The following is a 72,089-nucleotide window of genomic DNA, read 5'->3' on the forward strand; positions in this document are numbered from 1 at the left end:
CACAGGGTACTCTTTGTTGTCCAGTATTTCTTCGCAGCCTGCAACACATTATTGATGAGGTTAAGCACCTAACTAAGATCTTCCCTGTACCTCCACTTCTCGCTTTTAAACAACCGCCAAACCTTAGTCAAATCATGATTTGTAGCAAACTGGCCAGCCTTCATGACAACAACACCATACAACCCTACCACAGCAGCCGTTGCAAGGTGTGTAAGAGTATCGGCACAGATTACACCATTACATATGGGGACACCTCCCACCTTGTATGTGGTCAGCACTTGTGTGACTCGGCCAACGTGGTCTATCTCATATGCTGCAGGCAAGGATGCCCTGAGGCATGATACATTGATGAGATTGACCAGAAGCTATGTCAACAGATGAATGGACACCACACAACAATTACCAGGCAGGAGTATTCCCTCCCAGTCTGGGAACACTTCAGCGGTCCAAGCCATTTTGCCTCAGACCTTTGGGGGACCATCCTTCAAGGTGAACTTCGGGACAAGCAGAGTGGTTGAGCAGAAACTGATAGCCAAGTTTTTTTTGCCTATGGGGATGACCTTAAACGGGAACTTGGGTTTATGTCACATTCCAGGTGACCCCACTGTACAATACAGTCACACACACACACACACACACACACACACACACACACACACACACACACACACACACACACACACACACACACACACACACACACACATTCATTCAGACCCTCCCTCACACACAAGCTCTCTCTCATATGCACACGCATGCCTCCCTGTACTCACACCAACACATGCACCCTGTCACACATATCCCGTCACAGTCACGCATACGCTTAACCAAGCTTACACACACACATACATATATCCACACACACTCTATCATGATACTCACAACCACACACATTCACCCCTACATGCACATACATATAAGCTTATGGGGTGAATTTATTTTTGCAGAATTATATTTCATTTTGCTCAAAAACTGCATTAATTCATGTAAAACTATACAGAGGGTTTGTCAGTCTGACATAGCATTGGGACGTAGACAGACTTCACAGCTATTGTTTAAAACACTGAGTTATCTTGGGGGAAAGTAATTTAAAAGAAGTTCTGGATTTTGCATATCAAAGAACAGAAACCAGCATAACCACTAGCCACTGCCTGTTATTCAGAAAAAAAGATGAACTTATTTCTACTCTTTTGTTTCTTATGTGCAAAGCAATTTTTTATCCATCCCAATACACTACCCATACTTCCATGCACTTTAATTCAGCACATTAATTCCTTATGTGGGACTTTGTTCAAAGCTTTCTGAAAATCCAAATAAACCACATCCATTGGTTCCAAATGATCAACTCTACTTGTTAACTTCCTCGAAGAATTCCATACGATTTGTCAAGCATAATTTCCCCTTTGTACACCTGTGCTCACTATGTGTTATTCTACAACTGTTTTCTGAGTGCTCTACTATGAAATCCTTGATAATGGGCTTTAGCATCTTCCCACTACCAATGTCAGACACACTGGTCATAGAGTCATAGAGTCTTAGAAAGGTACAGCACAGAAACAGACCCGTCAGTCCAACTCATCCATGCCACCCAGATATCCTAATAAAGTCCCTTTTGCCAGCATTTGGTCCATATATCTCTAATCTCTTTATATTCATATACCCATCCAGTCTATCATTCCCTGTTTTCTCTCTAACATTAGCTACATTGCAATCTGTAGAACTGTTCCAGAGTCTAAAGAATCTTGGAAGATCACCACCGACACATCCACTATTTCCAGGGCCACTTGTTAGTACTTGTTAGAGATGTGGATTATCAGGCCCTGGGGATTTATCAGGCTTCAATCTTTTCAATTTCTCCAACGCTATTTCTCTAATAATACAAATTCTTCTATTGCATTAAACCTTATGTTCCACATTACTTCTGGTTTGTTATTTGTGTATTCCTTTGCAAAAACAGAAGTGAAATATGAAATTAGATTTACAGCCATTTCTTTGTTTTCCATTTTAAAATCCTTCATTTCTGACTGTACATGGACTTTCATACATGCTAACATCCAGATGAGAAGCTATTTGGCCCTTGAGCCTACTATCATTTATTACAATCATGGCCGATCAGCATGTGGCTTTTACTTTCCTGTCTAGCTCTATAATTTTTGAATCTTTTGTCAACCAAGAAATTTTCTACTTGCACTTAAAACAGTCAATGATTCTACCTCTACTGGCTTCTGAGGAAGAGAGGTACAATAGCAACCCTCAAAGGGAAATGAATTCTAAAAGTGGAGAGCACTTTTTTTCAAATTGAGTCCTTTAGATCTATTTTCCTTAGTAAGGGGAAACATCCTTCCCGAATCCATCCTATGATGTCCCTTTCAAGATCATTTCAGGGCCGTATCTGTTTCAATGTGGGTACCTCATTCTTCTAAAGTGAGTTGATACATGCCCAGCCTGTCCAAAATTTCTTCAGAAAATAATTGCCATTTCCAAGGAATCTACTTTGCACGTTTTCTAATGAAATTATATGTTATTTTTAAATTAGAGCGCACAAATCAGCAATGCTCTAGAATTGATCCCAACAAAGTCACGTACAACTGTGATAAGACTACTCTAGTAAACATAGAACATAGAACATAGAACAGTACAGCACAGTACAGGCCCTTTGGCCCTCTATGTTGTGCGGACCTTTTATCCTATTCTAGCATCCATCTAACCTACACACCCTTAATTGTACTATCTTCCATGTGCCTATCCAAGAGTCGGTGAAATGTCCCAATCTTTTCTGATTCTACTACCACTGCTGGCTCTTGCATTCCACGCACCCTCCACTCTCTGTAAAGAACCTACCTCTAACATCCTCCCTAAGCATTCCTGCAATCACCTTAAAGTTATGCCCTGCCATGGTAGTCATTTCTGCCCTGGGAAAAAGTCCCTGGCCATCCACTCTGCTTATGCCTGCCATCATCTTATACACCTCTATCAAATCACCTCTCATTCTTCTTCGCTCCAATGAGGAAAGCCCTAGCTTCCTCAACCTTTCTTCATAACACATGCCCTCCAGTTCAGGCAGCACCTTGGTAAATCTCCTCTGCACCTTCCACATCCTTCCTGTAATGAGGCAACCAGAATTGGACACAATATTGCAAGTGTGATCTAAACAGGACTCTATAGAGCTACAGCATAACCTCACAGCTCTTAAACTCAATCTCCTTGCTAATGAAGGCCAACACACCATGCACCTTCTTAACAACCCTATCAACATGGGTGGCAACTTTGAGGAATCTATGGACATGAACTCCAAGATCCCTCTGATGCTCCATATTGCCAAGAATCCTGTCTTTAACCCTGTAATCTGCATTCAAATTTGACCTTCCAAACTGAATGACTTTACACTTTTCCAGGTTGAATTCCACCTGCCACTTATTGGCCCAGTTCTGCAACCTGTCAATGCCCCTCCACACTATCTACCACTCCACCAACCTTTGTGTCATTGGCAAACTTAATAACCCACTCTTCCATTTCCTCATCCAAGTCATTTGTAAAAATCACAAAGAGCAAAGGTCCCAGAAAAATCCCTGCACAATGCCATGGTCACTAAGTTCCAGGCTGAATATTTCATTTACTACTACCTTCTGTCTTCTGTGGGAAAGTCAATTCTGTATTCAGACACCAGATTTCCATGTATCCTATACCGCATTACTTTCTGAATGAATCTACCATAGGGAATTATTAAATGCCTTGCTAAAATTCATGTACACCACATCCACTGCTCTACCACATCAATATGTTTTCTCACATCCTCAAAGAACTCAATAAGGTTTGTGAGGCATGACCTGCCCCTCACAAAGCCATGCTGACTATCCCTTGTCAAATTATGGTTTTGCAAGTAACCATAAATCCTGTTTCTTAGAATTCACTCTAATACTTTACCCACCACTGATGTAAGACTGACTGGGCTGTAATTCCCATTATTATCCCTATTCCCTCTCTTGAACAAGGGAATAACATTTTCAATCCTCCAATCATCTGGCACTACTCCAGTGGACAGTGAGGATGCAAAAATCATTGCCAAAGGTGCAGCAATCTCTTTCCTTGCTTCCTGTAGTAACCTAGGGTCTATCCCATCTGGCATAGGGGATCTATCGATCCTCATGATTATCATCAGGATTTATCTATCCTCCTTCTTAACATATGGGCGGCACGGTGGCACAGTGGTTAGCACTGCTGCCTCACAGCGCCTGTAGACCCGGGTTCCATTCCCGACTCAGGCGACTGACTGTGTGGAGTTTGCACGTTCTCCCCGTGTCTGCGTGGGTTTCCTCCGGGTGCTCCGGTTTCCTCCCACAGTCACAAAAGATGTGCGGGTCAGGTGAATTGGCCAAGCTAAATTGCCCGTAGTGTTAGGTAAGGGGTAGATGTAGGGGTATGTAGGGGTTGCGCTTCGGCGGGTCGGTGTGGACTTGTTGGGCCGAAGGGCCTGTTTCCACACTGTAAGTCTAATCTAAATCAACCTGTCCAAACAGCCTGTTTCACGCTGTCCTCAGAAACATCAAGTTCTCTCTCAGTAGTCAATACTGTTATAAAGTATTTATTAAGGACCTCCCCTACCTCCTCCGACTCCAGGCGCAAGTTCTTCCACTATCATTGATCAGTCTAACCCTCACTCTGGCCCTCCTCTTGTTCTTCACATAAGTGTAGAATACCTTAAGGTGTTCCTTAATCCTACCTGCTGAAGGTTTTTCATGGTCAGTACTTGTTCTCCTAAATCCATTCTTCAGTTCCTTCCTGGCTACCTTCTAACTCACTAGAGCTCTGTTTGATTCTTACCTCCTCAGCCTTAAGTAAGCTTCCTGCTTCATCTTGACTAGATGATCCACTTCCATGTCACCCAAGGTTTTTTCAACCTACTATCCCTTCCTTGCCTCAGTGGGACAAACATGTTCAGCATTATCAGCAAGTGTTCCTTGAACAACCTCCACATTTCTGTCATGAGTTTAGGCATCCCAGTTCCTGCCTGATAGCATTGTTATTCCCTCTGCTCCAATTATGTACTTTCCCATACCGTCTGTTCCTATCCCTCTCCATGAGTAAAGCAAAAGTTAGGGAATTGTGATCACTCACCAAAATGTTCTCCCACCAAGAGATCTGACACCTGGCATGCTTCATTGCCAAGTACCAATTCCAATATGGCCTCCCTTCTCGCTGGCTTATCTACATATTGAGTCAGGAACCCTTCCAGGACACACCTGACAAAAACTGCTCCATCCAAACAATTTGAACTAAGGAAATTCCAATCAATATTAGGGAAGTTGAAGTCACCCATGGCAACAACCTTGTTACTTCTCCACCTTTCCAAAATCTGCCCCCCAATCTGCTCCGCTGTGTCTCTGTTGCTATTTGTGTGTCTATAGAAAACTCTAAATAAAGTGACTGTTCCTTTTCTGTTTCTGACCTCCACCCATACTAACTCTGTGGACAAAACTTCCTCAAAGACCTTCTTTTCTGCAGCTGTGATACTATCCATGATTAGCAATGCAATTCATCCACCTCTTTTAACTCCCCTCTATTCTTTCGGAAACATCTAAACTCTGGAACATACAACAACCATTCCTGCCCCTGTCATATCCAAATCTCTGCAATGGCCACAGCATCATAGTTCCAAGTATTGTTCCATACTCTAAGTTCGTCGCCCTTATTCCTGATACTTCTTGTATTAAATATAACCCATCACACTGACTGCACCTTTGCCCTACCAAGTGCCTATCCCTCCTCACAGACTCTCTGCATGCTGTATCTGGCTGTTCACTACCTTATTCCATCATCTGATCCATAGATCTGGTTCTTACCCCTCTGCCAATTTAATTTGAACCCTCCCAAAGAGCTCTAGCAAACCTTCTACCTAGGATATTAGTGCCCCTCCAGTTCAGGTACGACCGCCCTTCCTGTACAGGTCCCACATTCCCTAGAAGATGATCCCAATGATCCACATATCTGAAGCCTTCTCTCCTACATCAGCCCTGCAGCCAAATGTTCATCTGCACTCACTCTCAATTCCTGCACTGTCTGTCTATTCCCTTTCTTTCTCCTGACAGTCACCCAGCTACCTTTATCTTGTACCATATGTGTGACTACTTCCTTATAACCGTCTCTAACACCCTATCAGCTTTCTGAATGATTCAAAGTTCCTCCAGCTCCAGCCCCAGTTCACTAACACGGTCTGTGACAAGCTAGAGTTGGGTGCACTTCTCGCAGGTGAAGTCAGCAGGGACACCAGTGGTGACCCTTACCGCCCACATCCTGTAAGAGGAGCATGCAACTGCCCTAGAGTCCATCCCCTTTTCCCATTATTGCCAAGAGAGATTGAATTACATTTTAATCTCCTTGCAAAACGCACCAACATTCAATTTGCTTTCCTAAGCACTTGCTGTACCTACAGGCGAATGTTTTGTGATTCATGTGCCACGAGACCCAGATCTCTCTGTATCACTGAGTCCTGCAATCTCTCTTCATCAAAGTAATAACCTGCTTTTCTAGTTTTCCTACCAAAGTAGCCAATCTCACAACTTCCCACATTACATTCCCATCTGACTTTTTTTGCCTATTCATTTAAGCTATCTTTAGCCCTTGGTTGACAGGGTGTTGGCTTTGGTGGAAAGATTCTTGCTACCGGCCACAAGCACAGAGTGCTGCAAAGACACTTAGCTCATGGATGCATAACTTATTGTTTCCTTTTCCCTGCTGGATCTCCTGAGCATTGGGAAGTTATGGGCTCTGTAGTTTAAATATGTACATCTTGTGCAAATGGAAGTATTCATTCCCAATGTACCGCATTAGAATCTGAACTGGGCAGGTTGCAATCAGCTTTGAGAGTTACATTATTTTCAGAATCCCACCTGTGAGATGCTGTTAAAGACATAAAGTTAAAGCTTTTACAAAGCCTTCACTTAGTGCATGTACTTAGGCACAACCTGCACAAAGAAAAGCTCTCAGGCACTACTGTACAAAAAAGAAATGAAATATTTCTAACTCTTTCAACAGAAGAAGCATGGCATTCTTTTAGACGAGAGACTAATTCAACTCTTTTTAAATCCAAACAATATTCAGCTGCTCAAACAAGGAAAGGAAGAACATATTTCTTCAGACACAAATGGAGAAAAGCATAATTTCACAGTAAGATTAAAGAAATGATGAAAGGATTTTACAGAATGTCAGTTAGTCCACAGTTCAGAATAGTACATACCTCAAACTGGAAGTGATGTGCTTTTATCAACATTTTGTATGGAATTTCTAAGTGCTTATACATTCATAGTTTGCTACAAAGCATGTGGGATGCCTGCATGTTGGCTTTTCATAGTGTGAGTAATGGTACTTCTAAGTCATGGTGTATTTGGTCTGGATTTGGTCTAGAAATTATATTGAAAGGGTATCTACAGTGGCCCATATTTCTTTTCCTGCCGTGATGAAATTGCTATCTGTCATAAGGAATCTTTCTGCCTCATATGCCAACCTTACAGCTGGCAATATGTTACTTAAGATGTTAGTTGTCTTATTAGAAGACAGCATAGCTGCCATAGCATCAGTAAGGCTCTGGAGCTGTCCTAAGAGCACAAGCAACAAGATGCTGATCACTGGAGCTGGGCATGGAGGTGGAGGTGGAGGTGGTGATACCCGGAACGGGAAATGGCAAAGTCTTCAATAAACTTCACTATCATTCAGAAGCTAATGTTCATTTCTGAGTTACTAGATTTGTTTCAGTTTTCCTGGGCTGCACTAATTTGCGACTGATTGAGTTTCACATTTGTGGCTCAGGAGAAAAAGTGCTGAGTCAAGCAAGCTATTGTTGACATTTTCACTTATTAACAAAGCTTAACTTGGAATGAGGCTGATATGATCAAAAATCTTTGCAGCCACTAGAAATTGACATAATTACAATGATTTTCTGCTCAACAGATCAGGTTTGAAATGTATTTGAGGTTTAATGCACATTAATTTGCTCAAAACCTGATTGAAACAACAATGATTAAGAAGCAAATGAGAGTCATTTGAAAGGAGATTTTTGTTCTGTTCCTGGCTTTACTGAACTTGAGCACAGGAGAGAAACTGAAAAAAAGTCATTAAAATTCTGAAAAACATCTTGTAATGACAGCTGGCATTGCAATATTAAAATTGACAGCCCCAGAAGTGGAGACTAAAGATCTCAGTTGCTTAATCTTTGCAACAGTAATACATTTTTAACAATCAGGAGTTTAAACCCAGTCTTGAAGCAATAAATCATTGTACTGCCAGGGCACTTAGATCATTATTTTTCAGTTCAAATAGCATCGGTACAAAAACTAGCTTGAACATAGGAAAATTGTAACAATCCATTGATTTTAATGGAGGGCATGAAGCTAGGAGCATGACACTTCTTATGCTGTTCAGTTCAGGTGGTGGAAATGAAAAAAAACAAAACAGGAAAACATATAGTGTGGATCAACTAACTCAGTCCATAATTATCACATTGCTGCTGTTTCCATGTGGTGTGCCAATAAAATGGCAGAAGGTTTCTTTGAAAATCTTGGCAATTGTAGAGATCCCAGAGGTTGGATACGTGGAGAGAAACAGGATTCTTGGCGAGTTAGCACAACGCCCAAGAAGCTATATATATTTATTGCACACGATCATTATTTTTTTGTCCCAGGAATGATTTTCTAACACCCAGATTCCAATGTAACATTTTCCTAGCTTGAACACTTGTTGCTTTCATTTTACTCCTGCACTTTAAATTAAAATAATATTCTGGATTAACTCTCTCTGCATCTTTAGTCTTTTGGAACCAAGCATAAAAGCCGTCCCTAAACATCTCAATTCCAGACAGAAGGGCCAAAGGGATGCAATTTTAATCCGGCCACGCAGAAACAACAATACATGTGTCTTACAGTGGGCTGAAAATTTAAGCTGCTCAGCCAAGATGGAATAGAGAGATAAAGGATAAAATACGCTATCATTGCTATCACAATTTGTCTTCTGCCTGGAGACTGGTTCTTGACACATAGTCATCTTTCTTCCTGTCATCTGCCTGTAGCCTGTGCCAGTCTTATTTGTCAATAAAATCCTTCAACCTTCAAGCCATGAAGCATTGATGTTCACTTTTATTTTCCCCCTTCCTCTTTTTCTTTGAAATCTTCCATCTACAATATCTCTTGCAAGTCTTGAGGATCTTCAGGTGCCTTCTATGCCCTTTCCCTTCTATGCCAATGTCAAAGATGGAGCAAATGTCATATACCTAAAAGCACCACTCCAGACCAATAGTGAGTATTCAGGTGTACAAAGATCTTTCAAAAATAGTGCCAGCGTTGGGAATGCCAGTTTGTTCTGGAATCTCCAAACAGTAATGTTTCTTCCAGCACTGTCAAATGAAAGAATTGGATAAGCATCAAATAAGAGGAGCACCGCAAGGAAGGAGTAGGAAATTTATGATGCAAGCTTTGCATGATATAGAGAAAAATCATTTTTGAAATCCAATGATCTTGACACTCAGTTAAAATATTGCAAGATTCAGGTCAATGGATTTGAAAGTAAAGGGAGACCATTTAAAAGCTATCTGGAAGTGGACCAGCAGGAGCAGTGGGGATAACCAATGGGGTTTCATAAACACATGTAACTAGAAGAAGGGTTCAATGAGTGTTTTGTTTATCTTCATTCCTCTTCAATGTGTACATAAGAGCATTGATTAAAAAAAGCATTTTGAAATACAGCATCTAGTGTTACAGTTGGGGTCAAGTAATAACTTTAGAGAGATTTTCAGATGATGAAACACTTGTAGCTAGCTCAGAAGAATGGTTTTGAACTCTGAAATGAGAGTGTGCATCAGTTAAATCAAGGAGATGCATATGTTAAGTCACCACGAAGTACTCATATGTAAATGCAAGGAAGGAAACTACAACAGGTACGAGAATTCAAATGTTCATGTCACTTACTGTCTGCAGAATAGTAGCCCTAACAAAAAAAATAAGCACAAGATAAGAATAGGGTAGACCATATTCAGCAAGAAAAAGCTCAAACTTGGACAAACATTCAAGAAAAATTCATGAGGATTTCAAGACTTGTAATGGGTTTGTTTTTCATTGGTGTTCTCTGTGAATGTGAGACTTGAAACTTCCGGACAGAGAAGGCCAACTTGTGAAATATCTCTGAAATGTGGTTTGGAAGGAGAATGGACACAATCAGCTAAAGAGACGAAATAACAAATGCCATGGAGAATTCATGCATAGCCATCAATAAAAAAAAGTCACAAATAAATCCCACATGCAATTCAGAGGAAACCTGTTCACCCAAAAGAGTATTAAGAATGTGGGACTCAGGAGCACAGAGATGGCTGGAAGCAAATAGTTTAGATATAGTTAAAGGAAAACTAGAAAAATAAACACAAGAGAAGAATGAAGAGATGGTTATGATGACAGATTTAGATGAGGAAAGCTGGGAAGAGATTTGAGTGGAGCATGAACCCCCCTGACATGGACTGAATGGCCCATTCATGCACTGCACATCCTATGTAGCCCTATGTTTTCTTCTTTGGTCAGGATCAGGATGAGTTTAAAGCCGGCCTTGCCACCCTTTTCCTTCCCACCTTAAACAATTACCTAACCACTAAAACGATGTCCCTTTGAATCCTGGTCTCCTGCCAACTAAAACCCCACTTTGGCCCACCACTAACCAGATGACAATTCTTGCCTGTTTCAGCTGTGGGTTGCATGAGAGGGATAAGACTGAGTAAGTCACTAAACTCTTATAAATAAACAATACGCATCTTGATTCCTTACTAACTGGCTCAGAATCTGTTAGCTTGTGTTTTCCTTTGTCTGTCATGACACACAAATGGAATCTCATCCACTGTTGATATACTTATTTACATATTTTATCTGATTCATGTTTGAGCTTCAACCTTCAATTACATAAATTGCTCCTCCAAGTCTGGTATTATTGGCAGAGATTTGAACATAAAAATCTGGACTCCTCCACCTGTCCAGTACCCCCAGGAAGTCAGAGGTGCCATCCTTCTGATGAGATGATATATCAAGGCACAGTTTGCTTTCCAGATTGAAATGTGAGCTTTGAGGCACCTTTTGATAAACAGCAGGGCAATTCTCCGAGTTTGCTAATTCTCTCAACAAGCATAATTAAAATATATTCTCCAGACATTATCTCATTTGTTGTGCTTAGGATCTTATTGTGAAGAAAGTGACAGTGTGTTGTGTATTACAAATGCATTTCATTGGCTGAATAGCAATTTGGAACATCCTGATGTTATGAAAAGCCTTGTGTAATTACAAGTCCTTGGTTATCTGTAAATGTTATATAACATATTACATTTCTGACTTTAAGTCATTGATGTGAATTAGAAACGTCACTGAACTCCAAGGAATCCCACTTAATTCTTTCTCTCTGATATTACACTTTGATTAAGTTTTCATGTTCTCCTACTCTTCAATAAAGTTCTTATCAATTCCCAGGGTTTCAACTTAATCTCCAGACTTTGAAGTGGAAATTGACAGCTGTGTCTCCAATTGCCCTCTCAAGCTTCACAAATTTCACCTATTCTTCCAACTCTCTATTTTCCTTTAAAGCACTTCTTAAAAACTCTTCCTTTTACTAATGTTTTGATCATCTGTCCAAATGTCTTCTTTTATACCTTGGCATCAAATTTAATCCAGTGACACTTCAATCGATGCACCTTGAGATGCTTTATGGCACAAAGGGATGTTATATGATGATGCAATGTAAAATCCTTCTCCATTGTTTGTGCAATAAGGTTTTTTTCAGAATGCTTGTGGTTAGTTTAATACTACATTCAGTGAATGTATTTGGTTGCTTTAAATCATGGTGGTATTTTGTTCACAGATTGAAGGCTCAAAAGGAGTTACTATGCAACTTTCATCGACGAGACAAAATTGAGGATCACAGATGCTGGAAATCGGAGTTTAGATTAGAGTGGTGCTGGAAAAGCACAGCAGGTCAGGCAGCATCCGAGGAGCAGGAAAATTGATGTTTCGGGCAAAAGCCCTTCATCAGGAATAGAGGCAGGAAGCCTCCAGGGTGGAGAGATAAAAGTGGGGAGGGGGGTGCTGGGGAGAAGGTAGCAAAGAGTACAATAGGTGAATGGGGGTGGGGAATGGAAGTGATAGGTCAGAGGGGACGGTGGAGCAGAGAGGTGGGAAGAGAGATTGGCAGATAGGACAGGTCATGTGGACAGTGCTGAGCTGGAAGTTTGGAATTGAGGTGGGGGGGAAGAGGAAATGAGGAAACTGGTGAAGTCCACATTGCTGCCCTGGGGTTGAAGAGTTCCGAGGCGGAAAATGAGGCCTTCTTCCTCCAGGCGTCTGGTGGTGAGGGAGCGGCGGTGGAGGGGACCCAGGACCTACATATCCTTGGTAGAGTGGGAGGAGGAGTTGAAATGTTGGCCAGAGGGCGGTGTGGTTGATTGGTGCGGTTGTCCCGGAGATGTTCCCTGAAGAGCTCTGCTAGGAGGCATCCAGTCTCGCCAATGTAGCGGAGACAGCATCGGGAGCAACAGATACAATAAATGACAGTGGTAGATGTGTAGGTGAAACTTTGATAGATGTGGAAGGCTCCTTAGGGGCCTTGGATGATGGTGAGGGAGGAGGTGTGGCGCAGGTTTTGCAATTCCTGCGGTGACAGGGGAGGGTGCCAGGACGGGAGGGTGGTTTGTTGGGGGGCGTGGACCAGATCAGGTAGTCACGGAGGGAATGATCTTTGCGGAAAGGGGTGGGGAGGGAAATATATCTCTGGTGGTAGTGTCCGTTTGGAGGTGGAGGAAATGTCGGCGGATGATATGCTTAATGCAAAGGTTGGTAGGGTGGAAAGTGAGCACCGGGGAGTTCTGTCCTTGTTACAGTTGGAGGGGTGAGGTTTGAGGCCGGAGGTGCGGGATGTGGATGAGATGCATTGGAGGGCATCGTCAACCACGAGAGAAGGGAAATTGCGATCTCTAAAGAAGGAGGCCATCTGATGTATTCTGTGATGGAACTAGTCCTCCTTGGAGCAGATACAGTGGCGATGGAGGAATTGGGAATACGGGATGGCATTTTTGCAGGAGGTAGGGTGGGAAGAGGTGTAATCCAGGTAGCTGTGGGAGTCGGTGGGTTTGTAAAAAATGTCAGTGTGAAGTCGGTCGTCATTATTGGAGATGGAGAGGTCCAGGAAAGGGAGGGAAGTGTCAGAGATGGTCCAGGTGAAATGCGTTGGTGAAGTTGATGAACTGCTTAACCTCCTCACGGGAGCACGAGGTGGTGCCAATGCAGTCATCAATGTAGTGAAGGAAGAGGTGGGGAGTGGTGCTGGTGTCACTACGGAAGATGAACTGTTCTACATTGTCGACAAAGAGACAGGCATAGCTGGGGCCCATTCATCACATGAAGTCAACCCAGTCCGACACCGGCACCTCCACATCATCAAACTTTCATCGACTTGTCAACTTATGACTTATCAACTTGTCAACAGGAAACTTATCAATGCACTTGTGTACTCAGCCCAGAGGTATTCCAATGACACACAGCAATCATATGCAAGTGTCCATAAGATAGCTCATTGTATCAAACTGCAATGGAATAAATGAGGTTAAAATAATTTCAGAATTCAGCTTTGTTTATTCTGAGATGTTAAGACAATGCTTGTGGTCTATGGCACCATGACAATCACTCCAGTTCTGAAAGATTCACCGTCCAGCCTTTTCTATTCCCACCATAGAATTACTGCTGAGCTAAATGAATGCCTCCAGCTTGAGTTGCAAAGTCTCCTTTCTTTACATGTCTTTGGTACAATGACTGTGGAAGCACAAATCACTCTGTGAGATCATTCTGGTCAGCAGTGCAATTCTACAAGAGGAAAATTTCTGTCACATATTTCCAGAGGGTGTTTTGACCTCACCATTTCTTTCAGCCTCACTGAAGGACCCTTGTGGTCAATCCACTGCTACCAGCCCAACTTGTACATTGCAGAACACTAACCCAAAATGTCGAGTCATTGTTCAGGCACCTGCCTCCCGTGGTGTACCCATGTCTCATGAAAGTTCAAGTATTACTACATGGCAACATAATGTGAAGGTGTGGGTGTTGGACTGGGTTGACTTCATGTGATGAAGGAGCAACATTCCAAAAGCTTGTGACTTCAAATAAGCATGTTGGACTACATCCTGGTGTTGTGTGACTTCTGACTACATGGCAACAGTGGGCACTGAGCTACTGAATCAAAATCACAAAACTGAACAAAAAAAAAACCTGAAGTTTTGATTTAAAACTCCATCTCTTGGATGAAACTTGGGCTCAATGGTCAGCACTGCTGTCTCACAGTACCAAACAAATGGGTTGGATTCTAGCCTCGTGCGACTGCTTGCATAGAGTTTTCACATTCTCCATGTGTCCGCGTGCTCCAGATGGTCTGGTTTCCTCCCATAATCCAAACATGAGCAGGTTAGGTGGATTAGTCATTGGAAATATGAGGTTGCAGGGATAGGGTAGGGGTCTGAGTGGGGTACCCTTTTGAAGGGCAGTATGAGCTAGATGGGCTGAATGGCCTGCTTCCAGACTGAAGAAATTCTATGATACATCAAACCAAGGCCAAATAAATCTCACAGCAAAGATTGAATAAAGTTAGGAAAGTTCATCCCTAGTCAATGAATTTAAAATCAGATTATCTGCTCATTAGAAAATTGCTTACTATGGAAGCTTACTGTGCACATATTGATTTTGAAGCTTCCTATTTACTACATTACAAACAATTTCACAGGCTGAAAAATGTTTCCAGGTGTCCTCTAGAATTATTGTTTCATTTTTCTGTAAAATTTGAACATTTTGAATGATGAGAGCATGAAAGACATGCTGCTTTTGTTCATTGCTTTCAGGATACAGCATCAATTAAGTTTCTTCAGCACACTGAGATTCCACCGTATCAAAACCTTCCCATCCCTCTCTATAATTTCATCTCCCTTTCTTCCACATCCGCTCCACTCCCTCCCAATCCAAATCATTTCCTCTCTCCTCCCTTGACATTAACTAATCTCCCTCAGCTGCATTTCATCTCCTTCCCCTCTCTTTCCACATTGTCCCTTCTCTCTTTCCCTCTAATTATCTCCTCAACCCCACCTCCACTTAACCTCTATACACCTCCTGAATATCACCTCCTTCTCCATTTCTCACCATCACATCTCCCCCTCCCCTCCATATTGCCACCTCTCTCTTCCACATCACTTCTTCTCCCTTCCATTCTAAATCACAATCTTCCCTTCCTCCACATCACCTCCAATCCCATCTCTCCATATCATTTCAAATCCCCTCCCTGTATTTCACCTCACTTCCCCTCCACATCACCCAATCTCCTCCTTCCATATCACCTCTATTTTCCTTCCCCCCTTCCAAATCACCTATTGCCTTCCTCTAGATAAACTCCTCAACATCTTCTCCAAGTTACCTCCTTTCCTTCCTACATGGCACCCCCTCTCTGCCCTCTTCCTCATCTCATCTCCCTTCCTCTCCATATCATCTCCTCCTTCTCCCCCATCAAATCACCTTCTCTCCTTTTCTGTTATTCCACATCATCTCCTCTCCCTTCCACTCCAAATCACCATCTCTAACCCCTTCACATCATCTCATGTCCCTCCACCTCCATATCACCTCCTCTATCCTGCCGCTACATCATCTCATCTCCCTTTCCTCCACTTCACCTCCTCTTTCAACTCCTCTGCTTCACCTCCTCTCCACCCTCAAAATCACATCCATTCCTCCTTGCTCTCCCTCTCCATATCATCTCACTCCACCTTACACATCACCCCATTACTCTGAAAAGTGATATACATAGACCAATGATAAATTCTTTGTTAGAGGCTAAGTTTAAGACTCAGACATATTTGCAAGTGCAACTTGCTTCAGGGGAACTCAGGGAACCTGGTGAAATATGAAAGTTGTGAGCTATGTTGGATTGTACTACATTTATTCTGGGATGAAAGTCTCACTTATGAGGAAAGACTGGTCAAAGTAAATATGTTCTTTTTTGGAGCATACAAGGCTGATGGGGAATCTGATTGAGATGTACAAAATTATGAGAGGCATATGAGAATATATTGTGAGAATCTTTTCACCATTGCATGCATATCTAAGATCAGGTGGCATAAGTTTAAGATGAAGAGTAAGTGATCTAGAGAGGGTCTGAGGAAAATATCTTTTCACCCAGAGGATGATCGAAATGTATTGCCTGAGAGGATGTGAATATAATATTTAAGAAGCATTTGTATGCAAACTTAAAATTCAGGACTCAACATGCCAGGGAGCAAATGCACGTAAACAGGATTGTGTAGTTTTTGTTTGTTAGTCGGCATGGACATGGTGGGCTGAAAGGCCTGCTTCGATGTTATGGGAGCCTATGACCCATTATATTTTGTTTGCATCACTTACCATTGTGCTTCCTAGTCATTTTTAAGTTACAGATGTTACATGAGATTATATTTAGACATAAACATAGACATAAAACATTACAGCACAGTACAGGCCCTTTGGCTCTTGATGTTGCACTGACCTGTGGAAACAATAATCTGAAGCCTATCTATCCTCCACTATTCCATTTTCGTCCATATGTTTATCCAATGACCATTTCAATGCCCTTAACGTTGGCGTGTCTACGACTGTTGCAGGCAGTACTTTCCATGCGTCAACTACTCTTTGAGTAAAGAAACTACCAATGACATCTGTGCTATATCTATCACCCCTCAATTTAAAGATCAGTCCCCTCATGCTAGCTGTCACCATCCGAGGAAAGAGGCTCTCACTATCCAGCATATCTAACCCTTTGATTAGATTATATATCTCAATTAAGTCACCTAGGCAGAAGTAGATACTGCAGATGCTGAAGATTAGAGTCAAGTTTAGAGTGGTGCTGGAAAAGCACAGCAGGTCAGAAAGCATCTGAAAGCAGGAAAAATCGACGTTTCAAATAAGTCACCCATCAATCTTCTTGTCTCGAAGGAAAACAGTCTCACGTCCCTCAGCTTTTCCTCATAAGGCCTTCCCTCCATATCGGGCAATGTCCTAGTAAGTCTCCTCTGCACCTTTTCCAAAGCTTCCACACCCTTCCTATAATGTGGTGACCAGAAATGTACGCAATACTCCAAGTGCAGCTGCACCGGAGATTTGTACAGCTGCACCATGATCTCTTGGCTCTGAAATTTAATCCCTTCACCAATAAAGGCTAACACACTGTACTTCTTCTTAACAACCCTATCAGCTTGGATGGCAACTTTAAGAGATCTGTGTACCTTGATGCTGAGATCTCTTTGCTCATCTATACTTCCAAGAATCGTACCAATAGTCCAGTACTCTGCATTCCTGTTGATCCTTCCAAAGCGAATTGCCTCACACTTTTCTGCATTAAACTCCATTTTCCAACTCTCATCCCAGCTCTGCTACCTATCTATATCCCTCTGTAAGCTGCAACATCCTTCAACACTATTCACAACTCCACCGACTTTACTGTCATCCACAAATCTACTAACATATCCTTCTATGCCCTCATCTCGGTCATTTATAAAAATGACAAACAGCAGTAGCCCCAAAACAGATCCTTGTGGTACACCACTTGTAACTAAACTCCAAGATGAACATTTCTCATCAACCACCACCCTCTGTCTTCTTTCAGCTAGCCAATTTCTGATCCAAACAGCTATATCTCTCTCAATCCCAAGCTTCCATATTTTGTACAATAACCTACTGTGGGGAACCTTATCAAAAGCCTTACTGAAGTCCATATACACCACATCAACTACTTTACCCTCATCCACCTGTCTGGTCACCTTCTCAAATAACTCAATAAGGTTTGTGAGGCATAACCTACCCTTCACAAAACCATGTCGACAATCCTTAATCAACTTATTCCTCTCGAGATGATTATAAATCCTATCTCTTATACCTTTTCCAACATTTTACCCACAACAAAAGTAAGGCTCACTGCTCAATAATTACCAGGATTGTCTCTACTCCCCTTCTTTAACAAGGGAACAACATTTGCTATCATCCAGTCTTCTGGCACTATTCCTGCAGACAATGATGACATAAAGATCAAAACCAAAGGCTCTGCAATCTCCTCCCTGGATTCCCAGAGAATCCTAGTATACATCCCATCCAGCCCAGAGGACTTATCTATTTTCACACTTTCCAGAATTGCTAAAACCTCCTCCTTGTGAACCTAATAGTCTGTACCTCAGTACTGTCCTGGACAACATTGTCTTTTTCCAGTGTGAATATTGATGAAAAATATTCATTTAGTGCTTTCAATTCCTCCTCGGACTCCACGCACAACTTTCCTCTACTCTCCTTGGTTGGCCCTAATCTTTCTCCAGTCATTCTTTTATTCCTGATATACCTGTAGAAAACATTAGGGTTTTCCTTGATCCTATCTGCCAACAGCATCTCATGTTCCCTCCTGGCTCTCCTTCGCTCTCTGTTTAGCTCTCAAGTGCCCTAACTGAGCCGTCATGTCTCATCCTAACATAAACCTTCTTCTTCCTCTTCACAAGAGATTCAACTTTTTTCATGAACCATGGCTCCCTCACTCGACTACTTCCTCCCTGCCTGACAAGTATATCATTATCAAGGATTTGCAGTAGCCGTTCCTTGAATAAGCTCCACATTTCAATTGTGCCTATCCCCTGCAATTTCCTTCCCCATCATAGGCATCCTAAATCTTGCCTAATTGCATCATAATTGCCTTTCCCCTCGCAATAACTCTTGCCCTGTGGTATATACCTGGCCCTTTCCATTGCTAAAGTAGACATAACTGAATTGTGGTCACTATCACCAAAGTGCTCACCAACCTCCAAATCTAACACCTGGCCAGGTTCATTGCCTAGTGCCAAATCCAATGTGGTCTTGCCCCTTTTTGGCCAGTCTATATACTGTGTCAGGAAACCATCCTGCACATTGGACAAAAACTGACCCATCTGAACTATTGATTTTTGAGAAGACTTATAGCTCAGGTTGATGATCAGTGTATAAGTTGGCTCGCTGAGCTTGAAGGTTTGTTTTCAGATGTTTTGTCACAATACTAGGTAACATCATCAATGAGAGTCTCCAGTGAAGTGCTGGTGATATGTCCTGGCTTTCTATTGATAGGTCTTGATGAGAATTTTTACAGGCATGGCATTCTAACCAGAACTCGAACAATAAACACATCGATTTAGATCCTATCTACCTTCACTTGAAAAAAAGAACTGGAAATGACATCACCCACCTTAAGAAATCAAGACCAAGACCTATAGCGGGACATACCATTACCGCTTCACCGGTGACTTTCATTAATGATGTTACCTAGTATGATGACAAAACATCTGAAAGCATACCTTCAAACTCAGCAAGCTAATTTACATACTCAAACTTTAGTTTCTCCATCAATATTTGGAAAGTTAAGGTTAAAGTCCCCCATAACAACTACCCTGTGACTCTTGCTCCTATGCAGAATTATCATTGCTATCCTTTCCTTTACATCTCTGAAACTATTCAGAGGCCGATAGAAAACTCCCAACACATCTCCTTTCTTGTTTCTAACCTCAAACCCATACTACCTCAGTAGGTGAGTCTTCGGACATCCTTTCGGCCGCTGTAGTACTAACCTTGACTAACAATGCCCCACCTCCCCCTCTTCCAGCATCTTCTCTGTTGTTACTGAAACACCTAAATTCTGGAACCTGCAACAACCATTCCTGCCCCTGCTCTATCCATGTCTCCGAAATGGCCACAATATCGAAGTCCCAGGTATTAACCCATGCTGCAAGTACACCGACTTTTTTTTAGATTAGATTACTTACAGTGTGGAAACAGGCCCTTCGGCCCAACAAGTCCACACCGACCCGCCGAAGCGCAACCCACCCATACCCCTACATTTACCCCTTACCTAACACTACGGGCAATTTAGCATGGCCAATTCACCTGACCCCGCACATCTTTGTGACTGTGGGAGGAAACCGGAGCACCCGGAGGAAACCCACGCAGACACGGGGAGAATGTGCAAACTCCACACAGTCAGTCACCTGAGGCGGGAATTGAACCCAGGTCCCTGGTGCTGTGAGGCAGCAGTGCTAACCACTGTGCCACCGTGCCGCCCATCAATTATTACAGACTTTATTACAGATGCTCGTGGCATTGAAGTAGACACACTTCAAACCAGCTTCCTATTTGCCGGTGAACTCTTGTGACTTTGAAACCTCATTTCTGACTACACTACTCTCAATCTCCTGGACTCTGGAACTACAATTTAGATTCCCACCCCCTGTTGAATTAGTTTAAACCCTTGTGAAGAGCATTAGCATATTTTCCCACCACCACGATATTGGTACCCCTCTGGTTTAGCTGTGAACCATCCTGTTTGAAGAGGTCCCACCCTGCCCAGAATGAGCCCCAATTAGCCAGGCATCCAAACCCTTCCATCCTGCCCCATCCCTGTAGCCACAATTCAACTCCTCTCTCTCCCTATTCCTCGTCTCACTAACACGTGGCACAGGCAACAACCAGAGATAACAACTCTGTTTGGTCTCGAACTGAGCTTCCACCCTAGCTTCCAGAATTTCTGCTTTAAATCTTCGTCCTTTTTCCTACCCATGTCGTTAGTGCCAACGTGGTCCATGACTTGGGGCTGCTCCTCCTCCCCCTCATGGATCCCGAAAACACGATCTGAAGCATCACGAACCCTGGCGCCTGGGAGGATCACACCAATCATGAGTCTCTCTCATGGTTACATTGATATGCAACACTCTCACAATATGTTTTGGAAGGTTACACCCATTCAAACACAACCGTAATAAAACTGAACAAAGTGGGACCTCTGAGGTTATCTTGGGGGACTACATAAATTCTCTCAGCCTTACTCTGAATATATTCTTGCCAGGTCTGATTTTGTATGCAAGCTTAATGTGTTGTGGGGGTGTGGAGGAGTTGATCATTCTCATAATCAATGGTTTGATTGGTCTGAATTTGACTGATTTGGTCATTTTCAATCTATATAATTGTACATGATTTCTTATACCCGTGGGTGGAGCTGGCTAATTGTGCAGAGAAGTTTTTGGAGAAATCTTTCAGAGTTGAGAGATAATCATTCATTTGCATAAATTCTGTGATGTTATGAAGAACGGTAATTTAAATAAACCTGTTGTGGATTTGGAACTACTGATGCTGTTTTTGACTGGTAAGTTTTGATAGACCTCTATAACTCTGAGATAAATCATGTGATATAAAGCAAACCAGCAAATGTAGAACAGGACTGAAAACAACTAATGTTGGAGATCATAGCAGGACAGCCAGCATCCGTGGAGAGAGAGAGCAAAGCACACATTTCAGTCTAGATGACTCTCCATCAGGGCTGAAGTGAAGTCTGGAGGGGACAGAATTTATAAATGCTGTCCCTCCCCAATTCACTTCAGCTCTGATGAAGAATCGTCTAGATTAGATACATTAACTTGATCTCTCTTTCCATGGATGCCGACTGATCTGCTGTGATCTCCACCATTGATTGTTGTCAGTACATGTTCCAGATCTGCTGTACTTTTGTCCCCTTGCAATGGGAATTTAGGGAAACATGGGAAATATCTTGTCAAAACTGAGCTCAGGTGCACTCAATCCCATTTTTAGCTGTGTTTATTTCCATGTGCTATTTCTCTTAGTCTCCTTAGATGGGCCAAAAAGACTACTGCTCCATAACTAGGTCAGCAAATCTCTGCTGCTAATTCATTTTCAGCATCCTGAAAGTTTTTGAAAAGGCACAAGAACCAATTTGTTATTATTGAGCGATTTTTTAAAAAATTATGAGCATTAGTTTCATAGGATCATTAGTTTCTGTTCACTGTGGTGGTGGAATACCAGGGCTACATGCAGGCTTCTGCCTGGGGATCATCCACCCCCAACACACCCTACCCACCGCCAATGCATTCTTTCGTTTTTTTCTTTCTTTTTACTTCTGCTGTTTCTCTTTCATTTTTTTTCATTTAATTTTCTTTTCTTTGGAGCCTTTTGTGCCAGGTTGATCGGCAAAACTGGCATGTCAGAGGTTGTGGTGATAGTGGCAGTAGGGACATCTTTCTGGAATTCAGGGCTGGCAGTGGCCTGAACTTCCTCCTGGCATTCAGGGCTGGCTGCAGCAGGGACATCCTCCTGGTGTTCAAGGCTGGCTGCAGCAGGGACATCCTCCTGACGTTCGGGGCTGGCTGCAGCAGGGACATCCTCCTGGCGTTCGGGGCTGGCTGCAGCAGGGACATCCTCCTGGCGTTCGGGGCTGGCTGCAGCAGGGACATCCTCCTGTGTTCGGGGCTGGCTGCAGCAGGGACATCGTCCTGGTGTTCAGGGCTGACTGCAGCAGGGACATCCTCCTGGTGTTCAGGGCTGACAGCAGCAGGGACATCCTCCTGGCGTTTAGGGCTGGCTGCAGCAGGGACATCCTCCTGGTGTTCAAGGCTTGTGACTGATAAAGCTTTTCATTGTATTTTACTGTATTATTCACTGTAAAATGCAAGTGACAACAAATAAAGAATTCATTTATCATTCATTCAAGCTGTGAAGTAAACAGTAATGAATATATATATAATTTTCCTTTCCACGGATATTGAACAGTATTTTTAAATTTACACTGGTGCAGCACTGAGGAATCACTCTTGGAGATATCACCTTCCAACTAGGAATTCAAACCTTTCAGACTCTAACTAAAAGGGCTATATTCACACTCTGCCTGGTGCCCAGCTAATATTTACCCCTCAACCAACATCATGTACACAATTTGTTTGCTTATTTGTTGCAGTGCTGTTTATGGCAGCTTACTGCATTGAAATTGGCAACCAGGTTTTCAATGTTACATCAACGTCTGCATTTCAGAAAGTGCTTCATTAGCAATAAAGGGATGCCCTGAGGTCATGAAGGGGACTGTTAAATGTTTGCTTGCTCTTTCTTGACTTTGTAGAATGGTAATTAGGATTAAGTGAATATATTCTTTAAATCTAATTTCACACAAAATGCATCAGTAGAACATTGATACAGATATCAGTATTTTTAAGATGATTTCAAAACTTTTAACCTTTGTTTGCTTCAGTGTTCATGGATATTGTGGTGTAAGGATATGAGAGTGTTAGTTCTTGATTGAGTGCAGTAAAACACACTTAAGTGTGAATATGTCATGAGGACTTGGCCAGAGCTAAGAGAAGGACTTTTCTCCATACAATGTCTATATGAATGGATATCGTGTGCACTAATCTGTAAATAGTTGCAGACACATTAAACTTCCTATTGTTTGCCCCTCAAGACCCTTCTAGTTAAGTCAGAAAGCTGGCTATCCTTATTCACATTGGGTTTGAAGGTACCCTCACTGAACACATAATAGGGATGTGAATACACAATTGTTTGCTCAACGCAATGTGTGACAAGATAGTGCTGAATGTGAGAACACAGTTGGATCTAATGAACCAAGTTTGGGAACCTGTGATGCAGTGATATTGTCACTGGAATAGCATTCAGAGATTTGAGCTAATGCTCTGGAGACAATCGGTTTAGATCCTTCTGAAATGACAATTAGGGATGGGCAAATATTGTGATTTTGACAGAATTACCCACATGCCATGAAAGAATGAAAAAATGAAAGTGATTAGCGAAACTGAAAGAGGAGATTAACTTAGTGAGTTCAACTTTCTACTGTTCTCCTCATTGATACTTGATAGAGGTGGTGTATTCAGTTGGGTTACTATCCCCATAATACACAGTGTCAAAGCTCAGAGGATCTCTACAGTTAGGCGAATATGTAACCAACAGCTGTCACTGCAAAATCAGACTATTCTGGGGAATGCAAACAATTTTAAGGTTGTGCCAGAACACAACTGATATCTAAACTTGGGGATCAGTTAGTTGGATTGTCAGTTGGCAATGCAGATTGATTGGCTGTTGTCACATGTACGAAGATACAGTGAAAATTATTGTTTTGCATGATGAACAGGCAAATAATACTATACAAAATGCATCAGGGTAGCAGAACAGAGAACAGAGTATATTGTTACAGAGAAGGTATAGGGACAGGAAGAGAGAGAAAGATCACAATTGAAAATTGAAAGGTCCATTTAAAAGTCTCATAACATCGGGGAAGAGGTTGTTCTTGAAATCTATTTGTACATGTATTCAAGCTTTCATATCTTCTTTCTGATGGAAGATGGTAGAAGAGAGTATAACCAGAATGGGGAGGTAGGAGGTGAGGCAGGGGATGGATGTTGGTTACTTTCCCAAGGCAGCAGGAAGTGCAGATGTAGTTAATAGAAAGAAGGCTGGTTTGCGTAATGAACTGGACTGTGGTCAGGACTCGTTGTAGTTTCTTGTGGTCTTAGGAACAGGAGCAGCCATATCACAATGTGATGCCTGGATAGTATCCTTCCTATGCCACATCTATAAAAATCGGGAAGGGTCCTTCTGAACATGTTAAATTTCTTTAGCCTCCAGATGCCAACAGCTTATGGTAAAATCCTGCACCAGACCACAAGGGTCTCGCTTATGGCATTAAAGCAGTTCTGTTCAAAATGGTAGCATATGGAGAATCATGCAAACATTGGAGTTTGACTCTAGTCGACAAACAAATCCAAGACATTTCTCACTACACAAGACTATATTTACATATATTTGAGGCATCGCTAGGGCTTGAATGGATCCCTGTTTAACTTTAACAGAGAGACCTTAGACTGTGGTTTTCTCCTACTGTTACTTGGTAGCAGCTGTTCCAAGCTTTACTGCATCCCTCAGCACGTATTCCTGGACATTGGAATGTGCCAGTCTGTAACATTCCATCAAAGTTAACTCCTTGCTCTGAAAGACCTACATATTTGGACAGGCCAAGGAGTGTCATTCACCATTTTAATACACCTCCAGGCACGGTTGAAGTTTGTATCGGTGTGCGTCCCAGGGAACCCTCTGTAGAGCATGGAATCGTGTGTCACAGAGCTGCTCGAGACAAACCTTGACAAAAACCATTGTATTTCTCTCCAGACCTCCTTTGGAAAGGCAGTGTCCAGAAAGGGATGTGTGACATTCTCTAGACTACCCCCACAGCCGCTTTCAGGGCAACATGCAGTGGTGCAGAGAGTCTGGACATACATAAAGAATCTCCCAGGGAGCACCCTTCTCCCCACCAGCCAAGTTATGTCTTGGTGCTTGTAGAAAGTTCTAGGGATGAGGCATTCTCACATGACTTTGACAGTCTACTCAACAAACAACTCAACAGGATTCACCCTTTCCTTTTCCTACAGGATCTTAAGGATGGTGCATGCTGACAACTTCCCAAAGTATTTGTGATCAAACCTGGTTTTCTTTGCAAAGTTCTCCATGTAGGACAGGTGACACAGAATGGTACAACTACTTGAGCATTGTGCGGCTATGAGGCCAGCCCTATCCTTCACAACACTGAAGACAGGTAAGCAGTGACACTTGGTGTTTGTGTACCACCAAAGTCTCATTTTCTCAACCTGTCTCTTGCCTGAAACATGGTGACCCTTAGGTTAAACCACTATCAGTCATCTCTCTATAATTAGAGTGGTCTGATATAATCATGGTGACTTTAGCGATGTCTAAGACCACAAAAACAGCACAATTTTGGACAATAATACACTTTTGAAATACTGTGAAGCAGCACAATGTAAAAAGGAGCTAAGAGAAATGTAAATATTCTACGAGTGTACTTCTGGTCATTTTACATTCAAGCTGCTTAGATGCAACTTAATTTCTTTGATTCATTCACTAGCTGTTACAAATTGAGTCTGTGACTAATTGACTTCTTCTGGCATAGCTTATTGCAAATTGAGATTTGGTGGCATTTTAATGTCATGCACAAATGTGGTTTTTAATGAGAATTTTAATGAGTATTTTTCATTTGTATAACCTCATTAAAATAAGGGATGCAATATCAAGGGAACATACTTATATTGAGAGGTATGGGGAGGTACTGTGGTTGGGTTAATAGTGTGGATTGGGCACAGTTAATGTGGAATAAATTGTAACATTAGGTTCGCATGCAAAAGATGTTTCTACTTGTGTATGAGTCCATAATCATGTGACAAAACATCACACAGGCAGTAATAATTCTAATTGAGGATTCAAGAGAAACATCTTCGCTCAGAGAGTAGTGACAATGTGAAACCTACTACTTCTGGGAGTGGTTGACATGACTGGCATGGTTGCAAGCAAGTTAAACCCACAAGGGAGAGAATAGATGATTACATTGTTAGCTTAAAGATGAAGTTGGGTGAAAGGAGGCTCTGGAGGAGAAAGTCATAAAATACCACATGAAGTTTTCAACTCCATTGCTATCTGAACAATCTAATAAGTAAGTCAGTCAGTGTAGGTTCTGGGGGAGAAGAGATCAATGCAATGGATTACCCCAGTGTGACAGTAAATCTTCATCATTATATTGATTCACGGATTACTTTTGCTTCTCCTGATGCCACAAAAAAAATGAATTCAAAGTAAGATACCAAATTTTAAAATTACAGTTACCTTAATATCCATATTCATTAAAATAACTTTTTATGAAGTTACAGATTTGATTATTGTTTTAAAAAACTTGTGTTTGTTGCAACTTCCTGACATGACACTGTCATTGAATAAGCTTAAACTTAAACTCTATGCCTCTGTTTTGGCACCCACACCCCTTCCCCCATCAGAGAAAATACTTAATCTGTCTCCATCTTTTCAAACCCTTACCTTATTTTAAACATCTAATTGCATTTTCTCTTTAGCCTTCCATACGCCAGGGAAAATCACCTTCATCAGCAAGCACTTCAGAAGGCAAATTGCCTGCATTGCAAGACAGTTTGAGTACAGGAGCAGGGATATCTTTCTGTAACAGTATAAGAAATTGGTGAGATCACAACTAGAGTATTGTGTGCAGTTTTGGTCTTTTACCTAAGAGAATACATAGATGTTATTCCATACCTTGGGAGCCAGTGAGACTTGAATATGGGCCTCCTGCCTCAGAGAGCATGCAATGCGGATTAATCAGACTGATTGCTGGGATGGCAGGTGGCATTTTTGTCAAATGAGGAGCAATTGGGTCAACTGGACCTATATGAACTGGAGTTTAGAAGAATGAGAGGCATCTGATTAAAACGGGTGCTGGGTCCACCACTTTTCCTCATTTATATAAATGATGTGGATGCAGACGTAGGAGGTATGGTTAGTAAGTTTGCAAATGATACCAAAATTGGAAGTGTAGTGGATAGCGAAGAAGGTTACCTCAGAGTACAATGAAACCTTGTGCAGAAGGTCCAATGGCCAAGGAGTGGCAGATGGAGTTTACTTTAGATAAATGTGAGTTGCTAAATTCTGGAATGTCAAGTAAGGGCTGGACTTCTACACTTCTCCTGGGGAGTGTTGCTAAACAAAGAAACCTTGGAGTGCAAGTTCATAGTTCCTTAAAAGTAGTGTCCCAGGTCGACAGTACAGTGAAGGAGGTGTTTGGTATGCTGTCCTTTATTAGTCAGTACATTGAGTACAGGTGTTGGGAGATCATGTTGAGACTGTACAAGATATTGGTTTGGCCACTTTTGGCATACTGCAGTCAATTCTGTTCTCCCTGCTAGGAAGGATACTGTGAAACTTGAAAGAGTTCAGGAAAGGTTTAGAAGTATATTGTCAGGGTTGGAGGGTTTGAGCTATAGTGAGAAGCTGAATAGATGGGGCTCTTTTCCCTGGAACTTCAGAAGCCAAGGGGGTGACCTTATAGACGTTTGTAAAATCATGAGGAACACATCTAGGGTGAATAGCCAAAGAGCTAAGGGGCAGCTTTTCGTGCAGAGGGTTGTGCAGGTATGCCAGAGGAAGTGGTGGAGGCTGGTGTAATTGTAACCATTTAAAAGGCATTGGATGGGGAAATGAATAAGAAGGGTTTAGAGGAATATGGGTCAAATGGGACTAGATTAATTTAGGACATTTGATTGGTATGCATATGTTTGACCAAAGGGTCTGTTTCCATGCTGCACAATTTTATGACTTGATATAAAATTCTAACAGGTTTGGATAGAAGAGAGACTGAGTTGAGAAGCAGTTTCCTCATTCTGATGGTGGTGAACCTGCTGAACTCTCAACCACAAAGGCTGAGAGAGGCCAAGTCACTGAGTTTATTTTTTAACTAGGAAGGAAATAGATTTGTAGCGACTAAAAACATTAAGGTGTAAGGGGAGAATGGTGTTGAGATAGAGCAGGATCAATAGCCTAAATGGCCTACTCCTACTTTCTATGGGTGGAATCTTCCTAGGCATTGAACGACATGGACACTGGTGAGAATGTTGGGATTGTTGCACGAGATGGCCAGGAAGGAGCTTCTTAACAGCAAGAGCAAAAAGCTACATTTCCAACCAAACATTGAATGGTGTGATATAATTCTCACCGGTAAATAGCAACAGACTTACTTGTATTCATTGGCATGCCGTTACATTTCATTCAACAGAATCTTACCAGAAATTTACTGTTAATTTGAAAGATTCAAGGGAAGTTTCACTCCATGAGATCTAATGACTTTTCTCACATTATCTTCCCAAACTAGCCTCATTACCTATACTGTCCATTGCTGTACTATTCTCCCATTGCCCCCATTTTCAATGTATTCCTGGCATGTCCAGGGTTCTACTCCTTGTTTGCAACACACTCTGTTTTGTCTCTGTGGGTCCAGGTGGAATCTGCACAGACTTGGGAGTCAAGTGGGCAGTCCTGCTAGACATCCTTCCCCCACTTCTGAGGAAGAAGCATGTGCTACCTTCCCAAAGCACTCCAATAGAATGGTCAAAAAAAATTTCCTTTTCACAAAACCACTTTGGCTTTCCCGGATTGCTAGAACTTATCCAAGTCATCTATTATACCCTATTGTCTGAATCAGAGATCTAAAGCCCCTTTGGCCCATTGCATCCACACTGGTCAAGAATAATTCCAACCCCGCATCTAATATTTCACCAATAAACTTGTGTGCTTTGGCATCACAAGTACACTTCTACATGGGAATCTGTTTAGCTCAGTTGGCTGGATTGTTGGTTTATAGAGCAGTGTGATACTAACAGTGTGGGTTCAATTCCCATTACCTGTTTGAGGTTACCATGAAGGACTCCCCTACTCAACATCTTCCCTCACCTGAGGACTGGAGGCTCTCAGGTTAAATCACAATCTATTTAACTTCTCTCTCTAATGACAGAGCAGCCGCTATGGTCTGGTAAGACTACGGAGACACAACAATAACAACAACACTTCTAAACACTACATAAATGTTATGAGGGGTGCTGCCTTTACCACTTTTACAGGCAGTGAATTCCAAATTCCCCATACCCTCTGGGTGAGAAAAGTTTTTCTCACATCTCCTCTAGAACTTTTACCCTTGCCTTAAATCTATGGTCCCTCTATCAAGGAGAAACATTGATTGAACCCCAGTCTGTTCAATCTGTCCGCAGTTAAAATTCTCCAGACCAGGCACTTTTTTTTAAATCTCCTCTGTACCCTCTCCAATGCTATCACATCCTTCCTATATTGTGGATTCCAGAACCACACATAATACCCTTACTTCTTTAATTACTTCTAATTGTTTCTTAAGACAAACACTATGCTAACTGGATTGTAGATTGCTGCGTTCAGTCTCCCTCCTTGTTTTAGATGAAAGGAGTCACATTCTTCAAAAATTGATTCGGGTGATGTACACTCCACTGGCTAGGCTAAACATTTATGGACCACCTTGGGAACATGATGATAATTAGCAATGAGCAGTAAATGCTAGCCCAGCTATTGTTATTCATATTTGCAATATTCCAATTTAATGGAACAGTCCATAAATCAAGAGCATGTTCTGACATTGAAGTCAACCATTTTCATTCATGTTTAGGCACCAGTCTGAGAATACAAGGTAGGTCATTTAAGACTGAGAAGAGAAGAAATTTCTTCATCAGAGGATGGTAGCCTGTGGAATTCACTGCCACAGAAAATGGTTAAGACTAAAACAAGAACTTAGATGTTGTTTTTAGGGCTAAATTAATCAAAGGGTATGGTTAGAATGAAGGAGCAGGATACTGAATTGGATGATCAGCAATGATCATATTGAATGACAGAGCAGGCCATTAATTGACTCTTCCTTCTTTCTGCTCTGATTCCTCCTTCATTCTGTTCATCCGAGATTGCCTGTCACTTTGCTGCACCTTAAGCAACTAACATTTTAAGCAACTTTGTGAACCAATGATTTAAATACCAAAGTTTAACTTGATTTATCACTTATGAATAAATCCCACTGCAAGAAAATCTCTCCCGATTGCTTCTCTTCTCTGATTGAGATACCTTGCTCAGTAGAGGGGAGAGATTTACTGTGCACAGACTACAGAAGCCATTGATTATTTTTCCTTCAATATCAACAGCTCTGAATACTGAATTCCCTTCTCTGAGATGTGTTTAAGCAACTGACAGCAGACCCTAATGAGAGAGAGAAGATGAGAGTTTGCTTCTCAAAAGACCTCAGGTGTCGGTGCATGAGCAAAAGTCAGGCTTTATATGAGCTGCTTTATATTTTAATAAAATCTTGTGTCATTTAACTGTTACACATGTCAAGTTAGCTGATGGGATTGCAGTTTGTGGCAGTAGTTCAGCTGGTGGGGATTACTGCTAATGAAACAATACTAACATGAAGAGACATGTCTCATCGGTGTACAGTGGCTAAGAAACTATAATCTACTTCATGCCAGCCTAGTTCGCTATAATGTAGTATCAAATGCTGACATATGAAGAAAATCAATATTCTTCCATTTCTCTAAGAATAACCCTAGTTGGAGAATGATTGCAGCTTTGACTGTACAGAAGTTACTGCATCCATTCTGCTCAAGAAAAGGAAAACACACAAGGTATTTGATGTGTTGAGTTGGCTCCACTTGGGCATCATGGAAATGGGTTCCAGACAACCAAGTAATGCCCTGGTATTATGGTCTAATAAGGTACTGGTTCTGAGAGGGTTAATGCTGGAGGGTGAATGCTGGGGTCAGATATGTCAGTTCTAGCTCATGCTTTTCTCAATGAATGTACCTAACTAGTCCATGTAACTTGTGCCTATTATCTTATAGTAAAGAGCATCATGTTGACAATGCCTCTCCTTTTTAAGACTTAATTGTGGTTTGTCCTCTACCACTGTTAACCAAACATGTCTGTATAAAAAAATGGGGCTTGAAGGAGCATTGTGGCACAGTAATAGTGTTCTTGATTCTGGAGCAAAAGGTACAGGTTCAAATCCCATTTAGTCTAGAGGTGTGTCATAGCAGCTCCGAACAGGTTGATTAAAAATATCTTGAAATAGGGTTTGTTGGTCCCACTCTACCCAAACCACAGCTGCAAGTGGTTGATTCCATGGACATATGTCATGGTGATCACTAATGGGATTGTTATTCAAAAATGTAAGGGAGCAATAGTGGAAACAAAAATCCCTTCAACCCAGAAGAAAAAGAACAGAAGAAAAGCAAGTTTGTCATGATTAGAACATTACTACTGGAAACACTATCAGACAGATAGTCAGAAAACAGAACCCATGGAATGAACAGTGGGACAAAAGCAGTACCCCAAACTAAAATATCTAGTCAGATGTTACAAATTCAAAGCGGTCTTATAGAAAAAGAATAAGGTCCAACAGCCGATGACATTATAAATAATCAAATTATTGAAGAAGGTATAGATACATTTGAAGAAATTCTTAGCTTTTGATAATTACTTCAACCAGAGTGACCTCTGCAGAGAACTGTGATTATTGAACATTGAAAGCAGAATTTATAAAAGGAACAACACTGATAATGAAATTATTTATGAGTCTTTGTCAGATATATAATAGTCAAAGGAAAATTTAATTTTAACGAAAGCTATCTAAATTGTGTTGGAGGCATAAACCTGGAAACCTCTAAGAAGATTTGAATAAAGAAGGACAGGAAGGCAACAGAATTTGTTGACTTCACAAACCCACTACCATCACACAATACAAACCAATACAAAGGGTAGACTAAACAGCAAATACTGGATGTTAGTGTCAACTGTGGAACCAAAACACTGCACAGGTAATGCCAGCTATGACAAAGAATGCTTGATGAAATTAAAGGTCATTTCCAGAAGATGTGCAGGAATATAACAGTTTCAGCATATCATAAATTCAAATGCTTACTTATACAAAAGTGTTACTGAGATAGAACTGGAAAGTATGCTGGAATGTGTTCAAGCAGAATAATAATTCAATTGACCTGATTAGACAGAACGTATGTCAATGGATATCTTGTTAATTTTAAGTTTGATGCAGGAACAGGTGTGACTGTTTTATCAGATCAAATATAATGGCTGAAGAATCAGAAGGTAACATCCAACAAAGATGGTGTTATATGGTCTAAGTTGAAAATCTCTCAAGAGTATAAATATGAAACAAGTAACACTGTAAGACAGACAGTAAGAAATCTGAAAATAAGTATGCAATTCAAAATCAACACCTCTCACCTTTGAGCCTACATATCTGACCTCAACATGCTTGAGGTTTTGGAAGAATTTAGATTACTTCCAAAGGAACAACAGATTCTAAAAGAAATACCTTTCCAAACAATTGGTAAAGGAACAGAAATCAGCAACATTTTCCAGGAGAAGCAAATACTGTGAGAAAAAATGAGCAGCATAATCCACTTGAGGAACTTTTAACTGCAGTTTCCAAAGTGCAAAACAGCTCACTGAACAAATTGATACTGATTTGACTTTGTTATCAGATGATGAGCCAACACAAGCTTAAGAGTAGCTTTTCTTTGTTCTCCAGAGAGGAATTATATGTCCTAGTGACAGAGATAAGGTGAAGTAAGCAGTAATCCCCTAAATACTGAAGGTGTAATAATATCTCATTTTATCATGAAGATCACAACAGTGGGCAAGCTCTGTCTCGGTGAATTGAAGTAAAGAGCATGCATACTTCAACACAATTATATCAGCTGATTGAGAATAAAAATTTATTTAAATTATAGATGAAAGACATATAACTCCATGGAACCTAGATCAATGTCCACACATTCAAAATGTGGTCTAAAAGAATGTATTGGAGGAGAAAGGGCTCATACCCGAAACATCGATTCTCCTGCACTTTGGATGCTGCCTGACCTGCTGCGCTTTTCCCCAGCAACACATTTTCAAACAAAAAGAATGCATTGTCTAGTCTAAAAATTCAAAATACTGCAAGGAAGAAAGTCTTTATTTTAACCAAGCAGTCATCTTCCAAATGGCAATCATGAGATGGTGTTATAGAATCAATACCTAAGATAGTGAGAAGACAATGTTTGAAAATAAATATCAGGAGATTAAGTGTACTCCAGATAAATTAATAAACCTATTATCTGGTTTAGCAGGAATAATGTCCTCCACAAAGAACAAGTCCTTAGACATAGCACAGAAAGGAGCCATGTTCCCTTGGGGCAGTGGCAACACTCTTCCATGATCGCAAGTTACCAGTGATTGATTCTATAACAGTTGAAAATGTGTTGCTGGAAAAGTGCAGCAGGTCAGGCAGCATCCAAGGAGCAGGAGAATCGACGTTTCGGGCATGAACACTTCTTCAGGAATGGAGGGCTCATTCCTGAAGAAGGGCTCATGCCCGAAACGTCGATTCTCCTGCTCCTTGGATGTTGCCTGACCTGCTGCGCTTTTCCAGCAACACATTTTCAGCCATGATCTCCAGCATCTGCAGTCCTCACTTTTTCTCTTGGTTCTATAACATGCAACAATATGTTTTCACATTTGTTTTGTGCAACCACTGACTATTTTGTACTAGTCACGTTCGCATCAGACTATAGGATAAAGGTAAAAATCACACAACACCAGGTTATAGTCCAACAGGTTTAATTGGAAGCACTCTAGTAAACCTGTTGGACTATAACCTGGTGTGTGATTTTTAACTTTGTACACCCCAGTCCAACACTGGCATCTCTAAATCACAAGATGAAGGACCTGAATTAGCCCTGTCTGCCTTCTCCCTATTACCCTTGATCCCCTTAGTAACCAAAAAGCTGTCTGTCACTGTTTTAAATATATTCAATGATTTGGCCTCCACAGCCTTCTACATCAATTAGTTCCACAGATTTACCACCCTCTCACTGAAGAAATTTCTCCTCATCTCAGTTCACAAGGGTTGTCCAATCACTCTGAGGCTGTGCCTTCAGGTTCAAGTCTCTCCTACGAGTGGAAGCATCTTCACCACATCCATTATATTCAGGCCTTTCAATATTCTGGTCATTTAAGTAGTTTTTTTTTTATTTTACTTATTTGTTCTCATGTGTATTTTGTAACAAAGTACAGTGAAAAGTGTTGTTTAGCATTGCCACTTTCTGGCACCATCTTAAAACACAGAAAAATGAACCAAAACATAGAATAGAAAGGCAGTAAAAGAAAGAAATAAAGAAAAGAAGTGTTCATTTTTACCGTCATTCTTGACCATGGGCGTGGTGTCCAGCCACTAGTGCCCTTTGCTGTGCTGCTGTCACTAGAATGAAAGTCACCACTTTGCAGCGCCATCTTGCCTCCACTGATGCCCTTAGATTAGATTAGATTCCCTACAGCATAGAAACAGGCCCTTTGGCCCAACAAGTCCATACTGACCCTATGAAGAGCAACCCACCCAGATCCATTTCCCTCCGACTAATGCACCTAAAATGCACATCCCTGAATACTATGGGCAATTTTAGCATGGTCAATTCACCTCACTTACACATCTTTGGATTGTGGGAAGAAACCGGAGCACCCAAAGGAAACCCACGCAGACATGGGGAAAATGTGCTAACTCCACATAGACAGACACCCGATGTGGAAATGAAACCCAGGTCCCAGGTGCTGTGAGGCAGCAGTGCTAACCACTGTGCCACTCTTGCCACTAGGAGACCTTGCTAGACCATGCCAATGCAGACTCCACCAATGCTGTCGGGGCCTGCACCGGCTCAAACCCACTCTGCTGTTGCCATGAGTCTGTTTCTGGCTCACCTCACCGATCCAGCTGTTTCCGATGCCACCAGGTTTGTACTGGGCCCAAACTTGCCTCCGTCACAGCAATCATCAGTCAGCACGAGGACGATACTTTGCAGAAAGGGTTATCTGTCTGGTCATGACATACTCCCCTAGAATCCATGCATAGTCACCCTTCCCACCCAAGAACATTGTAGAATACCCTTGACCTCCATGGTCAGCCTGTCCTGCCCCAGGAACTTGCCTAAAGGGTGCCGGTTAGCTCCTCACAACTCAGAGAGTGATCAAGCCTCTCGGCATCCTCCAGGCTGGCCTGTAGCAGATTTTCCCACAGACATCTGCCAGCTTCCTTGCTGGATACACCGGCGAAAAGTGAAATATCTCTCACTTGATCTCTAATGCCCTCCAGATCCAAGATGAGGGATCCATCTTTGGTTAACTGCACAAGGAGCTGTTTTTTCCAGTGAGAAAAAGGCAGACTGGAGGTTGAGATCCCAGAAGAACTGGATTGCAATCTCAATTTTGCACCTTGGGACCCAACGATATGCAGTTCCTGAAGTGCGATCTTCTTCTCTTCATACGCCTTCCACATCGGGCGAACTGAAATGTGACTCTAGGTTTTACAGAAATACATCCAGGGAAGTTATTTGTGTGGAACTGAGAAATAAGAAAGGGATGATCACCTTATTGGGATTGTATTATAGACCCCCCCCCCCCATTAGTCAGAGGGAAATTGAGAAACAAACTTGTAAGGAGATCTCAGCTATCTGTAAGAATAATAGGGTCGTTATGGTAGGGGGTTTTAACTTTCCAAACATCGACTGGGACTGCCATAGTGTTAAAGATTTAGATGAAGAGAAATTTCTTAAGTGTGTACAAGACAATTTTCTCATTCAGTTTGTGGATGTATCTACTGGAGAAGGTGCAAAACTTGACCTACTGTTGGGAAATAAGGCAGGGCAGGTGACTGAGGTGTCAATGGGGGAGCACTTTGGGGCCAGCGACCATAATTCTATCCGTTTTAAAATAGTGATGGAAAAGGATAGAGCAGATCTAAAAGTTGAAGTTCTAAATTGGAGAGAAGCTAATTTTGACGGTATTAGGCAAGAACTTTCGAAAGCTGATTGTTGGCAGATGTTGGCAGGTAAACGGATGGCTGTAAAATGGGAAGCCTTCAGACATGAGATAACAAGAATCCAGAGAAAGTATATTCCTGTCAGGGTGAAAGGGAAGGCTGGTAGGTATAGGGAATGCTGGATGACCAAAGAAATTGAGGGTTTGGTTAAGAAAAAGAAGGAAGCATATGTCAGGTATAGACAGGATAGATCGAGTGAATCCTTAGAAGAATATAAAGGAAGTAGGAGTATACTTAAGAGGGAAATCAGGAGGACAAAACAGGGACATGAAATAGCTTTGGCAAATAGAATTAAGGAGAAACCAAAGGGTTTTTACAAATATATTAAGAACAAAAGGGCAACTAGGGAAAGAATAGGGGCCCTCAAAGATCAGGAAGGCGGCCTTTGTGTGGAGCCACAGAAAATGGGGGAGATACTAAATAATATTTTGCATCAGTATTTACTGTGGAAAAGGATATGGAAGATTTGGACTGGAGGGAAATAGATGGTGACATCTTGCAAAATGTCCATATTACAGAGGAGGAAGTGCTGGATGTCTTGAAACGGTTAAAGATGGATAAATCCCCAGGACATCATCAGGTATACCCTAGAACTCTGTGGGAAGCTAGAGAAGTGATTGCTGGGCCTCTTGCTGAGATATTTGTATCAATAATAGTCACAGGTGAGAAACCGGAAGACTGGAGGTTGGCAAATGTGGTGCCATGTTTAAGAAGGGTGGTAAAGACAAGCCAGGGAACTATAGACTGGTGAGCCTGATCTCAGTGGTGGGCAAGTTGTTGGAAGGAATCCTGAGAGATAGGATATACATGAATTTGGAAAGGCAAGGACTGATTAGGGATAGTCAACATGGCTTTGTGCATGGGAAATCTTGTCTCACAAACTTGAATGAGTTTTTTGAAGAAGTAACAAAGAAGATTGATCAGGGCAGAGCAGTAGATGTGATCTATATGGACTTCAGTAAGACGTTTGACAAGGTTCCCCATTGAAGACTGATTAGCAAGATTAGATCTCATGGAATATAGGGAGAACTAGCCATTTGGATACAGAACTGGCTCAAACGTAGAAGACAGAGGTTGGTGGTGGAGAGTTGTTTTTCAGACTGGAGGCCTGTGACCAGTGAAGTGCCACAAGGATCGGTGCTGGGCCCTCCACTTGTTTTCATTTAAATAAATGATTTGGATGCGAGCATAAGAGGTACAGTTAGTAAGTTTGCAGATGACACCAAAATTGAAGCAAAGAGGATTATCTCAGATTACAACAGGATCTGGACCAGATGGGCCAATGGGCTGAGAAGTGGCAGATGGAGTTTAATTCAGATAAATGCGAGGTGCTGCACTTTGGGAAAGCAAATCTTAGCAGAATTTATACACTTAATGGAAAGATCTTAGGGAGTGTTGCTGAACAAAGACATTGGAGTGCAGGTTCATAGCTCCTTGAAAGTGGAGTCGCAGGTAGATAGGATAGTGAAGAAGGTGTTAGATATGCTTTCCTTTATTGGTCAGAGTATTGAGTACAGGAGTTGGGAGGTCATTTTGTGGCTATATAGGACATTGGTTAGGCAACTGTTGGAATATTGCGTGCATTTCTGGTCTCCTTCCTATCAGAAAGATGTTGTGAAACTTGAAAGGGTTCAGAAAAGATTTACAAGGATGTTGCCAGGGTTGGATGATTTGAACTACAGGGAGAGGCTGAACAGGCTGGGGCTGTTTTCCCTGGAGCGTCAGAAGCTGAGGGGTGACCTTATAGATGTTTACAAAATTATGAGGGGCATGGATAGGATAAATAGACAAAGACTTTTCTTTGGGGTCGGGGAGTCTAGAACTAGAGGGCATAGGTTTTGGATGAGAGGGGAAAGATATAAAATAGACCTAAGGGGCAACTTTATCACGCAGAGAGTGGTACATGTATGGAATGAGCTGCCAGAGGATGTGGTGGAGGCTGTACAATTTCAACATTTAAGAGGCATTTGAATGGGTATATGAATAGGAACGGTTTGGAGGGATATGGGCCAGGTGCTGGCAGGTGGGACTAGATTGTGTTGGGATATCTGGTTGGCATGGATGGGTTGGACGGAAGTGTCTGTTTCCATGCTGTACATCTCTATGACTCTATAACTCCTTTATCCTGGATTTCTGCCTCTTCATTGGCCCCACACACACACATACTGGATAATAGAAAATCAGATGTGAGTCTTGCCTATGTCCCATCATAGGTTGTCCTCTGTTAAAATGCTAGTATGCCAATCTAACCCTGGCATTGAATGGATCATGTTCTGCCCACACCAGATTATGATTGGAAAATAGTGCCTGCCACATGGAGACTTTTGGAACAAAAGAGGCGCTCACCATGGAAATTTAGAAGTGGTTAATTCTGGATGCTTCCACCCCAGGTCTCACAAAGGTGAAATTATGGAGAATTTTGTCAGACACCTAGCAAGTCAAAAGGTCTTAAACAGGTCCTTCAATGTCCCCATCAATGCTGAGCTCTTCTGGGCACCACCAAGATGACTTGGTAATGGGATACTGTCCTTCGTGGAGTTAGTTCAGGGACATTTGGTAAAATAGCCCACCGAGCAATCGTTCCAATGGATTGACAGGCAAGAATGTGCCACCAACAGTAAGCCCCTTTTCCAGGGTAAAGTGTTTTGCCTGCTCAGTCTTCACGAAGAACGCCACTTTCTCATACATTTTTGGTGCATTGATAATGGTGGAGGTGCCAATTACCTCCACCAAAGCCATTTCACATGCCTCCATGGTCATCTCGGGGTGAGTGTAACATTTCACAATGAGCTTCTTAGTCATATGAGTAAAAGGAGACAATGTCCCTGAAGGACTGGGGGAAGCAGAGAACGCAATCATTCCCCCATGTAAGAATAACTGGGGCCCATCCCAGATATTGCTGTTCCAATCATCCTCCCCCATTCAGGGCCACCACCAGCCCTCACACAAATAGTGGAAAAGAAACAGCCTTGTCAGAAGTCACCCATCATCTCAGACCCTTAGGCGGCCATGTCTCAAACTACTAGTCAACCCACAGATCCTCCAATGGCCAAAGGCAGCAGTCATTGGCAGCAAATGACAATGATTTTGGCCTCAGTCAAGAAGTAATAACTTACACTTCAAATAGCTCTAGGCTCCAGACTCCAAACTACAGTCACTCACAGGAAAGGACTCAGGTGCCAATTTGTTAATTTCCAGGCCTGAAGCCCCTGACTGAAAAATAATATCCACGTTCCAGGAACTAATGGCAGTGGACTGACTGGAAAAAAGACCAGGCTCTAAGAACCAGCTGTGTTACACACTGACTGAAGAGAAATGTTCATACTCCTTGCTTCAGGCTCTCCAGGCACAAAATGAGTAACAATGCAGGCCACTAGATTTCTCAGGCTAGTCACAGCAACAGAGTCCAGGTTTGAACCCCTCCAAGCAGAAAGACTGCAGTGCCTGTGGCTCCAGGCTCTCGGCGCCAATCAGCAGCAGTGACTCCTCTCAGTATTAGAAGGTGTTGTTATATCAGTCTTCGATTCACTGAGGAGAGATGCAGGCTATCGGGCCTCCAAAGACACCGACAGAGGCAACAGAGTCCAGGCTTGAGCCCCTCCAGGTACAAATGTTGCAGCACCTGAGGCCCCAGGCTCTAGGTCTCAACCTCAGTCATTGTTATAAGCATAACCATAATCAGCTCCTCCCAGTCCCAGCAGGTGTTTTCACATCAGGCTCCAAACAATACAGTAAGCAACATTCAACTCCAACCACCAAACAACAGAGTCCCAGGCTCCAGTGCCTCCAAGCAAGCAGGTTGCAGCAGCAAGACTCTTGGCTGCTGTTCCTCCCAGGACAGCAGGGGTTTCCAGTTCTCTCTCCATTCTCCAACTCATGCAGGTAGCAAGCAGAGTGCAAACTCTCAGCACACCTCCTTTTACAGGAAAACAACCCTCTGTCTCCTACTTTGAAGTCAATTTGTATCCAATTGGCTAGCTCATGTGATCTATCCTTACTAATTAATCTACCATACAGAACCCTGATGAACACTTTTCTGAAGTTCTTATAGACAACATATAATTGCCCAGTGGAATTTTCAATTTCACGGCAATCCTTTCAGAATGTGCTACAATGGGGATTCCATAGAGTCCCCATGTGAAACTCTGACCTATGCTAAAATAACAACTACCTAACTGGTGAAAATCCAGGTCAATATGTTTTACCAACATGATATGAATAGCGATCTTTTTCTGTGGATATTAATGTTGGCTATGTATTTTGATTGAAGCAATTGAAACATGTTAACATAGCTCAAGAAGGAATAGTGCCATCTATTTTTCATTGGCCATCTTATAGCTTTTTTCACCTTATCTTAACACTGAGTGTTGTTATTCAGCAAGTGTGCAACTTGTAAAAGAGTTAAATCAAAGGAGAGAATGGTTGGTGTGAAAAGATAGTACACATAGTGAACATTGGGCCATGAAGGCATTTATTTCATACAGCGTAAGTACTATGCTTATTTATTTTCCCTTTTTTGCTTAGCATGTCTTTTTTTGGCATTTACTGAACAGAATCCGTGGCTGCAGTGGATAGATATTAACCGCTGTGGTTCCCTGAGTACACAGTGTTTGAAAGCTGCTTGCTTTGCTGCACAAGTGACCAATTAAAATGGAATAAAGCAAGAAGAATATTCTCCAAAACGCAGAGGTGTGTATCCTTCTCCTGAAGTTAAATGATAATAACTAATAGCAGATATATCAGCTGGGACTGTAGTTAGCACTTGAGTCCCTATTTATAAAATTATGGCAATTTCCATGCCATATTCCTGCACTTTAACAGTGAGCACATGGTGTTCCGGAAACTGACATCTTCTGGCTCCTGACATTCACTTGAACATTTTTCCCCCTTGATACAAGTTTTAAGTGCCTTACATTATCACTGGAGCCAGGGTTGCAAACCCTACAGGATTGCCCTGGAGGCCTCAAGGTTGAAAGACTAACCTTCAACACACAATCTCAACAGAAACAAGAAAGAAATAATTCATTGGGACTACTAAAATAAATAAATGTGCTTATTTCATTTTCTGTGAATGCTTTTGTTTATTAGACATGTCCAAAAGCTCCCAAATGGCTTTGTAGATGCCTACTCATGGATTGCAATGATTCAAGAAGGCAGCTCACTCCAGTGCCTTGAGGGCAACTAAGGACAAGCAAAATATGACAGCCCACCAGAGATGACCATATCCCATCAGTGAATTAAACACAAAGATCAATACAGTGGGAAAGATTCTCCAACTAACTGCTTAGAGTGAGCCAATCAAGTAATCTTGGGGGAGATGGTGGCATAGTAGCAAGGTCACTCGTACTCCAGAAGCCCAGATTCATGCTTTTGGTACATAGGATCAAATCCTACCAAAGTGCCTGCTGGAATTTAAACTTATTAATAATAATTATGGATTCTAAAGAGATAACCACAAGAGAGGGGGTGGCCTGGGTCTTAATTAAAGGTAACAAAGCTGACAAAATGGTTGAATTATCAGTGGGGGTGCATTTTGCAGACAACTCTGTCATATTCAAGATTGTTATGGAAAAGGACAAGGATGGGCCTGAATTCAAAGCTGTCAACTCGGGGAAGGCTGAGTTTACGAAGAGCAAGTATGATTTGGTCAAAGTGAACTGGGACCAGGTATTTCTAAGAAAAGTGGGATGCAGTCAAGAAAGAAATATGGCACATACAAGAGCAACATATTCCAATAAAGAAAGAGGATGGAACCATTAAATCCTGTGACCACAGAATATCAAGGGATATACAGGATTGACTTAGGAAAAAAGCTGATATCAAGGGCTCAAAACAACAGAACCCCCAGAAAAGCATAGAGGGAACTTAAATGGAGATTAAGAGAGCTGAAATAGGATATGAGACTGGCAAGTAAAATGAAGGAAATCCTAAGTTATTTTACAGGTACATTAAGGGTACAAGATAATGAGGGAAAGGACAGGCCCATTATTGACCACACTGGTAATTTGTGCATGGAGCCAGAGGATGTAGGCAGGGTTCTAAATAAATACTTTGGGTCAGTGTATACTGGTGAGAGGGACCTTATACAGATAGAAATCAGGGAGAAGGTCTGTGATGCAATTAAAGAAATTAGTGTAGCCAGAGAGGAAGTTCTGAAGGAACTGGCAGGCTTAAAAGTTGATAAATTTCCAGGACAGGAAAAATGTGTTAAAGATTGTTGAGTGAGACGAGATGGAAATAGCAGGAACACTTGAAAAAAGTTGTGAAGACAACCAATGGCATATTGTTATCCAGGAAGGAAGCAAGGGATAAACCAAGAAACAGGAGACCATTTAGTCTAACGTCAGTGGTGGGGAAACTATTGAAAGCAATTCTGATGGACAGAATTAATCTGCATTTGAAGAGGCAGGAATTAATCAAGAATGGCTAATATGGTTTCATTATGTGGAGGAGCTGATGTTGGACTGCGGTGGGCAAAGTTAAAAATCACAAAACACCAGATTATAATCCATAAGGTTTATTTAGAAACTTTAGCTTCAGGGTACTGCTCCTTCATCAGGTAGTTGTGGAGCAGGACCATAAGACACAGAATTTATAGCAAAAGGTTACAGTGTCATGCAACTAAAATGATATATTGAACAAACCTAGATTGCTGCTAAGCCTTTAATCTTTTAGAATAGGTTGCAGGTTTCGGTTCATTAATATGTAAATCCCAGAACTTCTTTTAAGTCACATTCTTGAAATAACTTAAGGTTTTATATTAAAAAAGCTCAGACAATGCATTAAAGGTATGAGGTTATAGTCTGTTTGTATCCCATCTTGAGTCAGAATAGTTCTATTTCCAAAGTGGAATTTACAAAATATTACATGGATTGACTGCCTATATTGACTGACTGCAGATTGTGCATTTTTTGAGTAAACTAGAATGTAACTGCAAATATAATTCAGCAAATACAAATTTACTCCACAGACTTATATGTTTGTCCGCATGCATTAGACAGAGTGTGAGTGTGCATGTATGTGTGTGCATGAGTGTGAGTGCACACAGAGTCATAGAAGGAAGCATAATAACTGATTTAAATAAAGTCATAGAGTCATACAAAGGTACAGCGCGGAAACAGACCCTTCGGTCCAACTTGGGCATGCTAACCAGATATCCCAACCCAAACTAGACCCACCTGCCAACACCCAGCCCATATCTCTCCAAACCCTTCCTGTTTATTTACCCATCCAGATGCCTTTCAAATGTTGTAATTGTACTAACCTCCACCAGTTCCTTTGGCAGCTCGTTCGAGAGAGTGTGTGTATGCGTGTGTGCAAGATTCATAAAGTATGGTGTGAGTGTGATGGAGTATCAGCCTCCATTCAGTCATGCTGCATGGTGGCCATCCCGAAGTCTGCCTTGGAGGTTAGTAACCCAAGATCCGAGGCCAAATGTCCCTGACAGCTGAAATGTTCTCTGGCTGGGACAATCTGATGCAACAATCACCAGAAAGGGGTGTTCCCTCCCAGTCGGGGAAAGCTTCAGCAGCCTAGGATATTTGGCCTCGGACTGTCAGGTGAACATCCTCCAAGGTGGACTTCAGAATAGGCAACAATGCAGAGTGGCTGAGCAGAGGCTGATAGCCAAGTTCGCTTCCCATGGGGATGGCCTGAACCGGGATCTTATGTCCATCTCATACTACAGGTGACCCTACTACACTATACACTCTCTCACATGCACACAGACAAGCACATATACGCACACACTGTTACATACTCACACAAAGTTTGTGAGAAGATTTGTAGCTTGGGTGCTCGTTGTTGTGGTTCTGTTCGCCGAGCTGGGAATTTGTGTTGCAGACGTTTTGTCTCCTGTCTAGGTGACATCCTCAGTGCTTGGGAGCCTCCTGTGAAGCGCTTCTGTGATTTTTCCTCTGGCATTTGTAGTGGTTTGAATCTGCCGCTTCCGGTTGTCAGTTCCAGCTGTCCGCTGCAATGGTCGGTATATTGGGTCCAGGTCGATGTGCTTATTGATTGAATCTGTGGATGAGTGCTATGTCTCTAGGAATTCCCTGGCTGTTCTTTGTTTGGCTTGTCCTATAATAGTAGTGTTGTCCCAGTCGAATTCATGTTGCTTGTCATCTGCGCGTGTGGCTACTAAGAATAGCTGGTCGTGTCGTTTTGTGGCTAGTTGGTGTTCATGGATGCGGATTGTTAGCTGTCTTCCTGTTTGTCCTATGTAGTGTTTTGTGCAGTCCTTGCATGGGATTTTGTACACTACATTGATTTTGCTCATGCTGGGTATTGGGTCCTTCATTCTGGTGAGTTGTTGTCTGAGAGTGGCTATTGGTTTGTGTGCTGTATGAGTCTTAGTGGTCACAGTAGTCTGGCTGTCAGTTCGGAAATGCTCTTGATGTATGGTAGTCTGGCTAGTCCTTTGGGTTGCGGCATGTCCTCATACCGTTGTCTTTCCCTTAGGCATCTGTTGATGAAATTGCGCAGGTATCCATTTTTGGCGAATACATTGTATAGGTGTTCTTCCTCTTTTTGCAGTTCTGGTGTACTGCAGTGTGCTATGGCCCTTTTGAATAGTGTGTTAATGCAACTTCTTTTGTTTGTGTTGGGGTGGTTGTTTTTGTAGTTCAGGACTTGGTCTGTGTGTGTGGCTTTCCTGTATACCTTTGTGATGAATTCTCCGTTAGGTGTTCTCTGTACCGTCACGTCTAGGAAGGGGAGTTGGTTGTCCTTTTCTTCCTCTCTAGTGAATCGGATTCCTGTGAGTGTGGCGTGAGACAGGACATGAAACGTCTGCAACACAAATTCCCAGCTCGGCGAACAGAACCACATATTCACCCACTCATGCAGTCTCTCTCTCATACACATGCTTTCTCTGATACAGACACACATACACCCCACACTCACATCCACACCCACATCCTCTCACAGGTTTATACTCCATCACACTTACACACACACTTCATGAAGTTTGCACACATGCAAACACACACTCTCTTATGTGCACTCACACTCACACACACACATGCACACAGTCACTCTCTCTCTTTCTCTCTCATGCACGTGCGCACACATATAAATTAATGGGGTGAATTTGTATATTCAGAATTATATTTGCAGGTACATTCTGTTTGCTCAAAAAATGCACAATCTATAGGCAGTCAATACAGGCAGTCAATCCATGTAATATTTTGTAAAATCCACTTTGGAAATAGAAGTAGTCTGACTCGAGATTGGCGTACAGACAGACTCTAACCTCACATCTTTAATGCATTTTCTAACTGAGGTGTCACTTTTTTTTTATAAAACCTAAAGTTATCACAAGAATGTGACTTAAAATAAGTTCGGGAATTTACATACTAATGAACCAAAACCTCCAACCCATTCTAAAAGATGAAAGGCTGAACGACAATCTAGGTTTGTTCAATATGTCATTCCAGCTGCATGACACTGTGATCTTTTGCTATAAATTCTGTGTCTTATGGTCCTGTCCTACAGGTACATGATGAAGGAGTAGTGCTAGGAGTAGTGCTAATGCTTCCAAATAAACCTGTTGTTATGTGAGTTACAACTGGGTTTTATTAAGAGGAGGTCATGTCTGACCAGCTTGATTGAATTTTTTGAAGCAGTGACCAGATGTGTAGATGAGATCAGTGCTTTTGAAAAAAATCCATTTGTACTTTAGCATGCTGTTTATAAGGTCCTAAATGGGAGACTGTTAGCAGAGATAAAGTCATGAGATCCAAGCAAATTTGGAAAATTAGATCCTAATTGACTGAGAAATAGGAAGTGGAGGGTGATGGTTGAGGAATGCTTTTCTGACTAAAAGTCTGTGTTCAACATCCAGCAGGTGTCAATGTCAGAACCCATCTGTTTTTGGTTTACAAAAAGGAATTAGACTTGAATGCAGGTTAGTTGATCAGTAGCTTTGCAGATGATACAATATTTGGTGAGTAGTAAACAATGAGGAGGATAGCCTTAGAGTACAAGAAGATATAGACAGGCTAGTCAGATGGGTTGAATCATGACAAATGAAATTTGAACCATATAAATGCGCAGTGATGAACTTTGGCAGGAGAAAGAAAGCAAGTGAATACATGAGGATCTTGGAAATCACAAAAATCTGAGGGACCTTGATATGTACATACATCAGTTTCTTAAGATATCAAGATAGATAGATAAAGTTGTTAACAGACATATGGCACACTTATCTTTATTAGTTGAGGCTTAGAGCTTCAGAGCTTCGAGATTATACTGGAACTGTCTAAAATATTAAGTAGGCCACAGCCAAAGTATTGTGTGCAGTTATGGAATCCAGTTTGTAGGAGGAATGTGATAACACTGGAAAGGATGCACAGGAGATTTAACTGGATGTTGCCTGTGCTGGAAAGATTCAGTGATAAAAGAAGATTGGAAAGATTATTTCCTTCAGGCAAAGGCAATTGAGAGGAGATTTGATTGAGAAGCAACAAATTATGAGGGGCATAAATAATGTATAAAGAGGAAGAAATTTTTCCTCTTGATAGAGGGATCATGAAGAGGGGACTCAAATTTAAGGAAAGGGTAAGAAGATTTAGAGGAGATGTGAGAAAAACCTCTTTCACCCAGAGGGTGATGGGAATTGAACTTACTGCCTGTAAGGGTGGTAGAGGCTGGAACCCTTATAACTTACATGAAGTATTTAGATGCATACTTGTGAAACCAAGGCATTCAAGACTATGGACCAAGTGCTGGAAAATGGGATTACAATAGTTAGGTAGAGAAAGTGAGGACTGCAGATGCTGGAGATCAGAGCTGAAAATGTGTTGCTAGAAAAGCGCAGCAGGTCAGGCAGCATCCAAGGAACAGGAGAATCGACGTTTCGGGCATAAGCCCTTTGCTTCCTCTCTAGTGAATCGGATTCCTGTGAGTGTGGCGTGAGACAGGACACGAAAACCTATGCAACACAAATTCCCAGCTCGGCGAACAGAACCACATACTCACACACTCATGCAGTCTCTCTCTCATACACGTGCTTTCTCTGATACAGACACACATACACCCCACACTCACACCCACATCCACTTCCTCTCACAGGCTGAAGAAGGGCTTATGCCCGAAACGTCGATTCTCCTGTTCCTTGGATGCTGCCTGACCTGCTGCGTTTTTCCAGCAACACATTTTCAGCTTAGAATAGTTACATGTTTGTTTTAGACCGGCATGAACACAATGGAACAAAGAGCCTTTTTCTGTGCTGTAGATGTTTCTGACTATAATAAGGCAGCACAAGGATAGACAGCTAAAGTTGTAAACCCAAAATTGGGGTCAATATCTGCTCACAGCTTTCAGTCAAATTCCTATTTCTATTTTTCCCTCTAAGAAACCTGAAGACAGGGTGAACTGCCAGGGCAGAAAGGTGGATAGCCTGCAGAGAACATAAAAACAAAGTGATTGGAAGAAGAACTAGAGGCAAGTTGTGCAAAGTGATTTTTTTTATGCATTGAGTGCAGTCAAAACAAAATCAATATCAATTCTCAAGAGCAATTTGATAAATATTTGAATGGGAAGGTCAAAGGATTTAATCTCATGGGATTAACTGGAGAAGGCTACCAAAAAGATGACAGAACTACAATGGACCTAATGGCCTTTCTCTGTGTTGATGAGTTTTAATTAACTGTCTTTTGAGCATAAGCCTTAAAAAAGACTTACTTATGTTGGAGATTAAATCAGACACATCTCGAGAAAAGTAAACTTGTTTTCAGCAACAATCTGCTGTTTTCTGACCACAACACGCAGTAATCTCAGATAAAAATCAACGGAGCCAAACGGCACTAAAAAGTTAAGCGAAGAGAATGAGGTGGGAAGCATGAAGGAAAAACCTATCCTTGCAACTGTCTCATAAATCAGGGGCTTTGCTGACAAGACTCTTATTACCCTAGATACATTCTGAAATATTCCCAGTTGTTTTATTTTGAGTAATCTTGAAAGCACATTTGAAACGAACTGCAGCACAGCCTCGCTTTTCCGTAACAATGCAATTTAAGTCTTATCTTCTCCCTTAGGGTTTATTTGCAGGATGATGGAATCCCTGCTAATCGAACCAATGTTAATTCAGAAATCTCGAGCATCAGGCAGACTTTCACATAATGTTAGATTCAGTCTGTTGCAGATATTATTCTGTTAGCAAGTTTTAACTGGGTTTTGGCAGCTTCATTTATATAATTCAACAGGACACTGGATAAAAAAAAAACAGGAAAAGATTAGAGGAAATAGCTCCACAGTCAAAGAATTTGCCTTGTGTAGATATGTTTTCAAAGTGTGCTGAATTTTCAATGGTTCTATTCACACCACATAATTGTTTTTTTTTACACAAGATACCCTCCTCATTTCTTCCTTTAACCCAAAAGTTCCAATAACAGAGAAGAAGGTATAGCTATTGGATATGCTGTGGGTGAACCACAAAAGCTTTCAGATAGAAGGAAGCCACTCGGCCCTTTATGATTGCACCAGCTCTTTTCTCAGATATTCCACATCTCTTTTCATTGTTAGTTATCTTGATCTTCAAATATTTTCCTTTAAAAAGACACACAATAGCCTTTGTTTTAACAATTCCCTGTAGCAAGTATTTTCTACAATTCACTGAATTAAAAAAAAAGATTCTTCCACCACCTTTTTTTTAATCATACAATATGTTTTCAGGGGCTGTTACCTTTTCGCCAAAGGTTAGCATATGTACAGCACATAAGTTTATTTTTCGCCTTGTTTTGCTGATTTTCTATCAAAACTTTGAAAGCTACCATCAAAATGTTTACAGCTTCCAACCATCCACCTTTATTTTAGCTCTGAACATAATGTGCAAAGGGAAGGGATGCAAATGACAAACACATAGTCCAAATTAGAGTGGTGCTGGAAAAGCACAGCAGTTCAGGCAACATCCGAGGAGCAGGAAAATTGATGTTTCAGGCAAAAGCCCTTCATCAGGTATTTGCCCGAAACATCGATTTTCCTGCTCCTCGGATGCTGCCTGAACTGCTGTGCTTTTCCAGCATCACTCTAATCTAGAATCTGGTTTCCAGCATCTGCAGTCCTTGTTTTTACCAATCACGCAGTCCAGTCATGGCATGTAAATGATATGTGTCAATATTAAACATACTTAAAACCATTAGTGAGTTTTTATAGAAAAGCATACTGTGAACCTTAAAATAGAAATTAAGATGTTAAAGAAACAAAGTTCTCTAATTGTCAGTGGGACTGACTAGTGCTTGCAAACTATCACACCTTCCATTGTTATGGACTAGCCAAACCCCTTTCAAATATATTAAGGAAATAGCCAAGGCCCTAACTTAGTGTTTCAGACGTAAATTGATTGCTTACATTATTTGGCTTTAAAAAAAAAGCACACTTTATTCTTACCCTCCAATTAAAATATTTTTAAAAATGAGAATTGGTATAAGTTTAACTCTCCTGGAAAATTTAACAGAAATATAGATTATGTAACTACTAAACAGCAATTGTTCCAAAATAGTAACATCTCATTGACACACCCTTAGCAAAGGCAAAATCAATAAAACAGACTGTCTCACGTGATTCTGGCAGTAGAGGAGAAGCTTTTAGCAGTAGCCAAGAGAGATGTATAGCTGCTTCCACAACCAACTTCAAAATCCTAACAACTGCTGAAAGCTAAACAAAAAGCTTAGTTCTATGGGAGTCTGACTCCATTCATCCATATTGCTTTTATTGTTCTAATTTTATTTTAAGAAGGCCTTTCAAACTGTTTATTAGTTTGGAAAAGGCAGCTCAATACCTATGGCTCAAAATCTTTCTTAAATAAAGGACAAAATACATCTCTTAAAGCTAAAGTATCAACCCAACGGTACAAATGAAGTTTGACTAAATCATAGTCTATGGAATTTTAAGCTTGAAAACTGTGAGGTCAGGTCTTAATTCCCTCCCATAGTCTTTATAATTCCCAGTGATTTAGTAGTACTAAATTGAGTTTTTGCCTTGGAAATGAAATCGGATGAGGCTTGATTAAGCTTGGATGTGTTCTCAGTTAGCTGGTGCATGGAGCAGATGAACACCATTGGCACAAGGATTCATCACCCATTCCAGTTAATGCAGACTTGGAACCTGCTCGCTCTAACCAATGACTAAAAAGCAAATCGCATAATCACCAAGGAGCAGCCTATGTGCAGAGACTGAAAGAGAAACACTTGCATGAGAATGCAATTAGGTAGAAGAGAGCAGGCTTTCAAAAAGCACTCATTATATTAGGGCTTTTCTTTCCATACCAAGACATTGGATATCACCTTCCAGGTCATAAAAGTGACCCACTTTTGAAACTAGCGTACTTAATTGAAGCTGACACTTCATTATATTGTGAGGGAGTTCATAGTGCATTCAAACTGTAATTCCATCTGTCTGATTCAGAAAGTTCATCAAAATTCTGTGATGCACTTTGAAGCAGATCGTGAGACATCCATCAATCAACATATTATATTTTTGTTTAACTTCTTATGGTTTATGGGATCTTGCAGTGGCTTGTTGTGTTTCTCTCCACAACAGAAGAAATCACATTTTGCAAATACTGCATTTGCTGCTGTGTGCAATGGGTTGTCATAAGGATGGGAATGGTGCAATATCAATATGCGTTCTTGCTTGAGTTTAGGAGGTGGCTGTATTTTGAGAATTGTAAAGATAAGTTATTATGGAGGATCATTGAACACTATTTTCTAATTTATGAGGTGGCAAGAGTAATAACAGGTGTGATGACTTAGTTTCCACCATGAAGATGAACTTTAACACTTTAGTCCCTCCTCAGAAGACGAGCCAAACTTTCTGTCATCAGATGGTGAGTGTTGTAATGTTGTTAACCCTATCTGCCAGCATATTATATTGGTGTGACTGAAATCAGTCATTCATATTGGTATTAGTCTCAGTTACTGGTAAAAAGTCTGGTATTCTTTTGATAAAAGAACGGCCATAGCTTGCTCAGCAGTTATTAGATTTCATAACTCACTCCAGTCTGGAAATAGGCCATTTGGCCCAATAAGTCCACAATGACCCTCTAAGGAGCATCCCACCCAGACACACATCGCTACTTTGTCCTGAGAACCCAGCATTTCCCATGGCTAATCTAGCTAGCCTACATATCTCTGGACACTTAGCCACAATTTACCATAGCTAATCCACCTAACCTACATGTCTTTGGACTTATGCAGACACATGGATAATGTGAAAACTCTGCATAGATATCCTCCCAAGCCTGGAATTGAGCCAAGGTCCCTGGCAGTTTGAAACAGTAGTGCTAACCATTGAGCCACCATGCCACCAACCATGGAGCCACAGTGCTGATTTATTGTATATCACTTAACTGCCAGTTACGTTACATTTGGGATACACAGCAGTCTCTTGTGAGACATCAGGATCAACAGGTAAATAAACGTTACTTCCTCTCAGACTACAGTCTTTTATATTTTTAAAAAACTGAATGAACTGTGAATGCTGTAAATCAGAAACAAAAGCAGAAGTTTCATAATTCCCATCAGGTTTAGCAGCATCTGTGAACAGAAATCACTTTAGAAAATCCACGACAAACCTTTGGTATTTGTGGTGTTGTGCCACTTGGATGAGCAAGTTTTGAAGATGATTAGATTAGATTCCCTACAGTGTGGAAACAGACCCTTCAGCATATATCCACACGGACCGTCTGAACAGTAACCCACTCATATACATTCCCCTACCCTATATTTACCCCTGACTAATGGACCTAACACTATGAGCAATTTAGCATGGCCAATTCACCTGACTTGCACATCTATGGATTGTAGGATGAAACCAGAGTACCCGGAGGAAACCCACGCAGACACAGGGAAAATGTGTAAACTCCACACAGTTACTCAAGTCTGATATCAAAACCTTAGTCCCTGGTACTGTGAATGCAGCAGCACTAACCACTGAGCCACTTGCCACCCGACTAAGATATGTCCATACTAAGATATGTCCATAGTAGGAAACCATTGAATAATTTCTTCAAACTTGTGAATTCAGTAGTATCCTCTGACTGTTTAGTCATAGAGTCATAGAGACGTTCAACAGAGAAACAGGTTCTTCGGTCCAACTCATCTATGTTGATCAGATATCCTAAATTAATCGAGACTCATTTACTAACATTTGGCCCATTTCGCTCTAAACCCTTCCTCTTCATATATACATCCAGATATCTTTTAATGTTGTGATTGTACCAGCCTTCACCACATCTTTTGTTAGGGACAAAAAAAACTAACAGTGCTGGAATTCAAGATAGACAAGCAGGAGGCTAGAAGAACACAGCATGCCAGGCAACATTAGAGGGTGGGGAAGTGTTTTGAAAGTAACCATTCTTCAGGACTGGAGGTGGGCCGAGGAGGAGCTGCAGATAAAGGGTGGAGCTTGGGGGAGGGGTTAGGTGGGGAGAGGGATGGAGTGGTGTGATAGTGATAGGTAAACACAAGTAGAGGATATGGCCTGGTTGGTCGATGGGAGAGATGACTCTGGTTGGTAGCTGGAAGGAAGGGTCAGTCAGAGGAAAGGAAGGGAGAAGGAGGGGCTGGAAAGGAGATTGGGGAGGGGAAGGGAGGTTATTTGAAATTGGAGAACTCAATATTGAATCCTCTGGGCTGTAGGCTATCCAGGTGGAAGATAAGGTGTTGTTCCTCCATTTTGCATTCTGATTCACTGTGGCAATGGAGGAAGCTGAGGATGGTCATGTCAGAGAGGGAATGGGAAAGGGAATTGAAATGGACGGTGACTGAGAGGTCAGGTCGGCCCATGTGGGGCTGGCTGAGATGCTCGGCAAAACATGCCTTTCCTTTGGCAGTTCATTCAATGCACACACCACCTGCCGTGTGAAAATGTTGACCCTTGCATCCTTTTAAATCTTACCCCTCCCACCTTAAACCAATGCCTTCTAGTTTTGAACTCACTTATCCTGGAGAAAAGACCTTGACTATTCACCCTATCCATGCCCCTCATTATTTATAAACCTCTGTAAGGTCAGCCCTCAGCCTCTGATGCTCCAGGGAAAATACCCTGGTAATATCCTTATAAATCATTTTGAAACCTTTTTAAGCTTAACAACATCCTACCTGCAGGAGGGAGACCAGAATTGAACACAGCGTTCCACAATATCCTGTACAGCTGCAACATGACGTTCCAACTCCTATACTCAATTCATTGTCAAACACTACCTTCAGTACCCTGTCTACCTGTGACTCTACTTTCAGGGCACTATGAACCTCCACTCCAAGGTCTCTTGGTTCAGCAACACTCCCCAGATTATTACTATTAATTGTATAAATCCTATTAAGTGTATAAATCCTATCCAAATTTGCCATCCTAAAATGTAGCACCTCAATTTATCTAGATTAAACTTCAACAGCCACTTCTCAGCTTATTGGCCCATCTGACTGAAGTCCCATTGCATGCTAGGGTAACCTTCTTCTCTGTCCACCACACCACCAATTCTGGTGTCATCCACAAATTTACTAATCTATCTTCTATGTTCACACCTAAATCATTTATAAACGTGACAAAAAGCAGTGAACCCAGCACTGATCTTTCCAGCACACTGCTGGTCACAAGCCTCCAGTCCAAAACGCAACCCTCCACGACGACCTTCTGTCTCATACCTATGAGCCAAATTTGTATCCAAATGGCTAGTTCTCCCTGTTTTCCATGTGATCTAATGTTGCTGACCAGTCCACCATGAGGAACCTTGCGAACGTCTTCCAGAAGTCCATATAGACAACATGCACAGCTCTGCCTTCATCAATCCTCTTCATCACTTCTTCAAAAATTCAGTCAAGTTCATGAGAAACGACTTCCTACACACAAAGCCATGTTGACTACCCCCAATCAGTCCTTGCCTTTCTAAACTTGTATAAATCCTTCATATTCATGAAGTATTGTATGACATGGATGTAGTTAATCTTGAGTGGTACATATTTTCTCTTAGGTTCAGAAGCAATGCTTTGAGACCAATGAAGTTTCCCAGTTCCACGTCATATTCGTCTCTGTATTTTAAGATTTGTTTGATGTACAGTATTATGCAGTTCTCCATCAGAAACCTATAGTTACATTCTCATCAACCAAGGGATTTGCTCAGATACTAAGTAGCTGTGCCAAATTTGAAACTTGGTGGAAAATCTTTAAAATGTGTGATTATTGTCATATCTGGTTCAGAAGGATTTTTATTACTACAAAAGGTTGAGACATTTTGTCCAAAGGTGGCTTTTTTTATCATAAAAATTGTTCTCATAAAGGTATTCCTAGTTTTTGTTCAAAGGTACATGCTGAAGGTGATAGTGTCTTTGGGCATATCATCATTATTAATTCTGAGGTTCAATGATGTTTTTGATTCTTACAGGTTTTGTGGCTATGTCACTATTTTACAAAAGTTACTTTGGCAGGGTGACACTCTACATTGTTTCTATTGATGTGATTTGTTAACTCCTCAACTGAAACAATAACTTCCAGAACCAAGAATTTAGATTTATTTTGCATTGACTTAGCTTGTAATATTTAGAACTTTTTATACCTAAGAAACTTGCCAAAGTCTGATGAGCTTCTTGAGCTAAGTTGGCTTTCTGTTCCTGTCATTATTTTGTGGGTTTTCCTTTTCAGATTTCAGCTTCCACCATTATCTGAATAATTCTTCCCAATATTAGATCCCCTCTTGATTGTGGTATATCTGAAGAGATGAATCAGATATTCTGACAATAATTCTGTCTGGTTGTAAATCGTCATAATTACAGAGTTCTGACAATGGCTCATTGATGATGTTGTCAACAGATTCTCCCGGAAGGTTATTCTTCTATTAGATTGTGTTGTCTCTAATAGGTGAGCAGTATTAAGGGCCAAGGACAGTAATTGTGTGTCCCACTGCTACCTCTTGGTGACAGATTTATATTGCAGTTCTCCTTATAGTTATTGTACTGATGGTTATTATAACAGTGTAGCTCATACCTGGTTGCTATCATGTAATAAGCTAAGTCCATTGTTCTTGCATCAGTTCTATTACCTAATGCCAATCTCCTGCTTTTTCTCTATATCTCTGAACACCATTTATAGCCAAGGAATATCCAATGCCGACTCAAACACCTCAATTGAACCTGCCTCCACTATATTTCCAGGCTGTGAATTCCATAACTTAGTTACTCAATGAATGAGAACGTTTTTTTATTTCACACATTACCTATTTTTCTTCCACGTCACTTTTTAAGTCTATGCCCGCTCATTCTTTATTCTTTTTTAATTGAGAAGAGCTTCTCCCTATTCACTCTATTTAGCCAATTCATGATTTTGAAAACCTTTATTAAATCTCTTAGCCTTTTCCTGTCCACGGAGAACAGTCCGAACATTTTGAATCTGCTATCATAACTGAAATTTCTGGAATCATCCTTGCAAATTGTTTCTGCATTCTGAGTCAAAAGCTGTGATGTTGCAAAAGCATAGCAGATCAGGCAGCATTTGAGGAGCAGGAAACTTGATGTTTTGGGTATAGGTCCTTCATCAGGGTCCTCAGATGCTGCCTGACTTGCTGTGCTTTTCCAGTGCCACACTTTTTGACTCTGATCTCCAGTTTCTGCAGTCCTCAATTTCTCCTGCTTCTGCATTCACATCTATCCTGTAAAGTGGTAACCAAAACTGTACACAGTACTCTAGCTGGAGTCTAACAAGTACTTTGCATTAATTCAACAATACTTCCTTGCTCTTGCAGTCTCCGTTCTCTTAGTAAAGCCAAGAATGTTGTTTTATTTATAATTTCTCACTCTACTTTCATTGATCTGTGCACATGTATGCCCAGAATTTATAAAACATGTAGCACACTGTACCACTTTGAATATAAAAATCAGAGAATACTGGAGAACTTCAGCAGATCTAGCAGCAATTATGGAGAAACAAATCTAATTTTTCAAATTCAGTATGACTCTTCTTTGGTACTGGAGCAAAAATTGCTAGTTTTTATTTATTGACAGAGAGGGAGAAGGAATAAATGGCATAGATTGTGAAAGTGTCAAGAGTAAAAGACACTGGCAGTGATAATGGCAGTAAAGGAAAGATAGAAATAGAGAAAAATACAGAGAGCAAAACCATGATACTCAGCTGGAGGATGGTGAGGAATATAAGAATGTGACACTTTGAATAAAGGAGGCAGTGGCATAACGGTAATGTCACTGGACTAATAATCCAGAACTTCAGTCTAATGTTCTGGGAACAGGTTTGGATTCCAATAGACAATAGACAATTGAAATAGATGCAGGAGTAGGCCATTCTGCTCTTTGAGCCTGCACCACCATTCAATATGATCATCCTTAATTCCGTCATGGCAGATGGTGAAATTTGAATTCAAAAAAATGAAATGGAATTAAAAGCTGGCCTAACCTTGACGAAAAAACCTCTGTTGGTTGTCAGGAAAAAAAAACTATCCACTTCACTAATACTCTTTAAGAAAGGAAATCTGCCATTCTTCCCTGATCTGAATTACATTTGACTCCAGACTCACAAGGATGTAGTTGACTCTTAAATATCCTCTGAAATGGCTATCTCAAACCATTCAGAGCAAGGAGCAATTAAAGATGGACAAAGATGGGTTTAACCAGTAACACCCATATGTCATGAATGAATAAAATTAATATGACAGGCATGCATTGGATGCAGTGCTCACAATTATATAAGTGGCCAATAATCAATGAGTCCAAGATTAACAATTGTGATCGAAGATAAGCAAAGCATACTCACTGCAAATTAGTCTTGCTTTTGCCTATTTAGTACCAATGATATTTTGCTTTGCAAGTAGCCACAAGCTTTTTAAAAAATATATTTCTTTTATTTAGAACCATAGAATCACAAAGATATACAGCATGGAAACAGAGCCTTTGGTCCAACTTGTCCATGCCGACCAAATATCCTAAATAAATCTAGTCACATTTTCTAGGATTTGGCCCATATCCCTCTAAATCCTTTCTATTCATATAGCCATCCAGGTGCCTTTTAAATGTAATTGTACCAGCCTCTATCACTTACTCTGGCTGCTCTTTCCATACCTTTTGTGTGAAAAATTTAACCTTTAGGTCTCTTTTAAGTATTTCCCCTTTCACCCGAAACCTATGCCCTCTAGATTGGACTCCTCTACCCCAGGGAAAACACATTGACTATTCATGCTATCCATGCCCCACATGATTTTATAAACCTCTATAAGCTCACCCCTTAACCTCCAACACTGCAGGGGGAATAGCCCTAGTCTTTTCAGCCTTTCCCTATAGCTCATACTCTTCAATCCTGGTAACATCCTTGTAAGTCTTTTCTGAACTCTTTCAAGTTTCAGGACATCCTTCCTATAGCATGCAGCATTCGAATAGTGCCCTAACTGATGCCCTGTACAGGTGCAACATGACCTCCCAACTCCTATATTCAATGCACTGACCAATAAATTGTCTCCAACAGCAATTAATTGCTAATGTTGTGATACCCTGATCTGTAAAAGTTAATTTTCAGTGCTAGAGAGGCTGTGTGGTTGTTAAAAGTGTATTTTGAAATGGCTTGAATTAATCTTTTGGGCTAATTTACCTTCACATTCACTGTAGAAGGAGCAACGCATTGAAGTATGTGTTTCCACAGTGTTAAACCATTTTCCCAAAGCAAGTCACAGAGTGGCCTATTACCCACAGCAACTTTTAGATTTCAGCTGCACACTTGCTCTGCACCTGAAGGTGCTGGATCATTTATGCATAAAATATAAGGAGCATTATTAAATATAAGGCATTAGCCTCACCATGATTTTGGCAGATAATTTCAGATCAACCAAACTATTCCGAGGCCCAAATTATATTCCTCGCTGGAATTCAACATTTGGGAATGACCTTGGTGTGTTTTCTGTAAATGTCTTGTGCTGATCTGCAATGAGTTCCACATTACCCCTGGGAAACTGATAGAAAGCCTTCATTTCAGCCTGCTCAATAAAATCAAATTTGCTATATCAGCTGCTGTGGATCCTGCTTTCATTTATTTTAAAATGTTCTGATGCAAAAGAACATCTTGAATCATTCATTTCAAAAAATATCTAAGAGCTGTGCTCGCCTCAATAATTTTCACTCGAGTGTCTGCTAATATTGAACTATAATGGATTAAACAGGTGGGTAACTTGTTGAGACAAGCTACCAGAAAATAACTCCAAGGTCCAAATTAGTTCTCATCAGTCCAGTTCAGCAGTAATATACTGACATGGGAAGCTTCCTGCAAAGTAAGCTTTTCTCGTTGTACACAGCATGCTGGCAGTAAAAGCAGAATGATGGGTGTACTCACTGAGAACTAACTGCATTATTTGTTGCTCCTGCTGATTTTGAGGCACGTTCTTTTAATCAAAATTTAGTCACCAAGGCAAAAGAGCACAAATCATATTGTTGAATTGAGTGTTGTGCCAACTGCACTGTTGGACCATAGCTAATTTATTTTTCATCTAATTTCTGTCAGTCTCAGATTCTGTTTGTGAATGCCATTCTTTAAAGGCATATTTTGCCTGGCTAACTGTGGATGGGGGTGGGGTAGGAGGGTGCGCAATATGCTTAAGGAGAAAAAGAAAACCAAAAAGCTAACTCATAAAATTAATATATTGTGCTGTGATGAGATCAGCACCTCTATATGCATTCTTCCCATTCTGTTCACCATCTTAATATTCAGATCAAATAATATCACAGTAATGAGTTCATCAATTTAACTGAGATAAATGTTCAACAAGGAATAGACAGACCTATCCACCTGCCAGTATGAAAAGAATGGCTTATAATGTCATTATTTCCCTGACAAGGTTGTCTAGACTAAATGTATATCTTTTCAAATATATTCTCCTTAAAATGCTAATAACTGTGACTTTGCTTCCGTAGTTATAATCTCCGACATGACTACTTGTGTCGTTATTGAGGTCAAAGATATTTTGATTTTGGGCTGCCATATCTTCAGGTTTTGATTGTGGTCTGATGACCAACTTGACCAAATCCTCTCTTTTTATGTTTTTCTTGTGATCAATGTTGTTAAGCACTATTCACCACTGGACATTGTCTTTTGAAGAGGAAACTAGGGGACGATAATAAATTTGTATCTAATTTTTAGTTGTGCTCATGAACTTCACTGTTGATCAGAGTGCAGTATCTTTAGTTTTGCTTCAGAAGGTGTTTGATTCACATCCAGTCACTGAGAATAAGCTGTAAAATCCAGGCTGCTTTCTCAGTGCAGTGCTGAATGAGCCGGTGTCTTTTGGATGAGAGGCTAAACCAGAGCCCTGTCTGATCATTCAGGGAAGTGAAACCAATCTCATAACACTGTGACAAAGAAGAATAAGTGAGATCTCTGCAGTTTCCCAGGCAATATTTAATCCTCAAACAACACATGATTAATTAAAAACAGAAATTTCTGGAGAAGTTCAGTAGGTCTGATGCCATCTGTGGGAAGACATCAGAGTCAGCATTTTGAGTCTGCTCACTCTTCAAGACTGAAAATAGCTGGGAAAGATTAATATTTATGCTGAAGATAGAGATTTGATTAGGTTTGATGGGGTTCAGGAGTGAAGGGAGTGGAAAATGAGTGAATGGATGGGTGAGAATAGAGCCAGAGAGAGAGTGAGAGAAAAGAAAAGGTAAGCAAAACAAATGGATGGTTAATATTAAGCCAGGGAAAAAGAGAGGTTGATAATTGGACCATGAATAGGTAAAATGGGTTATGCCATGTTGAAAGAAACTTATGTCAAGACAGAGACTGGGTTGTGCGAGTGGATAAAGAACTCAGAAGAAGGTGGTCAGTTTCTAAAATCATTGAACTGGATATTTAGACTTGAAGGCTGCAAAGCCCTTCAAGTTGAACATGAATAGCATCTTCCAGCTTGTTCTGATCATTACTGTAGCAAACCTGAGTCCAAAATATTGGACAGGGAACATGGTGGTGTGTTGAAGTGCAGGCAATTGGAAGCTAATTTTTACAGACAGAACACAGGTTTTCTGCAAAGTGGTCATCCAGTCTGCATCTCATCTAACTACAGTTTTTGCATAGTTTTGTCTCTGGGATCTTGCGTCACACAAATTGATTGTCATATTTTCTCATAGCAACAATAATTTCTACAGTACTGGCAGCAAATCTGGTTTTCTGGTTCAGACATATTCAGCTGAATGGCCTCCTCTGATTTTGATGATGTGACTTCTAGAGGCTGTAAATGGCGTTATATAAATGAAGCTTGCTGCCTATGAGCTGGCAAATTTTTCTTTCAGTTGACTTTAACATAGTCACACAGTTCTTCCTCATTTCTTGGAACCTCATCCAAATACTGTGCGAGACCAGGTCAGAGAAGAGAAAGCCCCTTTGACCAAAGAGATGGCAACACTATGGAGCCTTGATAATTTCCTCACTTAATACCTGTATATACATGTACGCTGAATTACAGGCCTTAACTCCCGGCCTGGTTGTTCTCAAGGTAAAAACAATGGCTGCAGCTGCTGGAAACCAGATTCTGGATTAGCGGTGCTGGAAGAGCAGTTCAGGCAGCATCTGAGGACCAGTAAAATCGACATTTCGGGCAAAAGCCCTTCATCAGGAAGAAAAGCAGAGAGCCTGAAGGGTGGAGAGATAAGCTAGAGGAGGGTAGGGGTGGGGAGAAAGTAGCATAGAGTACAATAATGAGTGGGGGAGGGGTTGAAGGTGATAGGTCTGGGACAGGGGGAGGGTGGAGTGGATAGGTGGAAAAGAAGATAGGCTGACAGGACAAGTCATGGAGACAGTGCTGAGCTGGAAGTTTGGAACTAGGGTGAGGTGGGGGAAGGGGAAATGAGGAAACTGTTGAAGTCCACATTGATTCCCTTAGGCTGAAGTGTTCCGAGGCAGAAGATGACCAGGCGTCTGGTGGTGAAGGAGCGGCGGTAAAGGAGGCCCAGAACCTCCATATCCTTGTCAGAGTGGGAGGGGGAGTTGAAATGTTGGGTCACAGAACGGTGTGGTTGATTGGTGCAGGTGTTCCGGAAATATTCCCTAAAAGCGATCTGCTAGGAGGCGTCCAGTCTCCCCAATGTAGAGGAGATCGCTTCGGGAGCAACGGATACATTAAGTGATATTAGTGGATGTGCGGGTAAAACTTTGATGGATTCAGAAGGCTCCTTTAGGGCCTTGGATGGAGGTGAGGGAGGAGGTGTGGACACAGGTTTTGCAGTTCCTGCGGTGGCAGGGGAAGGTGTCAGGATGGGAGGGTGGGTTGTAGAGGCGCGTGGACCTGACCAGGTAGTCATGGAGGGAACAGTCTTTGTGGAAGGTGGAAATGGGTGGGGAGGGAAATATATCCCTGGTGTTGGGGTCTTTTTGGAGGTGGCGGAAATGTTGGCGGATGATTTGGTTTATGCGAAGGTTGGTAGGGTGGAAGGTGAGCACCAGGGGCGTTCTATCCTTGTTACGGTTGGAGGGGTGGGGTCTGAGGGTATAGGTGCGGGATGTGGACGAGATGAGTTAGAGAACATCTTTAACCACGTGGGAAGAGAAATTGCGGTCTCTAAAAAAGGAGGCCATCTGGTGTGTTCTGTGGTGGAACTGGTCCTCCTGGGAGCAGATACGGCGGAGGTGGAGGAACTGTTGTTGACGTCGGGAGAGGAAAGAACGGAGGGCTTGGAGGCCCTGGTCATGGCGGATGGAGGTGTATAGTAATTAGATATCCATGGTAAAGATGAGGAAGTCTTGGAGGAGGTGGAGGGCGTGGGTGGTTTTCTTACTGACTCCAATGTTCCTACTCCCAACTTGGTTGAGGAGAGCAAACTCCTCACAGGTGAGGGGTCTTACCTCCTCCCACCAGTCCCCAATAAATGAGCAGATGTCTCAGAATTGATTTCAGCCTTCCTTCAATGTTGATCCCTTCTGAGCAAATCTTCCAAGGTGTTTATTTCACCCTGCACTTAAATATGTTCCAGCAGAACATGCACAGCACTCCAAAATGTGAGCAGACTAGCAACTGCCTCCCACCAACTTCTAAATGAATCACCATTCATGTTAGTGAAGCTGTGAGCTCATGTTGGGGCATGTCAGGAGAAGTCAAGTTCAAAGAACATTTCACACTTTCAACCAAATAACAATTAGAATCCCTACAATCCCATCGCAAATTTCCCCATGGTCCTTGAAGACTTAAACCTGGAACTTTCTGACAGTATCAATTTTGTAAGTCTGAAAAACAAATCCAATATGTTTGTGTCTTGGAGGCATTGGTTGTTATCTTTTGAAAATCGTGATTTTAAGCTGCAATAAATAATGACTTCAAATCTGCTGCTCAGTGAGCAGCCTTCTCACTCCCAATTCGAAAGAAAGGTCATAACCCACTCTGGAGACTTGAGTGCAAAACTGAGAGAGTTAGCATTCCTCTATCAGAGATGTGACTTTTCTGGTGAAGCACGAACCAAGATAACATCCCTTTTTCAAGTAATCAAAATTCCCTTGACATCACTTTGAACAAGTATTGGAAGCTTTTCCCCAGAGCTTTGGTAAACATTAAACTCTAAAATGCAGATTATCAATTTAATTCCTTTTATTCACCACATCTTAAACAACTAATGTTTTATTCTGAATCAGGTTTTGAATTTTGGAGTTCCTGTCAGGGAGGCAAACATAATATATTTCATTGTGGTCCTGATTAGCACTTTGTAAATGGGGAACAGGTTCTGGAAGGTCAGGGGGTAAGTTACTTGCCACAGAACATTGATCTTTGACCTGCTCTGATGGCCACCTTATTTACAAGGGTGATCCAGTTTAGTTTCTGGTTAATGACAACTTCCCAAATGCTGACAATAGGGGATTTAGTGATAGGAGTGTCGTTGAATGTCAAAGGAAGACAGTTAGAAATTACATAGTTGCAATTCCAATTAGCAATCAGTCGAGATGTAGGTCAATGGCTAATGTCAGCACATGAATCCACAGTAAAATCTCCTCCCTGTCCTTGCAGTCATAAAGTCCTTTGAGCTTTCAGCATATTCTTGTAAAATTTCATTGTATATGGGAATGAGATTTGCTGCTGGTGCTGATAAAACCTGGGGATTAAGGCTGATTGTGTATAGTACTCATAAAATAGATTAGGCCATGAATAGAAGTAGGGAAGGGAACAAGGCTTTCTGAGGCCTGATTCTGGCATTTGGTACATTGGACTTGAGTCAAGAAGAATGGTCATAGAATTTGGCTAGTTCAATCATTTCAGGGAGAAAATGCACTCCATTGTAGCAGAAGAGCTAACTTAGATGACATATTCTCCTCCTGAAATAGTTTGGTTATATCTTGAAGAATGACTGAAATCACTGGGGGTTTTCCACATCAGTCAAAGCATCAATTATATTTTGACTGTTTGAGTGGCTGGCTTTGAAGTCATGATTGAACCTTTTTGCTGCATTTGTCATCCTTTCCTAATGGTAACAGTCATATCTCTGTATTTCTGACATAACATTCTACTTTAGATTCAGGGTCACTGTACCACAGTTCCAAAATCATCTGTTACAAACAACCATTGAATCAACATCTAAACTTGGCAGCCATGTTTCTTGAATGAGCACTTGCCTCAGACTCTGTATTCAATATTCTCTGGTGTTAGCCAAAACAGAATGGAGGGTTTGTTTTAGATGAAGACGGTGCATCTTAAAAGTCTGATATTGTTTTGTATGTATGTTATTGCACATGCAATAAAAGTGATTCTAATTAAAAGCAGTGATCTTTTCACTAGTTTAAAAGACAAAGAGCATATGAGAACTTAATAATCACTTTTTAAATAAAGTAAATGATTTTCAGCTTCTGTTCAGAAAGGAAACAGTGGAAAGTGAGTGCTGGGACCCACCCACTTGAGCTGCCTTACCCAGGGCTTTGGTGTCCACGCCAAATGCTAATCCACATCATGCAGTCATTAATCACTAAAACTCGGGTGCTAGCATTACTCTCATGATAAATAGGATCAAATAAAAGTCCAACCCATGTTACAAATCAAATTCCACCAAAACCCACTTCCTGAATGCCTCTATCAAACAAATACAAGGATGATGCTTCGAATAAAAAAGGGAATGCTCCTGTTACACATAGTGACTGTACAATTCTGTCAAAAGATGTATATTTTTGAACCTTAAGCCTTCAATAGAAGCTCAGTGTGTGAACATTTTCAGAATAATCGGGAATGCAATTTTAGTTCAACTGCGTAAAAATGGAAAGCACTGGAGAAACTCAGAACGTTTGCAGTATTTGTGCAATGTATCATTCAAAGTTAGTTTTATTTACTTTAATTGATTACCTTACTACTTGTATTGTGATGCTATCTCTTTAGAGACAGATGACTGGTGGTGATTTAACCTAACAGCTACCAAGCCTTAGGTGAAGGGAGAGGTTGAGAAGAAACATCCTTCATTGTAACCCCAGCTTATGATGGGAATTGAACCTGCACTACTGCTATTAGACTGCTTCACAAACCAACTTCAGCCAACTGAGCTAAACTGACACTCCCTGACCTTACTACATGAACATAGAAACACTTAGTAAATCCATGGTTAAAAATTGCACAACACCAGGTTATAGTCCAACAGGTTTATTTGGAATTATTAACTTTGAGAGCGGCTCTTCTTCATCAGGTGGTTGTGCGACAAGGTTGTGATGAAGGAGCAGTGCTCCAAAAGCTAATGCTTCCACATAAACCTTTTGAACAATAACCTGGTGTTGTGTCATTTTTAACTTTTTCTATCCCAGTCCAACATTGGCATCTTCAAGTCATAGATCCATGGTGTTCATTCATACCTGTCAAGACAGGATGGGCAGAGTGGCCTTCTACTCTGTAGTGGCTTCTGATTCAGGCTTATTCCGCAAAGTGACAAGTGTATTTTTCAGTCCTTTGATAAGGATTGCTTTGTTCTTTAGTTTTAAACATTTGTTATTGTTGTTAGTTTAAAAGACACTCCACAACCACCTGATGAAGGAGCAGCGCTCTGAAAGCTAGTGCTTCCAAATAAACCTGTTGGACTATAACCTTATGTTGTGTGATTTTTAACTTTGTACACCCAAGTTCAACACAGGCACCTCCAGATCATAAAAGACACAGAAAATGCTGCTTAGGCAGAAGGACAAATAAATAACTGAAAGCGAAAAATAAAACTGTTCCTTTGAAAAACACTTGACCTTGCATCAGAATACTGCATTCATGATGCTTTCTTTTTGATATCCTTCGCATTCTTGTAACTTAGTATTACATACGATAGTGACAACTGCTTGGCGAGTGATCTTCAGCATAAGTTTTTTTTTGGATTAGGACCATTAAATACAGAAAGCCTACTGATTTGCAAAATAAAGTAGGAACACTGAGGATACTGAGGGAAACCCATCCTCTTCATATACCTACAGCAAACTGGAGTGTTCACGTGTTAATATAACTTTGACCTTCCATCAGATTCTGAGGTACAGGATTAATAGCATCTGTGGGCCTGTAATTATGGACAATAGCCAGTCAGTCAGGACAGTCCTTATGATCCCCACACAGCTGTGGCTCTGTTCCACTTAACACAGTGTAGGGAAGTGTGCAAACTTTACTTGAGAGCTCCTGCACAAATTCTGCAATGGTTCAGTCAGAACATAATACACGTTGCTATTTGCATTCATTATTGCTGCATCTTTTAATCTCCATGGTTCTTTCCCTGCATTTTCCCCACCACCCCACAGTTCCCTCTTGCCACCTCCTAGAGCTTTGACAGACTTCATTATCATTTGAAGCTATTTCCCACATTATTGAGAACTCTTGTCATGCTGTACAGATAGAACTTCTTTGCAATGTAATATATGGAGAGCCTTGCTGAATTCCTCGTGTTTGTAACAGCCAACAAAGTGACAAAGCAATTCTCGTTACTGACTCAGATGAAAAGAATATTTTCCTTTTTTTAACAGTTGTTTGGTGCTCCAGTGTTCACTTACAATATTCAACATTCAATGTAGTTTCTGCTTCTTTGTGTCAAAGTAACATTCTGTTTCCAAGTCTACATTCGCCAATTCATCTCGTGATGTGTGTGAAGTTGTAAATTTTGGCAGCTGCTGTGGGGCCATTCGTAATCTCATTCACTTGTCAACAAACAAGAAGATCAGCATTGACTTCAAATAAATAGCAGTGCAGCATTAATATTAATGATTTCACATGTTGGACATAAAAACGTTCAACATTATAGATGGCAATAAAGAAAATGGAGCTTGGATTTGATTGGAGTCAGATGAATATAATAGCACAGATAACTAGATGCAGAAAAATAAGTTAACTTCACATCCTTGGAGCAAAAGAAAAGACATTCTCGTGTTGATTCAAAGATGCCGCCTGGTTTGTATTTGCAGGTGACAAAGAGTATCCCTTCAATAGTGAGGTAGTTAGCTCAGGAGTGATGTAGTCCCATTATAACTTATCTATTCTCCCGGCATTTCATTACTCGAAAGTGTGAAAGACTCAACTAAATCACTTATATGGAATGGCTTAGGTTTTGCGTGGCAATTCCACAGCTTGGGATTCAGGGAAAGCTTGATTGATAGGTATTGAGATGCACATGAGGATAGGGTCAGAGGAGTACAGAGGTATCAGAAATAGGCATTCGAGTGGGGCATGTTTCATTTGAACTGTGTTGTAACCAGTGTCCTGTCAAATTGAATAACTCAGATGGTTGAGAGGGCTTTGAACTGAATCGAGTAGAGAGAGTTCTAGAAAGGTGAGCTTAAGCTTATAAAGCAAAAAAAAAGTCCATTTACCAGAGGACCTATTACTTTTTCATACCCAGAGTTGGGTGGATAGCGGGGAGTGGTTAGATTAATTGGCTGCATGACAGGTTTGTGATGCAGAGTTAAACACACAGCAAGAGTTCAATTCTGCAACAGCTAAAATTATCATGAAGGAATCTTCTTTTCAACTGCTCATCTCATCTGACGTGTGGTGACCCTTAAGCTAAACCATTACCAGTCAACTCTCTATCTGATGAGAGACCAGCCCTGTAGTCTGACAAAACCATCATCTCCCAGACCATACAGAATCTCATCACCTCAGGAGATCTCCCACCCACAGCTTCCAACCTCATAGTTCGGGAACCCCGCACTGCCCAGTTCTACCTCCTTCCCAAGATCCACAAGCCTGACCACCTGGCCGACTCATTGTCTCAGCATGCTCCTGCCCCACTGAACTCATTTCTACCTACCTCAACACTGTCCGATTCCCCCCGAGTCCAGGAACTCCCAACATACGTTCGAGACACCACCCATGCCCTCCACCTCCTCCATGACTTCCATTTCCCCGGCCCCCAATGCCTCATCTTCACCATGGATATCCAATCTCTCTACACCTCCATCCGCCATGACCAGGGCCTCCAAGCCCTCTGTTCTTTCCTCTCCCGACGTCCCCAACAGTACCCTTCCACCGACACTCTCATTCGTTTGGCCGAACTGGTCCTTAACCTTAACAATTTCTCCTTCGAATCCTCCCACTTCCTCCAGACCTAAGGGGTAGCCATGGGCACACGTATGGCCCCCAGATATGCCTGTCTCTTTTTGGCTATGTAGAACAGTTGATCTTCCGTAATTACAGCGGCACCACTCCCCACCTCTTCCTCCGCTACACTGATGACTGCATTGGCGCCACCTCGTGCTCCTGCGAGGAGGTTGAAGAATTCATCAACTTCACCAACGCATTCAATCCTGACCTTAAATTTACCTGGACCATCTCTGACACTTCCCTCCCCTTCCTAGACCTCTCCATCTCCATTAATGACGACCAACTTGACACTGACATTTTTTACAAACCCACCGACTCCCACAGCTACCTGGATTACATCTCTTCCCACCCTACCTCTTGCAAAAATGGCATCCCGTATTCCCAATTCCTCCGCCTCCACCGTATCTGTTCCCAGGAGGACCAGTTCCACCACAGAACACACCAGATGGCCTCCTTCTTTAGAGACCGCAATTTCTCTTCCCACGTGGTTACAGATGTCCTCTGACGCATCTCGTCCACATCCCACACCTCCACCCTCAGACCCCACCCCTCCAACCGTAACAAGGACAGAACGCCCCTGGTGCTCACCTTCCAACCTACCAACCTTTGCATAAAACAAATCATCCACCGACATTTCCACCACCTCCAAAAAGACCCCAACACCAGGGATATATTTCCCTTCCCATCCCTTTCTGCTTCCGCAAAGATTGTTCCCTCCATGGCTACCTGGTCAGGTCCACGCCACTCTACAACCCACACTCCCATCCTGACACCTTCCCCTGCCATCGCAGGAACTGTAAAACCTGTGCCCACACCTCCTCCCTCACCTCCATCCAAGGCCCTAAAGGAGCCTTGCATATCCATCAAAGTTTTACCTGCACATCCACCAATATCATTTATTGTATCCGTTGCTCCCGATGCATTCTCCTCTACGTTGGGGAGACTGGACGCCTCCTAGCAGAGCGCTTTAGGAAACATCTCCGGGACACCCGCACCAATCAACCACACCGCCCTGTGGCCCAATATTTCAACTCCCCCTCCCACTCTGCCGAGGACATGGAGGTCCTGGGCCTCCTTTACCTCCGCTCCCTGACCACCAGACACCTGGAAGAAGAATGCCTCATCTTCTGCCTCGGGACACTTCAACCCCATCAATGTGGACTTCAACAGTTTCCTCATTTCTCCTTCCCCCATTCTCACCTTAGTTCCAAACTTCCAGCTCAGCACTGTCCCCATGACTTGTCCTACCTGCCTATCTTCTTTTCCACCTATCCACTCCACCCTCCTCCTTGACCTATCACCTTCATTCCCTCCCCCACTCACCTGTTGTACTCTATGCTACTTTCTCCCCATCCCCACCCTCGTCTAGCTTATCTCTCCACCCTTCAGGCTCTCTGCCTTTCTTCCTGATGAAGGGCTTTTGCCCGAAACGTCGATTTTACTGCTCCTCGGATGCTGCCTGAACTTCTGTGTTCTTCCAGCACCACTAATCCAGAATCTGGTTTCCAGCATCTGCAGTCATTGTTTTTACCCTGTAGTCTGATAAGTCTAAAGGAATTTACCTTTCCATTTTAAACAGAGGGAAAGAGAAAAGACAGAGTGTATAAACTGAAAATCAGGATCAAATAGGGAAAAAATAATGGTAAAATAGATCACAAATAAATGCACACATGATTTAGAGATGCCGGTGTTGGACTGGGGTGTACAAAGTTAAAAATTACACAACACCAGGTTATAGTCTAACAGGTTTAATTGGAAGCACACTAGCTTTCAGAGCAATGCTCCTTCATCAGGTGATAGTGAAGGGCTCAATCCTAACACACAGAATTTATAGCAAAAATTTACAATGTGATGTAACTAAAATTATTGAAAAATTGATTTCTAAGTCTTTCATCTGTTTGAATACCATGAAATGTTCATTTCTTTCATGTGTAATCACAAAACCTTTTTTTTTAAAAGTTGCATTCTCAGGTGATAGCTAGACAATGTGTTGAAGGTGTTAGCCCCCTGTGTTCTCTGTCTATGCCACGATGTTTAGATTGATTCTCATCTAAAAAGTGAGACAACGGAGTTCTACATGAATGCATGCAGTTTTTGAGCAAAGTACAATGGAACCCTGCACGTACAAATTCACCCCATAAAATATATGTGTGCATGTGGGTCTTTATCTGTGTGTCTGTGTGTGTGTCTGTCTGAGTTGGGGGTTGTGAGTGTGCGAAAGTGTATGTGTGTGTGCGTATACTGAGTGTAGAGTGTCTTTAGTCTGTGAGGGGGTGCATGTGTGAATGTGGGAGTGTGTGTGTCTGTAAGGGTGTGTGTGGGTGTCTGTGTGTGCATCTGTGTAAATGTGTGTCTGTGTGTATGTGTGTATATGATTGCCTCTGTGTGTGAGTGAGTAAATGTGTGCGTGTAGGAGTGTCTGTGTGTGTATATAGTGCAATGGTGATCACCTGTAATGTGACATGAACCCAAGGTCCTGGTTGAGGCTCTCCCTATGGCTACCGACCATAGCTATCAGCCTCTGTTCGGCCACTTTTCACTGCTGCCTGTCCCGAAGTCCGCCTTGGAGGATGGTCATCCAAGGGTCCGAGGTCGAATGTCCTGGACCACTGAAGTGTTCCCCACCTGGAACGGAACACTCCTGTTCTGTTGATTGTTGTGCAGTGCCCATTCATCCATTGTTGTAGCCTTTGCTCAGTTTTGCCTATGTACCATGCCTCAGGGCATTCGTGCCTGCAACGTATAAGACAGACAACGTTGGCTGAGTCAATTGAGTACCTGCCATGTACAAGGTGGGAGGTGTCCCCACATATAATGGTGGTATCTGTGTCCACACTCTTACACGTCTTGCAGCACCTATTGTGACAGGATTGTATGGTGTTGTCCTGAGAGCCGGGCAGCTTGCTACGAACAATGATCTGTTTGGCGGTTGTTTAAAGGCAAGTAGTGGAGCTGTGTGGAAGGTCTTGGTGAGGTGCTCTTCCTCATTGATAATGTGTTCCAGGTCATGAAAAACATGGCGTAGTTTTTCAGGTCCTGGGAAATACTGAACAACGAAGGGTACCCTGTCAGTTGTAGCATATGTCTGTCTCCTGAGGAGGTCGTTACGGTTCCTTGCTGTGTAATGTTGTAACTGGCGGTCGATGAGCAGGGCATCATACCCCGTTCTTGTGAGGGCATCCCTGAGTACTTCCAGGTGTTTGTCATGTTCCTCCTCATCTGAGCAGATTTGGTGTACATGTAGGGCTTGTTCATAGGGAATGGCTTTTTTAATAGAGTTGATAGGAGTGGACCAGAGTCAGAGACATTAGAGACATTTAAGTGACTACTGGACAAGCACATGGATGGCAGTAAATTGAGGGGTGTGTAGATTAGTTTGATCTTAGATTAATATAAATGCTTGGCACAACATTGTGGGCCAAAGGACCTGTACTGTGCTGTACTCTTCTATGTCCTGCGTTCTCTGAAACCAATGGATTAAAGGTCAATAAGTCTCCTGGATTGATGGAATGCATCTTAAGCAGGGATGTGATGATGGATGCACTGGTAGTACTGATGCACTGATGCAAGGGTGGCACAGTGGCACACAAGGGCAGCACGGTGGCACAGTGGTTAGCACAGCTGCCTCACAGTGCCAGAGACCTGGGTTCAATTCCTACCTCAGGTGACTGTGTGGTGTTTTGAAATTCTCCCTGTGTTTGTGTGGGTTTCCACCGGGTTCTCCGGTTTCCTCCCACAGTCCAGAAATATGCAGGTTAGGTGAATTGGCCATGCTAAATTGCCTGTAGTGTTAGGTGATGGGGTAAATGTAGGGGAATGGGGTCTGGGTCGGTGTGGACCTTTTGGGCCGAAGGGCCTGTTTCCACACTGTAAGTAATCTAATCTAATAGTCCATAAAATCTTTAATTCCTTTTTCCACATATGGAGTCAGCTATTATGAGGGGGCATAGCTTAAAATTAAGGGGTGGTAGGTATAAGTGTTTTAAGGGGTAGATTCTTTACTCAGCGAGTCGTGAGTTCATGGAATGCCCTGCCAGTAGCAGTGGTGGACTCTCCCTCTTTATGGGCGTTTAAACGGGCATTGGATAGACATATGGAGGATAGTGGGCTAGTGTAGGTTAGGTAGGCTTGGATCGGCGCAACATCAAAGGTCAAAGGGCCCGTACTGCGCTGTATTTTTCTATGTTCTATGTTCTATGTTCTGAAGTTTTCCTATGAGATCTTAAGTAGATTATGCCTATAGTCATTAAAGTTTAGAAGAATGTGATGTGACTTATTGAAGCATCTTAATAGGAGATTTGATAGGGTAGACGTGGAAAGGTTGCTCCCCTTGTGGGCGACTCAAGGATAAGAGGGTATAACCTCAGAATAAGAGGTTGTTCATTTAAGAGAGAGATGACGACTTTTTTTCTCTATGAGGAAAGCAAATCTGTGGATTTCTTTA

This window comes from Hemiscyllium ocellatum, chromosome 3, assembly GCF_020745735.1.
Source record: "Hemiscyllium ocellatum isolate sHemOce1 chromosome 3, sHemOce1.pat.X.cur, whole genome shotgun sequence".
NCBI lineage: Eukaryota > Metazoa > Chordata > Chondrichthyes > Orectolobiformes > Hemiscylliidae > Hemiscyllium > Hemiscyllium ocellatum.